We start from the raw sequence: 72,089 nt of genomic DNA, 5'->3' as shown, positions 1-72,089 counted from the left end.
TTAATATTTTATATAAGTAGGTAGTTATTTAAAAATTGTTATATCTAATAAAAATTATATGTTGTATTAATATTATTAAGTCGATAATAAATTATAATATACATGCAAATCAATATAAATATAATAAATTAATAAATCGGTTTCTATTTTATAAAAAAAAAAATGTCGATAGTAAATTATAATATAAAATTATATAATATTATAATGTATAAATTGGTTGGTTTTTTAATCCCACTCTTTTCACGTAATCTGTACGATTTATTTCACCATCCTGGTATTTCTTCCATTGAACAATTATTTCTTCGTGATATATCATTAATTTATTAATACGAGGAGAGTTCATAAATTAATATGTTTCGCTTTGTAATTTTAATAATACATCAATTACTATATGAACGGAACAATGAGCCACATAAAATTGATCTTTTAAATGTCGATGATATGATTCAGCTGCATTTATTCGTATAACCTCATTATCCGGAATTTCAGTCCAAATTAATATCTGTTATTTAACCGAGGTTCACGGGTACCTACGATTTTGGCGCTTTTGTATAATACGACTTTTTTTTTTCTTATCTCATTTTGGCGCTTATGTATTTTACTGAAAATTTCTTCCAAATTGCAGCCCAATTTTTTTTGAGTTATATACGAATTGTGGCCCGAAATTTAAAATTAAATTAATTTCAATATGTAAATTTAAATTTAAAAAGCTTGATTTTCCTCCACATTTATTAGATACTGTAGGTAGGTTAAAAATGATGATTTTTATTTAAACATTTTGGCACTGGTAAAAACATATATGATATTTTTTAAGGTTAAAAAATTTTTTGACATTAAAATCCGATGATTAAAATGTTTTGTTTTTATTAAAAAATTTCAGCACTGGTAAAGACGTATATAATGTTTATCGAAGTTAAAAATGTTAGTATAATTTAGTAAAATTTTTAGGTATTATGGCACTGGTAAAAAATGGTATGATGTATAAATTCAAATTTGTCAATTTGGTTTTCTTCTAACCCTTTCATAGCATTTCTAATAAATGTTTCTTTTTCAATTATATTTGATCCGCGAGTATTTAAGTGAGTGCTTTTTAATTTTATACAGGTAAAAATACAGGTATACAAAAATATTAGGATGAGCACTGTAGAACAAAGCGTTGAACTTCGAATGAAAAGCCTCACAAAATATTTTATCAGTCAAGATTAAATTACTTAGAGTTAGAAAACCCGGGCCGCAATTCGGATTAGGCCTTTTTTCGTTGATATCTTTGGGACGCAACTAGTATGCAGCCGTACACACAACGGCAGTGAAGTATTATCACCGTTTCCTTCGCAGCATGGTAATTAACGAACGCTTAATATAATAATAATAATAATGAATAATATTCTAGCAATTATTGATTTGGAATGATATAGAAAGTCATGTACGTTTTTCGCCATCCATTGGGCAAGGTCGTTTTTTTGCGCTAAATGTTCTGTTCCCGCAGTCGAGATATAATCTCTTAAAACCTGGTGAAAATCCTGCAATAAAAGGATATATGATTTTTGAACTTTTTTAAACAGATTGAACTTTTCAAACCGCTACTAGCTCCGAAACCACTAGTAAGGGTGTTGGTATTTTGAACAATATGCTTATATAGAAATATAAGCAGTTTAAATATTGTAAATAAAGGATTAATCCTAGTATTTACCATGTCAGTGGTAGAGTTTATTAACTGCGATTGAAAATGTTCGAGAATATTCGTAATTTACAAATAATTGTTTGAGGAATAAAGGAAGGAACGACACACGGAGGGAATAGCGACTGATGAGATTCTATTACATTCTGCGATGGTTCTATAATTAATTACGACATACGATTCAGGCCTAGGTACGTCGTATAGTGATTAGAACTTCCTCTCTGTGAATTTAATACGTTTTAATTATCATTGACGTCTTCGTTTCCCTCTCTTACCCCCTTCCCCCATTTATAAACTCTATGCGTCGTTAACATATCTCTTCTTGTTTTACGGGGAAAAACCTATCAAATACGGTTACACGGCTGCTGTACTTCCTCGCATAAATCATCACGTATTCTTACGAATATGAGAACTTCCTGCAAAAATTATATTTATTTTAATTTTTGTTTTTTTTGTTCATTTTTTTTTTTCGTGGAAGTTTTTTTTTAACCGAGCGAAAGGTTAGCTCTGCTTTACCATGATAATCGTCATAATAATGATAATTGTCAGACGACACTGCCTGTAAATTATCTAGGCCGGCATGTCTTTGCATCCGAAAACGTATTTATGAGTATAGGTTTCACGTTTCCCCGCGGAAATTGCAGCGCGCTTACGTTAGCCGGGTTCGCGCTGCTGAGAGGAGTCTGCTCTTGCGGAGTCTCGCTGCGTTTGCGAACGCCATGGTGTCCGGGTCGGCAACATTCACCGGGGTTTAAATAGCGGACCGAGAGAGAACGGACCGAAATACCGGAAAGTAAACTCCGTTTTATTGAAAATATTTGAGCGTTTAAAAAAAAAAAAAATGTTCAAGTATCCGAGTTACAGCCAAAGTTCGCGTTTCGAAAATATTCTCTCAAAACTGCGGGTCGTAAAAAGTCGACCCAAGACGAAATGCTTCGAAATATTAAAAATGGACTGAACTGAAATCCACTCTGAAAAATATGTTTTATATGCAATATACATTTTTTTCCGTAAACTCTGCAATAGATAAATCGCCTTCGTTTTTCATCCTCGTTGCGTTACATGAAGTCAATGAATCGATGTGAAAACCTATAATTCCGCTTTCCACTCGTATCGCGTTGGCTATAAGACAATCTAGAAACTTTAAGAATTCATTCCATAATTAATTTATTTTAAATCGTATTATTTATAATTGTGACGTTGTAACCATTTCAACATTAACAGATGCCCTAGGTCAATGGAGAGGGGAGAAACAAGGCCCCTCGGTCACCCCTGTAAATTCGCCACTACCGACGGTGTACCATCCGACACGATACGCGAACATCACGTCCCGGTAATGATAGGATGTACTCAACCGTTTGGTCGATTTGGCCTGTGCAGCTAATATAATCACTGTGCTATTATAATATCATTTGCCGTGTCACAGCAGTGCCCTGTTTCGGACGGCGTGGGAGATCCCGCGATAACGTCATTGGCCATATTGTTTGAAGTGCTCCAAAACGAAAGAACACCGTCCAAAGTACCACCAGGGCTCCTGGAAATATCACAGGGATTAGCGATCGGACCAATAGACGAGTGTGTAAAGTGTACTCGAGCGTGCGTACGTGTGAAAAAGGGACGTTATCACTACACGCAATCGTTATCGTAATGTTATTATTATATATTTGCGTCCATTGTGCAACGGTCTCCGCCGTCGACGACGACGACTGCAACTGTGATGAGAGGACGGGGTGAATTATCACACGTGGCGTTTTCCGAACGATCGGTCCGCCACCCTCTCGGTATCGTGGTCGTCCGACACAGGTAATCCGCTTATGCGCGCGACATCGCGACGTTGACACGACAATAAGCGCGGGGGTCTGCTCGTTTCGTCCGCGGCTCGCTACGGTGACAGGTTAGGCCGTTTTTTTTTTTTTTATATTATTCTTCTCTATCTGCTTCTCCGCGGAAACGCACAATGCCGTATACACCGCGACGACACCCTTCTCGTTTCGAATAAAATGTCTACCTACCTTCAACCCCCTCCACTCACCCTCTCGTCTATCTCACAACACCCCCGTCCTGCCGAACACGGTCGTTTTCTCGGAAGCTCTCTTTTTATGCGGCCCCCTTATCTATCCCGTTCTTCTTCTTCTTCTGTACATAAATATATATAATTCTAGCTCCCACGACAATGCTGCTAAGAAATCGAACTTCTCGCGTACCTCTCGATACCGAAAAGCAAAACTTAGAATAGTAATGATGAAAAGAAAAAAAACAAAAATGGAACGCGAAGAAAATCTTTAATTTTGCCCCGTCGCTTTTATATCACACCCGAATTCAACCGGCTCATCAAGATGTATGTGCGTTATAGAGGTCCGTTTTATAAGTCTCCTTTTTCTCTCACCTGGTCCACTCTTATTCGATCCGGCGGCGCAATGACCACTAGTTGTCGTTGTACATGTGCAATTTGTCAATAAATTCTTGCGGACACAACAGAAATTGTGTTCTAATGGCGCAGTTGAATATTGTACACCTGTAGTCACCGGTAATTCACAGCTCACGCAATTTATAGATATGATGCTTTTTAAACATACTCACCCCTTTATATGCTGATTTCAAATTTTAATTTATGTACAGTTAAAATGTTGAACCCGGTATTTCGGAACTGTTCAGGCTTAAAGTTGCGAGTAAATGGTGTAAAATAATCGATACTGTTCGTGAACAAGACATTCCAGTGGCGTTTAAGCGATTAAATGAAATGACAAATCACATCATATTTTTTTCATAAACTAATAGTTGTTTTATTTTGCGGATCAAAGATTTTATTCAAAGTTCTTCATACATAAATTTAAATAAATCCCAAAGTATTGGTCTGATTTTTAAACCACGCCACGTCGAACATTCCTGACACATTAATTTAATAATTGTTTTCGTGAATAGTAGAACATAAAAATCTAAGTATTTGAAAATATAATCTTAAAAATAAACGATTAAACTTTTAAACCAGAATTTATAAACATGCATAATTTAAGCATAAAAATGATCTAGCATGCTTACAAAACTATCCTGTATCACTTATGACTGTATTATTCATTACTTATTACTTTACTCGATACATGTATTTTTTTTTTCAATCCGTTCTGTTGTTTTAAACATATGATAAGTATATCGATATGTTTAATAAATCCGTCGAATAATGTGATATGGTATTAATTGTATCATATCATTCGTATGCACAACGCTATTCCATGAATGATTAAATATTTCTGTTCATTCGCTTACAACAACGTTTTACTTCTACTGAAAAATTTGAATCAAAACTACGAATAATTTATTCACTAAATTCGTGTTGAATAAGTTATCTTTTAACACACCGATTCATGTTATTGTAAGCATGTGTGTATGAGATCAATAAAACTCGATATTTTCGAGTAAGTATAACAGTATAAGAACTACAAACGAAAAAACTAATTGAAACTGTCAGGTTTGGAAATATCCCCCATTATATTAAGCAGTGGTGTATTGGGGGAGTATACTAAGGTGTATCTGTTAAAATGTTCAGAAGCATGAACAAAATATTGAAAATATTTTTCAATCACAGACTTTCATTTCACATATATAAAATTTATTTATTTATTTATTTATTTAATTATAAATTATTTTAAATCTGTGTTTCTCAGACGATTATCAGAAATCTTTTGAGAACTAATGACCAAAAAAGTGATAATCTATGAACATGAAATCAAATACGAGGTACACCGCCCTAAATATCTAATACGAATATTATTTTTACGTTTATTTTTAGTTCGATGAAAACGCATCGATTTGCTGTGAACATCTTACGAGTACAATTTATGTATTTTTAACTTTAGGTGTTCGTTATTTTCGCTTTAGAAAAGGACTATAAAAAAAAATAAAAAATAAATAAATGGATAAATATCAAATCGGCCCTGTAATGTGTAAACTTTTAACCGTCATCAAAACGTTTGTAACGATGGCGTAGGAAGAAGTATCTAACTTGTTATTTCGAGCGAAGCGATAAAATATTTTTCGCTACACGATTTGGTGTGTTCTCCAACCGACCAACGTGAAAAATGTCACAATCAATTATAATAATAATAACAACTATTATTATTACTATTTTTTAGCAGTACATCACTTAAGGGACGTTTCGAACGAGCAAAAAGTCTGCGAGGTTCTACGCGTACGGTACGCTACGCTCTTGAACGTTGTTGTCATATTATTATTATCGTCGTCGTCGCAGTTATGAATATTACAACGTAATTTATTGCCACAGTCATTACAAGAACACGTCCTCGTACACACCCGGACGGCGTCTGGTGGCCGAGTTCGTAACGGGTTGCTCCGTCGCATGTCGTCTTCGCGCGCGCACGCACACCTCGTCGTCCCTTAATAGGGTCGCGCCGGCACGTATCCGTCAAACGGATAAACAGTGTCGTTTAACAACGCGCGGCCGTGCGGCTCCAATTAAACCGACACTCGCGCGCGAAACAAACGAATAAATCACGACCGCGTGACGGCTTCGGTACCACACGTGCGCGCGGGGGGGGGGGCCGACTCGGAATCGCCACGTCGACTCTGGTCCCGCGGAGTGTTCGGAACGGCGAGATCTTATTCCGCAGCCTTATTCCGAACGAAAAAACGAAAGAAACAACAAAAAATCGAATCACGAAATCGAAACGCACGCCCCCCCCCCCCCACTACCTCCGTAAGATCCTATGTCCTCCACTCACTCCGCTCGCCATCCGCGCCCCCGCCCCCCCCCCTTTTTTCCACCGGTGTAACGCATCACGCCGCGGTATCTGCACGGACGGATCTTATTGTTCTTATTGTTTTTTTTTTTCGCCCCCACATCAAAACCTCATCGAAACCGGGTAAGCGCACCGACGTGGTCATCGCGGTGACTCGGATACAAGCGATGACCATCGGATTTTGTCGGATGTTCAACATTCACCATCACCACACGGTCACATTGTTGTTGATACTTCTTGTGTACATTCGGTACATTGTCATTTTGTGGAAAGTATCGCGGTGTATCCAGTCGATACGTGCCGAGAACGATTACCTGGTTGCGAATCGATCCGACTAGTTCAGATGGCAACGTTTTGTTTTCTGGTACCCATCTTTGTTGTAGGTATAACTAAAACTAAACGTTCTGAACGCGAACCGTACGCAGCAAATCGCTTTATACTGAACAGTATAAAGAGAATTAGGTTACGGTTACGATTAAGTGGTCCGCACCGACAGCGATTCGGTACTGTTTGAGTTGCACAAGTTGTTTGAGCGGTAGGGCGTAACACGTTTCCGCCAAAAGTTAACATTTCCCTTTTCCTCAGTACTCGTTTCCACCGAAACGATATTTTAACCGATACCCGTTATCACCAAATCGATTTCTATATCACTTCACTACTTTCTGTCAATCGTTACATCCAGTTTTTGTGCGTATTCCTTCAACGTTACTAATACCGACCATGTGGCAAATAAAAGACAGCAATACATTTGATGCTGTACCCTCCAACCTTTCATAATTGTTAAATCATTCACTCTGGAACGGTTGATTCCGCTTTCAAAATTATTGTTTAAGTATTAAAGTAAACAAAATTATCAATATATCAACTGGTAAAAGATATGTCAAAGTAGATGATATATTATATTATGCCATATAGAAATGATAATGCTTCACCTCTTCGGCACTGGTGCGGAAATATTAAATGATTAAAATCGTATTTTATTTTAACGTTAAGACAAATCAACAAAATTAAATTCATAACGTAGTTTAATATAAATAATATCAATATCCAACACACATGATATTATGTGAAATGTGTTGAACTAGTGAGTTGTGTAATTGAAAATGATTTGGTGGAAATGGGTATTGGAGAAAAAGGTAAAGATACACTTGAAATGTGGAAACATGTTCCGCCCGTGCGCCAATAGCAAATACAACACGTTAAAAGCGCGTGCTCGAACATACCAATTTTGGCCTTAAGCGAGTGGGAAAATTATATATTCACAGTAAATATGTATATATGAACAATATATATGCACGTTAACTGCGTAGGTACTGCCAGTTTTTACGTTTCCATCGTAAGCCCGATTGATATGGAATAAATTTTGTAAGTTGATTCGTCGTAAAGTTTTTCAACGGTTTTATCGCACTCTTATTTTTTTAATTTTTTCATACCTACGGGATAATATTTCATTTCGAACACATTTTACTGTTTTTATATTTATTTGAGATTCAAAAAGAAAAAACTCGAACTCGTTGTCTATACAGTCCTCGCAATATTTCTGTTTCCTATGTTTCCTTCAACTCGTTCTATGAAAAATATAAACGTCCTTGTCTAATAAATATATATATATATTGTTGTTAATAGGTTAGGTTAGGGTTAAATATGGATGAAAAATATAAACGCCTTTGTCTAATATATATATATTTATAGATTGCGTATGCGTACGATGTATAAAGTTCGCATTTCTTATCGTTTTTATACAATGTTTTCGTACTAATCTTTCCCATTGTTCGTTTTCAATCGAAATACGAATCAATATTATTATTTGGAACGTTCTTAGTATATTATTTACGTACATAATGGAGGACATAGGATGTGATGACATATGTATTATAACTTCTTAAACGTAAATATTAAGTCGATCCTCTTAAAATGTAATGAATATTTCTAGTATTTAATCAAACGAACCAACTCACTACTATAAGTTCAATTTCGTTTTGGCCATAATGCCTGAAAAGGCTTCGGTAGCCATAAGTTATAATTAATAAAAACTGTGCACAAACAAAACGAATGAATAAACAGTTTAAAATAAATAGAAAAATGGTTCGGAACTAATGAAAATCAATTATGAAAAAAAAAACAGTATTGTATATAAACGTCAACGGTTTCATGCGTACAACGATTGTATTGTTCACACGACGTTTGTGTATTTAAGGGATCTGTATCAGATAACACAGACATTTATGCCTTTTTTTAGTTATTAACTTTTCAAATGTTTAAAATCCAATAAGGTATAACGTTATCATAAAAGGTATTATTAACGGTCAGTGTTGCGTTAAAAAACAATAAGAAACGACACAATATCAAAAGTTAGTCGTCCAACTAATGAGCACATTAAATATTTTCGAATGGTACACTGGCGTCCCATAGAATAATATGTAATTTGGCAGACAAACATAACGCTCGTTTCATATTTTTTCGACCGAATATTACCAATCATTTAGCATGTAAACCGTACAGATTACATAACATAACTGTATATTATAATTTGTTAGTGCGCTCAATTCGTAAAAAAATTTCATGAAACGTAAAAATGCAATGGTAATTGATAAATTATAAAAATAACGTATTTTTATGGTACGATGCAGACAAATGTAAAACATCAATCATCCATTACATTATCAGGAAGATGAATTTAAAATCACGGTATTCACTTATATTAATGTTTATATATTGAGCATTTTCAGACGTAAGTATTTCGTTCGGCGGTGCTCGTCGACAAAACCGACGGCACTTTTTTAAGACATCACGTGCGTACAGAATATTATAACCGAGTTCGAGTGGAATACACATATGATTATTATTATTGTTACGTGCACAGACACACACGCGTACACACATGCACACACAAACGCGAAACGTACGTGGACACCCGACACGGAGCAGCTCGTTAAGCGCGTGGCAAGGATAACAGCCCTTTTGATGGCGGTGGCAGCGACGGTCACGGATAGGGATGAAGAGAGGAATTTGGTCGGAAGGAGAAATGTTCTGATGATCTTACCACGCACGCCCGCCGCCGCCGACAACTCTTTCGTCGGGTTGACGAATTGCCGGGCGTACGAGTACCCTTGTACAACGATTCTGACGGGTATTCGTCATCGACGTGTCGCCTTGGAACCGTTCCATCGCTGAAAATCGGAGGAGAAAAAACACAAACAAACGACAATAAAACGTAAAAAGATGCGACGGCAGACGAGATGGACGGGAACAAAAAGAACAAACGTTACACGTACCGTACATGCGTATGCACGCGTCGGGGGGGGGGGGGGGTGACAGCGGGGAAATGAGAAAAAACTGTAGCAAAAAGGCTTTGAAAACGCGTTTATTAATAACATTAAGCCGTCATTATCGTCGTGACGCGCTCGCAGATGATCGGAAACGGTATGTTTTCTATGCAAACGATTCGAAAAGCGTTGGCGGACGGACGACAGCGTAGGACGTGAACAGGATCCGGGAGACCATCAATCGTAACGATTATTGTTTAATTATTACGCTTGAATATAAGCTTATATACTTATGACACGCGTACTCGAGCTCACGCGCGTTTGGTCCTAATGTTGAAAAATAAGTTTAATTTTCCGCGAATATTTATGCACGAACCGCAAATACAACATAAGTGCTGAAGCGAATGGATACATATTTTGATCGCAGTTAAATTTGTCAATTCGTAAACAAAGTATTTATATTTCGGTAGGTACGAATTTGTAATAATTCGCTAGCATGAATCGATATTGAATACAGGTGCGTACAGGGGGAGAGATAGGGGTCGTAAAACCCCTCTGAATTTTTTTCCTATGCGTATAATAATATTTACAATTTTAACAGGTTTAAAATCAAATTAGTCTTTAATTTACGTTATAAGTTATATATTTATAATCTATAATACAAAATGACATGATAAAAATTGTTGAAGTCAAAATATATAAAGGGATCTTATAATTATGTTAACTGTAAAATGTGTAATATTTAGAACTTGACCAATTCTCCAAAAAAATCTTCTGTGCACCGCTGTTGAATACAAGTATTTTAATATATATTTTTTATACCGACTTACATGGATTTGTATGAAAAAATGAATAAATTTATAATTAATGAACTAATAACTGCAAAAATTGTAACCATGCATATCGATATGGACGGACGGACGCTGACACAAATGGAATATAAAATGTTCTACACTTATGAATTGGTATTTTTTTATTTTTTTTTTTTTTTCATAAAAACAGGTCGGATTATAATTTATTGTAACTCAATTAAGTATAATTCAGTAACGCTGCGAAATATTATCGTAATCACCACAGATATGCGTAGTAAACAGTGCATTTTAAACTTTCGTTTATATGCCACAATACGAAAATTATTATTGCCAAAACATTTTTAACACGTTTCTTGGTCAACAAAAACTATTTTATTCCATACACATCTTTCATTGTTTTTAACGCATTTTATTCGCAATTCTTGTTTTTTCTCATAACATTAAAACTACACTGTAACTCGTTTATCATAATATTGATACTTATCAAAACCATGATGAACAACACAATAAATTGCAGGCATTGTCCATGTTAACTGCAAGGAATAAATATTTACAATAAGTTTTATAAATATAAAAACTACCCGTTGCCGAAACCACGAGGCCGCACTGGCCCTGGTCTTTGGAAATAGCGTTTTGTTTGAAAAATGTAATGAATGATGACCGTAACTTAATGAGTTGTTAGTAAAAATTTAACATTTCATTATTTTAATCGTCTAATTAACACGGTCCAACGTACGCTGACAATTAGTCTCCGCTTTATACATATTTTTTAATTAATTTCAGAAACACCTACCTAAATAGGTATACAAATCAAACATATTTTTTATTTATACACAACTATAACGGTTGGTAGTGGTTCCTAATGACTTTCAAAAGTGTCAAACGTGCACAAAAATATACTCCATTGATTTAGTGTCCAAATACACGCATATTAAAATACTTGAAATAATTGTTTTATTCCTATAAAAATAACCAATTTTTTTTATAAAATTTATTACAACGTATTAGTATTCATAATGAAAATGTAAATTAATCAGTTGCATCGTTATTAAAATAATCAAAAAATTACTCATGATATCCTATGGTGCTTATCGAATATAGGTGGTGCAGTATACATTTAGTATTTAGTAAAATAAACGAAAAAAATATGAGCACTTTAAAACGTAAAACATGTCCGATAAAACTCAAAATTGGCAAAGTATACGGATACGATAAAAAGTAGTAATGTGAATTCTACACGCTTCGTATCATGTTTCCTTGTTTAACTTTAACAATCGAAAATAAAAGTACAAAAACCAATTCCTACGACTCAATTATTTTACCGTTGAACATTATATATATATATCAAGAATACGCAAAATACGTGTATTGAACTTTGTCACGTACGATTTTATTTTTCTACAGAAATAATAATAATAATCTTTATTGGCCAAGAAAAAAATTACATACAATAATAAATAAAATATAAATACATAATACAAATTATAATATATCTCATCTCACCACTGAGGTTACCCTCTTATCGTTGATGATGAAGTAAAAATATAATTAACTGAACACTTTTTTCTTATTCGGAAATATTTATCTGATTACATTATTTATAAGTAAAAACTAAAAGTTATTGGTGTTATTGATTAGCTAGTTTTTGATTAAATGCTTATATTTAATATATGATATGCATTTAATTATATGAATTGGCACTTTATTTAAACAGTCCATACGTATGTCGTTTACGTGTATAACGCAAAATCTTGTACCTACTTTGAGTATTATATGAAAGATGTGCAATTATCTTATGCCTAAATAATATACCTAATTTGTATATTTGATATATATATTGAAAGACAGTTAAAAATTCACCATTGAATAATTGATATAGTTTTGGACTATAAAATAGTACCAACTATATACTATGAGAATTTGAAACCAAAATCAAATTCAATAACAAATTCGCTTACGATAAACAATAAAGGCCTGTCATTGATCACGATGAGTAAAGATTTACACTTATGTTTCCACAGACATGATTGCGTAGCAATGAACTCTTGTGACTTTTACGATACGTTATAAGTAAGGCGACCTTATACTTTTTCAGTCAAAACGAGACAAAAGAAAAAAAATTTTATTATTTTATTTACAAAAAAAATTTTTTATTTAAAAATTATTAACAAAATTAAATCCTATTATGGTATAAAGGAGCAAAAAAAAATTAAATTAATCAATTACACTTATTAATAACTAACTCATTTTTATTTAAAAAAATTTTTTTTTTATGTAAAAATAAGCCTCTGGGTAACGAAAACGGTCGATGATTACTGGAATACTTAAATAACAAACTACGAAAAATAATTTTCTGTTAACGCTGATATTTCGGTGTTTATATACTAAAATACATAAGTTTATTACGTCCGTATTAAGGGGATTGCAAGCTATGATTTTTTCTCTCTTTCTATCACACGCTCAGTGTAGAGATTTAGACGTTTTTTAAGATGATTGGGATTTTGAAAACGGATTTGAATACTTCGTAAAGTCTTCATTAGATCAACTTTCTCATATTTTTTTTAAATTTTGTACTTAACATGCTCAAAAATTAATTTTATGTTTCCAATTTAATTAATCCTGTTTTGTGAAATTTCGGGAAACAAAATCAAAATAATAGGAAAGTTGATCCAAAGAACACTTTGTGGCGAATTTAAATCAGTTTTAAAAATCTTTATCGCATCAATAGATCGATCGATACGTTGGAAATGGAAACGTCTAAATCCCTATATTACAACTAACCCTATACTACAACTAACCCTAACTTAACATTTAATATATCGTTCATAGGTTTTTTTTATAATCTATTAGTGTAGACACAGACAAATGCACCGCACAGCTTCGACGTCAACCATTCGGAGACGCGTAGCATGTGTACGTCATGCAGTGGTCGGAAATTCAATTTTAGGCGGACAAAATGGAAAAATAGTAAGATAAAAATAAGAAAAATAAGATATATTTCACTTGATATTATATCTATTACACTACATAGATTAACATTTATTAGCCTTTGGGATGCTACACCAGTGATAACCACTTTAAAAATACGATAAATGTAGAAATATTAGAGACAAAATATATAATATACGGTTGATTGAAAGAATATAAATTTATTTCTTCGTCGGCTGTGTTCAAAGTATCTTTACAATTTATCAAGAGTCAAATCAGTCATTATTATTTAAGAATGGACTTAAATTCAAGTGGTAAGTAAAGTTTAAATTCATATGTCATATTCCGCTTTTAAATACATACTGTATATATATATATTGCATTATTATTTAAAACCATCATTAGTGATTTTTTTAAATTGGATGGAAATTATAATATATAAAAAGTGATCTAAATTGATTATATAAATAAATAAAAGTTTTATACCACAACTTCTTACCTTTTCAATGACATAATTTTAATTTGTGTCAAGTTGCGTCCGTAATTAACATAATGGATTTCCCTAAACATTTTGGTGGTTTAACGGTTATTATTGTTACTTTTCAGTTGGCAATAAAAATATCCAAATCGTGTACAATAATTTTTTCTTAGGCTTAAGAAAAAAAGAGCGACTAGATCCAAGAACTGTTTAAGGACAACCTTTAAAGTTCGCGGTATGTGCGCCAGAACATAACGCACACTTTGCAGGTAGTTCCGAAGATTTGACACAGTCCTTGCTGAAATGGTTGTTGCCGCATTTGACACAACGTGGTGTTTCGCTACAGTAGAAGCGAGTGTGACCGTATCGCTGACATTGTTTGCATTGAGGAGGGTAACGGGATTGATGCGGATTTTCGACAACTATTTTGGAGTTAAGTATGGAGGATATATGGAAGATACTACGGTTAAAATCCCTTGTTTCTAGGACAACGGTGAATAGAGATAGAGCTTGTTTACTAATTCTGTGGCGGACGTTTAGCACACTTATGATTGAGAAGCCCGAATCCCTGAGGGCCCTCTCTATATCTTCAACAGGAATAGTATAATGCAGATTATGGATAAACACTTTGAAAGGGTGGATATAACGGGGTGCTTACGTATGGCATTCTAAATCCGATTTGTTGCAGTAATCGACTAGTTTATTGTAACCATCAAAATTATGAAGTTTGATAATAAGAGAGGAACCCTTGGCGGTAGCCGTAAAACCATCGGTACCCACCAGAGATATTAGATCTGCTTTTAACGAGGAGTAGTTAGTAACATTACTTATAACAATTTGCGGTGCAGACATGCTCGTAACCTCGACTTTTCATCACCAATGTGTTTTGATGGTAGAGTACTAGGTTCATGTTGAGCCGAAGGTGAGACTGTGACGGGAGGGGTGCTAAAACCTCGGGGAGGTTATCAGCCATGGTGAGGGGAGCGAACCGATTTGACGACACATAAGACTTACTTTTCTTTAGACTTGAATCGAGATTTGATGAAGAGGAGAACGACAAATTCCGTTTTTTCGACTTCAGTGTAGTAACCTTGGACATGACAGACGGGTCTGCGTATTATCGTGCAAAACACGTGAACATAATTAAATAATAAACTGATAATAATTGAGCGCGTGACGTAGTGAACGTGCGTGCTCGATGGCAGACGACACAGAACTGAAAAAAAAAAAAAAAATTAGATGTGAATATTTTCAATACTTGGTTAAATAATAAGGAACTATATTTACCTAATTAACTAAATAATAACTAATTTATCATTAGTTATAAGTATTAAAATTGTATATATTACTACTTTTATTCTATTCTATTTTTTTATTTTATATATTACGTTTATTCTTTATATTATTCTCTATATTACTCAATTCTTGTCAGATTTTTCTACTTATAATTAAATATTCACAATATGTTATATAATTCTCTACCACCAACACAAGCATGTGCTTGAGGTGATTGATAAAAAAAAACATTAAAAATAAAAATAAATCTGTTGCAGACTCCACCACATAAAATTACAATGATGGCTAATTTAAAGAATGTTGAAGCTGTAACAAAAACAGTACAGCCAACAAAAAAACAACAACAAAATACAAGTGCCTAAAGCTTAGGTCGATGCGTCGATAAGCCGATCACTTACGATCGACTGTTGCAGACTATTGCAACGACTGTTGCAGACTATTGCAACGACTGTTGCAGAGGTAGAGTGAAGATGGTAATCAATTTACACGGACATCGTATTCTGAGCTAATGATGAGCAATCTTCGACACATGCACAGAAGGCGTCTCAAAAACGATTATACTGTTTATAGTTACTTTTATTAAGTGGTACCGTCCATTGTCAAACCGCAATGTTAGCACTAATAAGATGTTCGCTACTTTTATTATTAGTTAATTTACTCTTACGTTGAAGGAAAATAATGTGAAGTCAAATGGTATCCAATCTGTTGAAACTTATTATCTTGTTCATTTGGCATTATTAATCGTTCTTAAAAAAATCTTTTTAAAAGGTCGTCACTATTTAAATATTTAAAATAATATACGATATAATCCAAAATAAACAGTGCCTAAATTGCCATGCTATAAAACTCTTTATATATTCTTATTCTCTGGTTGTCTTTGGAATTTTTGTTCTTTTTTCCTCTTCGTTATGTTATTTTACTTTTCTAACTTCTTCTTCTTCTTATGTGCCTTCACAACTCTGTAAGAGTTTTGGCTGCCACCGTCACTGCTCTCCAATAATCACGATCCTGTATCCTTTTCTCCCAATTTGTTACTTCTAGCCTCTCTAGATCTTGCTGCACTCCATCCATCCATCATTACTTGGGTCTGCCTCTGGGTCTTCTGCCTGTTGGCTTGTATTCAATTGCTGCTCTAACTTCATTTGTTTGTTTCCGTCTCATTATGTGTCCAAATCATTGGATTCTCTGTCCGTCTCCAACAACCATGTTCCATCAGTTGACTCTTTATCTTGTTGATTTGGCATTATTTATAATTTATAAACATCGAATTACTCGACGAATTACTAACTAAACGAAACCAACCATTTTCCAACCTCAATATAACATTACAGTAATTCATATATTATATTCATCAAAAGAAAACATTTTGGTTGACTTTTATTTTATTTGGTGGGGAAAATTTAATTAAGAAATTATTACGAACCAAAAATCGTAGTATTTGTTAAAATAATACATTTTATCTACTTAAATGTTTTATTTTTCCATGATTATAAATACATTATGCCATTATTGATGTACGTATGTGTACCTGTAAGAATAAGTTCTGTTTTGAAATTCAAAAAAATAATTTTCGGCCAACTGTTTTTATTTTCGAACCACTGTGCATCACGTGCACACATACTAGTTGAATACAATAGAAACAATAATTCGTAGTGGTAAGTTAATACTGACTGTTGTTATATTTTACTGCTCTCTGAAAACGGGAAATTTTGAATTCCTCAAGGGACTATGAGACGAAGATACGAAAAACAGAATTGCTCCGTTCGTAATGGGTTCAATGGTCAGGCGTAACAATAATACCCTGTTGTCCGGTACAATTTGACCGGTACGTGTGCGGGTGGACCAGATTAGACGTACGCGGTGGCCCACCATACGGTGCGTGCAACAGATTTATCGGTGACGAGCGACGGTGAATAATGTTATGCATGGCTGGCGTTAGGACAAAACGGGGCATTTGACCAGATACTTGTGCCTTCAAGGGCCAAGCGCTTAAAATTTGAATTGAAAAATGTTGTGTATGAAAATCTCATAAAATAAAACGTGAAACGCGTGGATCTTCTGGCTAGTGCGATTTCTTGAGAATTCGGTTGACATATAACAATATTATTTTATATTTAACAAATGACTGTGATTTACATTCACATCGTATTTCATGTATTTTGTTAAATTGTTCTTATGTTCATTCACCTAATCTAGTTTATACTTAAATCTATGATGTTATTCATTTAATTTATATATGTTTATACTGTTTTCATTCTATAAAAGCCGGTTGGCGTTAATCTTACGATAAAAAATAAAATAAATAAATAAAAATAAAGAACATGTGATAAATGGAGTGCGTTACGATTGCGTATAATACGATTCCGTATGGACCTTTTTTAATATTACAATTGCGTACATTCTACCTACCAATACTTAGTGCAATGTTGCCATTGTTCAAAATCGTGAAAATTTGTAATATACAAAAAATTAAACATGTAATTAAACTATACGACCAATTTAAAATAGATGGTAATGTATTAAATTTTTATCAGGGACTGGTTATCGATACCAAGGTTTTAATTTATACCTTATAATGTGTATTTTTATTGTACTTTTTATACCTAAATATCTTATATTGTTTTTAATTGACTATAATATTATATTCATGATTTTTTTTAAATTATATTATTATTATTTTTAATTTAATTTAATTTAATAGTACATGTTGGCAACGTTGCACTCATTTTCGTACGCAATCGTTTTACTAAAAGAGAAAATCGTACGCAATCGTATATCACCGCATGAATGCATCAACGACGACCCGTATGACACACCACACGGTATGAAAACCGGGAGATACCTAGAAAGTTTATCTTATTGCATTTCTTAAATTTATATTATCGTATTCAATTATGGCCTACAGGTCTACAGGTAACTATGGTTATTGGTAAAATAAGTTTTGCTCAGAGCCTCGCAAAAAGTAGCGCCAGCCCTGATGTTACACGTAACGCAAAAATTATAACGGTACATCAGAGGCGACTTGATCATGAATTTTATGATTCACTGAACGACCAAAAATTTTGGAATGGGCGTCATTTTAATAGGTGGGTTAGTCTTGGTCTTGGGCAACCGGCAGCGGTAGGTAATATAAAATTGGTAATTCAATAGAAATCGGGTACATTTTTGTACCTATTATGACTTTTTGGTAGGCGGGCGAGGGATATTAACTACGCTCGAACCACCAACTGAAAAATGCCAAACCGCCTATGAGGTACGTCATTGCAGAACTGATACAAACGCGAACCAAGAGTGGGTGCGTATTAAATTTAGTAATTGTTCGATATCGAGTGCGTTTATCACAACACCGACCGTGTTTCGTTAACAGTGTCAACGACTCGCGTTATTATTATTCGATTAAGTAATAGTAGCGCTCATTATAATTCGATATTATATAACCCTTTTCGCGTTAAATTAGACAGTTATCGGTGGTGGTCGAATTACACGCTACATTGTCTTGCAAGAATGTCAAACGCTGTTTAATCCGATACAGCGAAGGTCTGAACGTGTATGATACATTCGACCGTGATTAGGTAATGCGCGCGTATATTGTTATAGTGGTATTTGTCGATACATCGGCGGAGTAATTCAATGGCTCAGCACATGTGCTGGTACGGTTTACCGAATGAAACCGAAACCGAAACGTGTACTTTTATTTTCGCAATGGTTTTTAAACGCGTACACTCCGTGATGTAATCTTCTCGTCGTAATACAGAACAAGGGTGGTGAACCTATGGCACGCGTGCCGAAACAAGGACCGTTGAACGAATCTCAATGGCTCGCCGAAAATTAAAATTATTAAAAATTGACCACTGGAAAAAATGATGCTATTTATACAGTTTTTGTTATGATAAATTATGATAATACTCCATATGCTTTCAATTTTTTTTGCCGACTTATGCTTGTGAAAGTTTATTTTCCATAACGAATCAGAAATTAAATCGAAGGAAAGAAATGATTTCACCGAATAAACAACTACTCGCATTTTTCACAGAAAATATTTTATCAAGATAAACATAATACATAAATTACATTACAATATAGCACGAATTTAAAACTCATTTTACTATAGTCAACAAGTGTCCATTGCAACGAGATTTCCCGTGTTGTTTGTTTTTCATGTGATCAAACTATGTAGAATAGTAAATCCGTGCCATAAGTTGCTATACGTTTCGTGTAGAAAATTTGGGCACGTGAGGATAGACGATTTTTTTGTTTTCCTTTTTTCTTTGCAAACACAATTTATTTTATTTATTTATTAATTATTTCTACTCCCGCGGAAGAGGAAGAGTACAGCACGTTATAATATTAAACATATGGAATACGATATGATTAATTATATTAACGCAAAGTAGAAATATAAAATGTTAATTTCGCCTTACTATTTGTAAAAAAAAAAAGAAATCAAAAATATTCATATTATTAAAATTTCTTGGAATTGAGCTACTCAAAACTGAATTATTGATTTGAAGTTTGGCCATTCCGGATTTAACTCGATGTCTGATGTGGAACCTCTATAAGGACATTATTACGATAATAACATAATACTGCTACCGCTACCGATTTGTTAACACACTGTACGACGTTCTCTTCCATAACAATATTTATTATTGTGGTACGTAAAATATTATGGACTACTGTGTATACCACGTGTATTAGCGGACAAATAAACCTTTAAACCGATGTCAAGTTGATATAATAATAATAATAATAATAATAATAAATGTATAATAATTCAAGTGCGTTTTACACGCGTCCGTGCTGATACAATAGTCTATTCATCGCAGTCGCTGTTTAACCCCCCTTCCTGACCCTGCATCATTCTTGAGTAAAATGTTCGTGTACCGAGGGAAAAAAATCGTATTTTATCAAACGGACAATATAATATAAGTTTCCACCTGTACGCGCGCGGCAACACAACAATTCGACACATTTTTATATTTCTTTCGCGTTATATTGTGTGTGTGTTGTACCGCAGTGCAAAAACGTGTCTCTCCGTTCTTCACCGCCAGGACCATCTGTCTCGTACGAGGAGGTTTCTCACCGCCACCATCACCGCTGTTACGACCAAGACCCACTGCTGATTTTGTTATTTTTGCAATGAGCTTGTTTACAGACCGCTACAATGGAGATATTCGGACAAAACGGGGCTAACATTGTCACCCAAAACTGCCTCCCCATCCCTCCACGAAACACCCCCGAGAAACGCACACATTTGTCAATGAACTGCACCGCGTGTCATCACCGCAGGTCAACAGGTTTATTACATTTTGAGCAACGGATTTGTACGCACAAATAACCCATGGAATGAGCTCCTGAAAATACTTTAATGTGCTGCCGGCAAAATATGAATTGATTTTTAAGTACGATTAACATACTTCATGAACATTTTTTACTGTCGTCCAATATTATAAAAGGGATGCATGAAAACCTAATTATTTACAACAGTTAACATTATTTATAATCGTCTTCGCCGGTATCGTTCTTCATTCTTCCCAATAATAACACAGTCGAAAAATTGACCCACGTCTAAAAAAATTGGAACAAAAATATTTTATTCGTCATCGAATTCTTATTTGTCAGTTTACGTTTGCGGCACCGGTTGTTCAGAACAAAAATATGCACTATCAATGAAATTATTCACTAATTCAATTGCAAATAGAAATGCGTCAAATATGTGAAAAAAAATTATTAAAAGTTAAAAATATGCAAGACGTGTAAAATAAAATTGGTGCTGTTTTAAATCGTTCTCATTTTTTATCACATTTCAATTATATTATTCTAATAAACGTATGCATTTAAACATAAATCTATTCCTTATGTTTTATGACGGTTCGATATTGTTCCATGGTATGCAAGGACGATTGTAATACACCTGTACCGTATATTATTGAATTGTCGTATGGATTACGATACATTATCGGCTTCGCGCATCATCCGCAAAACCGTTTCGAACAACGTTTGCAATATATAATATTGTGGAGAAAAATATAAAAAACCAATTTGGGACTTGAACATATACAATATTATCATATACTCAACACTCCTCAAAACTGGAAAACCTATATATAGATTTTAGAAAGGTTTGTAATAATTACAAAATAATTCTTATGAATAATTATTATTAACTATTTACTCAAATAAAATGATTGCGCTATGGTATTGTTTTTTTTTCAGTTGATTTCGTGATTTTATGAAATCCCCGTGAAATCATATTCTATTATTATATCTATTCGTATACTAAAATAAGTATTTTCACGTGATTTAGATGCGACTTTTTCTGGTATAAATGATTCTCATACTTTAAATCGACACCTGTTCATTGTTCTCGATGCCCTCGGATTAGAACTGCCGTATAAACCTCCATAGTGTGTTTGATGATCGCGAGGGCGATTGAAACCTAATATTGTATTGTTGATGTCACACGATAATTCGGTAGACATGATAACTGCGAAATGTTGTATTGTGTTATTGCACACATCGGTACAGAAATACTTGTACCCACTGCAGGGAATGTGCACATCGCGGACAGAAATGCCTAAACGAAATAATTATATGCGAAGCTGTTACCCGCGATTCATCCGAAACGACCCACTTGTAATATTGCAATACGTACGCGCGTCCGTACATGCACTGAAAAAAAAAGTCGTTTATATTATGAATAAATGGCAATCATTGATGATTTTAACTGACCCAATGTATTTTTTTACCATTGCAATAAAATATTGTTTATTGATGGATAATAATGATGATTAACTTTATAAATTAGTATTCATGAATACAATTTGTTTTTTTAATCATTTGTACAAAAAATAGTTATTGAAGTAATAATTTTTGCCATTGAACCCATAAATATATAGTTAATACAGTTAATCACTTTAATAAATTAAATAGTGATACTAATGTATTAATCTATTATATTAATAAACAGTAATAGTATTTTGTAAAAATATTTTTATGAAATCAATATGTACGTTTATTGAATTGAATAATAAGTTATTTATTAACGTAATGTTGTATTTCGTTATAATAATCATCAAAATATTCAAAATGATTATTTTCGTAATGAATAATAAAAACAAGCATATTATTATATCTGTAAACTCTAATTATTGGGATAACATATATGCTATGATTAAGTCGAAAATTGAATTTATAAAAATGATAAACTCAGTAACAGTTATTAATAACCGTTTTGATTTTTCATTATATTAATAAAACATTTTTTAATAATAATGTACACGTTTTTGTTATCAACAACTGAATTGCCATTCCCTATCGCGATTATTTTATACACTGCACGTGTTAGTGGTTTCTATACATTTATCTCCAAAAAAATTTCGTATTTTCAAAAAAGTGCGTGTGTGGTCATTTTGTGTACCTGTGAAAAAACGTAAAATAAGAAATACAAATCTATTTATTTTACTATACATTTAAAAAACTAAATGTACTACTGTGTTAGTCCAATTATATTTTATATAATATAGTGGCATGCGTTGATATTTTTAAGTTAATAATTTTAAACCAAAGAAGTTAACTAACCATCTTGGTATTTATTCAAAATTTCCTTAACAATGTTTTTCTAGAAAAAAGTATTAGACTTAGTTCTTTGACTTTTATTTGAATGCAAAAGTAAAAATATTTATACGTTTTCATGATCAATAACAGGTATCATTTTTGTCAATACACTCTGGGCAGGAATACTTTCTAAAATTATTTTGTAAATATTAATGATAATTTCAATTTAATGGTCAATGGTTCAATATTCATTGAATTTAAAACTTATAATAAAAAGGTACTAAACACTAGTTGGCACATACCGTCAGTCATTGTATTGGATTCATACATAATTAAAGATATACATGTTATCCACTCGAATATAAATACTGTATGTCGATGTAAAAACGAAAAAAATTTAAAGTTGAAGAAATCTAAGCTCCAGACAATCGACGTGTCGAACGGAATATACACACGAAAGAACAACACCTTTGATATCCGAACGATTAATAGGACTTGGAAAACAATAATACAACACATTATTCTGGTTGTTTATTCGAATATTTCCCGACGGCAAAGAATTTATTCTCGGTAAGACATTACGAAATTAATATAGATATGAACAGTATGATTACGATAGCAATTTTTTTAATTAGTTTATAAACCGTTCAACTGTGTACAGTATACGTGCTCATATTATATAGACACGCAATTGCGACGTACTTTTCAAACGTTCCATCATATTTTTCAGACGTGACAATTTACTTTGGATCGATAATACGTGATGTTAATCGTAGATCTAGGAAGATGGATCGCGATTTTTCCCAAACGAACCGAAATTAATTGAAAACGCGATATCAAAAAATATTAATCTACTTCTCGACAAGAACCAACGGTCCCCCCCTCCCCCAAACTATTCACACGCCGTTCGTCGGTCGACGATCATCTAATATTATATTTTTTACCCCGTAGGTATTATATATCATATATATATATATACAGTAAGTTCCCGTTACAGCGAACTCCAAGGGACCTTATTTTTTTTTCGTTATAACGGAAATTTGAAATAAAAACAAATTTAAAAACATTATGTGATTCAAATACAAATTGTATGTAAATATGTAATAAATAAATAATTCAAATGTAAATAATTTGCGGAAAAAATAAATAACTTTAATATACATAAATAATTGACAGTTTTAACAAAAGTAAATAATTTGCGAAAAAATAAATAACTTTATTATAGATAATCATCAATTTTCTTTTGAACAAGGTTTGCTGTTTTAATAAAAAGTAAATAATTTTGTATTTGGTGAATGTTTGTAAATATGATGTCCGGTACATCACTCTGTGATGTAATGAATGTTCGAATTACTTCCAAACTTGAGATAAGGCTTATGATGAAGTGACATTGCGCACATCATTTCCCAACACAGCTTCTTCGTCTTCATCTTCACTACTTTCATCGGTGACCTCATCTTTGCTGTCTTTAATGGATTGAATGATGTCTACTTCGGTTAGTTCATAACATGTTGAAACGTTGTCATCTGCACCGAAATAATCTTCTAAATTCACGTCGTCAGGAAGCGACGTTTTCTTTTTCGCAGTGATCTAAATTTGCTCTAACTCAGATTGTTGGATGTCGTGCGTATTTGATTCATCATATTCGGCCACTTCTGAAACAGAATTAGTGTCTGTGGTTGTATGTTTCCAACAGTTAGTTATTATTGATTGACTGATATCATCCCAAACTCCGCATATCCATTCGATAGCTTCCTTCACATTGCATTTTCTTTGGATATTTTTCTCCAAATCGCATAAAATTTGACGTAACAAAAAAGTTCTATAGCGTGATTTTACAGTTCTGATGATACCTTGGTCAAGAGGTTGAAATACAGCTGTGCAGTTAGGTGGGAAATATTCCACACGAATGTTATCCAATTTTGGTGGTTCATTATGTGGAGTACAGTTGTCGATAAGAAGAAGAATTTTCCTCTTCTTCTTTTTCATTTCTGTATTAAAATCTATCAACCAATCATTAAAAATTATTTGAGTCATTCATGCTTTCTTATTAAATTTATAGATGCATAGCAATGATTTACAGTTTTTAAAACAACGAGGTTTTGCGGATTTGCCAATGATGAGGATTTTTCGTTTCTCCGTTCTCGATTTGTTACAACAGAAAAGAGCGATGATGCGTTGTTTAGAAGCTTTACCCCCTATACACTTGTCTCCTTTCTGGGCTAATGTCCTTTTTGGTTCAAGCTGAAAAAACACTCAAGCTTCATCCGCATTAAAGACATCGTTAGAGCTGTATTCCTTGATGAGTACAGCAACTTCTCCGTTTCGCCATTCGTTAACAGAATTCATTGGTACGTCACTCGCCTCTCCAGAAATGCCTTTGGACAACACACCATAACGCTCACGGAAACAATTTAACCATCCGACACTTGCTTGGAAATTCTCAACTTCGAGCATTTTAGCAAATTCTAATGCTTTTTCTCGAATTAAAGGACCGGTCAGAGGAACATTTCTGGAACGAACATCTTGAAACCATTTGTAAACCGCCGTATCAACGTCTTCAAATTGTGCCTTACGCATCCTTTTCCTGCTCGGGACAAAAACAGAAGTCTGAAATTGTTTCAAGATGCTTTCTCGGTCCTTCAAAATAGTTGACAATGTTGATGGGGGATATGCCATACTTTTTTGCCACCTCGCCTTTCTTCAATCCTTTGTCTACTTCAGAAATTATGTTTTTCTTCTCTTCCGACGAAAATTGCTTTCTTTTTACTGTAGAACTCATCACGTACGTACGTAAAGAAGGATCATAAAATACGAAAAAATAAAAATTACCAACGTGAGAGGTCTATGACCCGAATGATTGTGTAGCGTTATCGATTGACGTGGAATAACACGGTCACACGTTATAATGACAATTTAATGGCTTGATAATTTCGTAAAACCGTATGCTTCTTATCTTTAGATTAAATTAAGTAGGGAAATACATACATTTTAACCAGTACAAATAGTTTGTTGTATCGGGATTATTAAAAATCTATCATTATATTCATTTTATTCATTGTTTTAATAACTTTTCGGTAAGGGATTTCTATGACTTTCGTTATAACGGGATTTTTCGTTGTATCGGTATTCGTTGTAACGGGAACTTATTTTATATATATATATATATATATATATGAACTTATCCAAAAACGCGATCCTATATGCTTTGAATCGACTGTTCGGACTGTAAATGTTATGCGATATGCGGTATGTGTTCTCGTAAGACCTGTTTGCACAAAAACGGTTGTGATTTTCAAACTGTACGAATAAATGAACGGGGAAGAAAAACCCTTATTCGATCAACCGTTAGAAAAGTCGAATTTTTCAAACGTTCGTATTCCCGGGAAACGTGCAAGAACAAAACGGTACGTACGCTTGACCATGCAAAACGAATGATTGACTATTGTTCTGACGATATTATTGGACGCTTTCGAAACGTAAATCAATCGAATATCATTCGTTTCCCATAAAAAAAACACGACTCAAGCCTTTTTCCAAAATGCTTGTGCGCGATCGGAACGTGGACATCTGAGCGCGCGAACGATTTCCCAAAACCGCCCCCGGAAGTCCGAGCCGAAGAGTACAAATTGGTTCCCGAAAAAAATACTTTCCAGTATACAACTGTTCGAATTGGTGTCTGAATAAAATTACTTATCAGTTTATCAGTATACAACTCACTGTTACCAGATAATTTTATGTATTTTTAGCCACTACAGAACGAACAACAAGGTGTTGCGAATCGTTTCATGGAAAACTGAAATCTAGATTTTATTTCGCCCACCTAAATATTTTTTTATTGATTGAACAATTAAAATCGGTACAATGCGAAACATATATAAAACAAAGAAGCTCACTTAAATAAAAGTCAAAAAAAATTTGATGAAAAGGAAAAGTTTATTGATTAAAATAATAAAAAATTGAAAGAGAGTCGAATTTCGAACCTACAGTTCACTAAAAATATGTGTTGTAAATTCATACCACGCTAATTTTTTTCCAATATTATTTACCTATTATGACTTGTAATTACATAATAATTTAAAGATTTAATTTAACAAGGTTGCGGAAAAGCTCCCGGGAACCAATTCGACATTTCGGAAACCGATTAGTAGTCGTCCGCATCGATCACGTCAGAGTCGTCAACCGCGTCGGGTGGATAGCGCGTGCGTACAACGTGCCGCGACAACGGGAATAACGGATGGTGCACACAGGAGTGGAACTAGGGGGTGGAAGATGAGGATTCATCCCCGGGCGTACATTTTAGAGGGTGTAATTTTTGTAATTGTTAACAACTAATTTGATTATTTTAATTATGTTAAAAACTATTATTAGGTTAAAACTCAATAAGTATGATTGTATATTAATTATTAGAAAAAAAATTCTCGAGAAGAGTATTTGATTATTGGTCCACGATATAGCGTAATTTTAACATTTTCCGTGAGCGTAAAAATCCCTAGTTCTACCTATGGGTGCGCGGTGCATGGCATTTCGAGCACTCGTTCGGAAACGGTAAGGCAAACGTGCAGCGAACGGGTGTATAAAGCGATTCGAACAATACAAACCGTTCGGTTATTATTTATTTTTTTATCCCCCTCCCTCGCACCGCCAGGCACACCTCGTCCTTTGAGCGTCGGATTACTTCGAGATTCCGTGTCACGCCGTGTTATTTCGATTACGCGTCCCAATCGAACCGAAAGGGTCGATACACCGAACGCGCGGGTAGTAGTAGCAGTAGTAGTAATAGTAGTATTACTCGGTGTGCTATCATATAAGTGGCTGTTGTACGTTCGTACCTTCGTCCCGTGTGTCCGGACCGCCGCGTCCGTCCCTGTCCGCACCGAAATCCTTTAATTCGAGCGTACTGCGCGCACAATGGGGTGACCGCGGCGGTAGCGTGTAAGACCTATTGTTATCACAGCGACAGCGACAATAGATAATGATAATAATAACGATGATAATAATCACTGTCGTCGGCGAGTACCGATTTAATTAGCCGGCCCGGAGACATAAACCGAACGCGCGCCTAATTGGCTCCCAACAGATACGATAATGTGCAGTCATCATCAATCACTACGTTTCGCATCGAAGGGACAGAGTTGTTTTTTTTTTTCGTACAACTATTATTATCATTATTATTATTATTCGCAAACTTGTCAATTACGCGGCGTTCGCGCATAAAAATGAAATATCGCACTACGGTTTTATGTTTATAACCCTAACAACATCGCCACGAATACATACGGCGTTATTGTACAAGGTGCACGTGTCTATTGATTTTTCTCCGACCGTCCACCACCGGCGGTTAGGTTAGGGTTTTCTCGTTCGCGGTCGACGATCAACGTTTGAACATTCGTCGTTCATAAATGCCTGTGCACTATTTTATGGTACACACGGGCAGAGCCATGCCATGGGGGGGCCTAGGGGGGCATACGCCCCGGGCGCATGGTTTAAAGGAACGCCAAGTATTTATAAAATTATGATTTACGATTAATGATAAATAAAATAGGAGGCGAATATTTTTAATTTTGCTCTGGGCACCAAATCTTAACGGCACGCCTCTGCTCATGGGAATGGCTGGCACCCGTCGGAGGAACACGCGACGATTATTGTGCGTTTTTTTTTTTCTCCAAACATTTTTTGATGATGATAATTATTGAAAAATGACATTCCGTCCCGGCAACCGCTTTACAACGCTAAACGAAACAAATACTACGAAAACGTGAATACAATTAGGTCGATCTGTAAAAAAAAAAAACGCAGCTAAGCGAAAACGCATGTGATGTAAACGTGTATGTTGTGATTAAAAAATGATTCGCGTCACGAACATGATTGTGCGAAAAACTAAGACGGACGAAATTAATTTAAATTTTTTCTGTTCTTTTATCCCCTCCCCCTCCGCGCGTACATCGCGAACCACCGAAAGTACCAAAATGACATATTGATGCGTCGATGTTGCGAATCCCACGATGATAAGAAGAGCTGCAACAGCTGTTTTTTATTATTTTTTCTCTGAATATATATGATATACATGTATGTATACATATGTGAAAAATAAACGGTGGCTTCCCAGAAATTATGAATTATTTTCACCGTAGTATTTTGATTAATATCGGAAAAATATAGCTTTTATTATAAAAAATAATTCAACTTGTCACGGAAACCGTGATTTTTCTTCATGTTGAAACCATTACTATTTTGGTGTAGAAAAAATCCTTTTCGCATTGAAAAAAGCACACAATCACCGTGTATAATAATACTTATTTGTGTTTATTTATACTACTTATATTAATAGTACAACATTTTCTAGATAGATAACTATAAAATGAAAAAATGTACGCTTCTGTCCCTGGGGTCTAAGACTATTTTGACTTTTAACTATACGATTTTTTAAAAAATTCATTAACACATTATCTAAAAATTTCAAATAAATCGATATAGTAGTTTTATCTGTTGCCTTATCACTCTGTGAGTGAGTGGTATTTAAATAATATGTATATATACTATATAGATAACATTGAAATATATAAAATGAATTAAAAGTTATTTGTTCAACGCATAATAACAATACAGTTCATTATATTGATGCAATTCGCTACCTACTCACGTAGAAAAATGTTTCTGATGCATAAATGTTTATCATTAACATTATTACGTAGTCGACTAAAAGATTCAAAGTAACCTATTTTTCAAATTAAACGTTTGACTTTTTAACAATGGTTGCAGTATTGTCTTTCAAACAGTAACATTTGCACAACTTTTACCAATTAATGTAAAGATTATCCTAAAGAGTAAATGTAGGTAGTTAGTAATTTGAGATACAATTTTGTTTTTTGTAATCTGATAAAATTTAAAATAGTCACTAATTTGATTAAATTAAATAAATATTAGTAAATAGTTAATAGATACTTGTAAATTAATGCATAAAAGATTATTTTATATATATATAGATATAAATAAAAATTAATTATATACAATTAATAATATTATGAATAAATAAATATATGCTTAGCCTGGAGTACCTATTATTGTATTTGTAATGTACGACCGGTTTCGAACTAAAAATTCATCATTAGGTATATAAAAAGTTAATAAGATCGTGACTCCATGCAATTTGTATTTACGTTTATGCTTTCATGTAACGATCTACTATTCAAATTGCCTCGATTTCTATTATTATCACATTTAAATTGAATAATGACTAAACATTAAAGTAAAAGCATTATTATTATTATTTGTTAGAGTTAATACTCGTAAATTACTTAGACAGCCAATTCCTTTAGAATAGGCCAGACATAAATATCAGTAAGTCCCTCCGTTATCATCACCATCTAATCTGAACAGAACTTATAGATGTAATTAGAGGGAAAGGGATACAACATTTACTTAAAATTAAATTAAATTAACGTAGTAAAATATCAAATACGGTTAACAAAAAAATAGAACAATTTTTTTATAACTTAAAACAATGTATTTATTGACGTATATTTTTATCTATTATATGCTAAATGCAGATAATTGACCTCATTATTTATACTTAAGGTATCATTTCCAAGTAAATTTAAAAATTTGATAAAATAATACACTATCAAAAAAAAAAAAAACTGTGATTTTTGACAAAACGTGTTTAATTTTATAAACTTAAACCGTATTTCGTGTAGAATTGTTCACATTATCTATAGACGGTTTTTCAATTAATGCGCTTAAAAATGAACATTCAGCTACATGGGTGGCGCCTGCAACTGCGTGCATTTATTACAGAATATATTTTAAACCTAATATATTGCAGTGCAGCATAAATTTAAAATGCACTTTATTAATTATGAAATATACAAGTACCCGAGGACATTCAATCGTGTCTTTTAAAAAAATTCACGAAATAATAGTTAACTATTTTTCAATTGCGGTTGATTTTTTTTCTTTTTATTACCACAATAGAAATCAGAATAACAATTATATTATGTTAATATTTCATACACTATTCTTTATGTATGTATATATATATATGAATATTATATATTATTTATATAATTAGAATAGTTAGCAATATCATCTTACAAATTGAGTATTGCATCATTTTATGTTTTAATTATATTAGAAACATTTTAATAGAAATAGCATCATCATTTCTTACATTTGAATCCGATAAATTCATTGAATACCTATACTCGTTAATAAACTATAATCTGTTTATCGCATTAACAAATAATATTGTCGGTAAGACATGTGATAATATGTCTTACCGATTATCTTTGTCAAACATACAATTATATATATATATATATAGTAGATACACCGAAAAAAAAAACATGTATTACCTATGTAAGAAAATTTGATAAGTTTAATATATTTATATTGTACTCATAATATTTTAATTTTTATTATTTTACTTCATAAGTTATATTTACAATAATGAGCATTTAATCTTATAAATGAGTTTTATATTTCACTAATCCACATTTAACGTGTGTTTCTCGTAGTTATCAATAGTGTGTACCCAGGGTTTAAAATGGCAAAAAAGAGCAGGGGGGTACTATTATCCGTATATCATTCTCAACGTTACATATAGTGATATACAACTACTATATAATTAATTATAAGAGATATATTTATATATATTACCTATGAGGTGTTGTAAGTGAATAATTTCCTTCACAAACTATTCATGTGCTGTAAAAATGTATAAGCTTGTAAATTACTTATTGTTTTAAATAACAGATTGTGAATATATTTTAATGAAATAAAAATTATTTAATAAACGTAAATAAAATTATATAATACTATATAATTTATATTTAATGGTAGTTTTATCTGTAGAACACCTTTTAGCACCTAGTGACATCAACTAAATTGTAAAGTCAATTTATCAACTGTTTTATTAGTTTTAACAAACAATCAAGCGTTTTAGTAAACTTTTCGCAGAAATGTTAAATGGGACGCTTTATAAGTGCTATGAGAGAATGGAGGACTAATTCCCCTTGTACTCCCCACCCTTTTTAAGTCCTGGTGTACTAGAAAAAAGTCTAATATCAAAATATCAGTTTATCAAATTTTAAATACTACGAATGGTATTAATGAATTTAGGTGAAAATATATTAACAACTGTTGTACTCGTACATATTATACTTACCCAGATGTACATATACAGTGTAGAAGTATTGCATGTGCATTGACAGGTTTTTACATACACTGAACGTAGAAAAACAGTTTGAAAAAAAACAAGTTAGACGAATAAAATCTCTGTATAAATATTTCATACATAGAAATACAACGACGTCGTCATCTAAAGCCATGGGTGTTTCGGGGATTCGAAGAAACCCTGGTTTTCGATTGGCACAGTTTTTACCATCCCCTTTTGCGATTTTGTCGTATAAAATATATTATATATATACTTATATTGGTATTATTGTTCCCGAAGGATGCGACAGTATGAAGAAGAAGAAGCAAAATAAAAAAATAAAAGAACATTGTAAAAACGAAACACGAATTATAATTGGAAGGTAGTACTGCAGCAGTAGCAACCTATATACACTAATACTAATGCATGCACACAAAGATATACGCGAGCGTTTTTACACACGAAGAATGTGGCGTTGATCCGATAATAGGGTGCGTAAAGAATGATAGTGAGCACTAGAAAGGAAGGTAGAAAAGGACACGAAGGAGAAAGACGGAATGAGAAGAGAAAGGAGGAAGAGAAAGAAAGAGAGACTTTGACGGTGGTGGTGGAGTTGGGAAACGTGAAATGACGGCAGCGGCTCTTGTACGTATACTGCTCTGCAGGAAGGGCTGGTGGCGGTCGGTTGGGCGGGCTGCGGGCATCGGAAAGCACAGGAACTTATATAAGGGAGCTCGTTAGACAATAAAGACGAACAGGTAGAATGACACCCTTGGGCAGGTCGGATTACAGGGACGAGTGATGTGTATACACACGCGTACGTGTACGTGTAGATGGGGGTGAGAACTCTGCACGTTCCCCGCGCCCATAGATGTGCGTAATATTCGCTCGCGGGGGGGTATCCCGGCTGGAGGTGAAGTGGTGGCGCGCGTTTTGTAGAAGGGCCATTGAATAACACGCCTCCCCCCCCCTATATTTGAACGCAGCTTCCTCACCATCCCAATCACTACCGCTCCTCCTATACGTATACACATATATATTATGCTCCAACAACCGCCCCTCCACGTGGTCCAACTCGACCTGTAAAGATTTAAGTAAACACACACACGTACACACACAAACACTGTTCAATAATATATATATATATATATGCATCACAGTGTATATACATAGGTTTCCACTCGTGAATTCGGGATGTTATTTATTGCGCTAACATCCGAACATCCGATGTGAGGCGGATGACGTACACGCGCGTACATAATATTATAATAACGTGTCATGTGCTGATCTTATCGCGGCGTACACGTCCCGGTCGGTTCGTGCGAATTCGTAAAATATATATTTTTACATCTACACCCACGTACGTACCTATATTATTGCACGGGCATAGGTGTGCGGCCGTATCATAGCGCACTACTGCTGTACTCGAAAACTATTGAACGTTCCTTTTATCGTTCTGATAGGTGCTGACGCGTACGTTTATACACGATTTGCGAACCAAGGGAAACGGCTAAGGAGAAATAGTACGAGAGAATTAATCACGCAGTAGTATTTCCAAGACCCGTTCGAACATAAGAACGTACAGAATATGATCTGAATCCATAAGTTTTTTGAAAAAAAATTTTTAAAAAAAAAAATCCATCGCCGAAACAGCCGATGTCAGGTTGTTGTTGTAGTGAATGTCTTTTAATACGAAAACAATTGATAAATTAACGCATTTGTCGGACTCCGTCCGGAACTCGACATTATTATAAGTTTATGTTAATTTATTGGTATACTTTTATGTTTCGAAAAAATGTAAAAAAAAAAATCAGTCAACACATTTTGCTTCGAAATGCCAAACTCTTAGACTCCGCAAACCGTTTTATTTTGTCTTTTCGCATCTTAGATCGGTCAAACGAAATTGTTTTTTTCTAACTCTCTGTAATAGACTGCATCTTCAAATTACAGATTTTATAAGATAACATTGTTGTAAAATTGTTATCAATAAAAAATAGTGTAAAATTGCGAAAAATTGGGATAAGCACAATAGTTAACCTAGCATAAAATGTCAAGGTAGAGGTGTATTTTAATAGGAAATAAATACTCTTACATATGAAAGCAATAAATTTGGTGCACCATAATTTCAGTTTAATATAAATATTTTTGAATTTTACTTTAAAATGTTTGATTATTTCAAATCAAATTGTTTTAAAATTAACATGCGTTCTATGAGAGATAGAAATTAAAAAAAAGAAAAAGTGTAATATAATCCTGACGCGATGACTGTAAATATGACATAGAAGTCGTAAACACAGCTGTAGCCAAGAGTGCGCGACGTAATTTTTTATGGTCTGAAGTTTAACAATATAATAAGTTACTAATCTATAAATAAAACTGCTATCTACGTTTCTTTAAATTAAAAATAGAAAAATCACTTGAATGATAGTTTCTTAAAATTGAAATATTATATTGTTTTATTTAAAAATTTATTTACATCTATGATTGCTAACGTAATACTTACAAGTACCTAAACACATTTATTACATCATATTTGTTTATTATCAAACATGATAAGACTACAATTTCCTGTTAAAAAAAAAAAATAAATAAAACACAAATGACAATTGTTAAAAAAAATCATTGATAAAAATATAACTGTATTAGTTAATTTGTATTATTAAGATCTTATAGTATTTGTGTTATCAAAAATTTACTTATTGTGCAGATTTACAATGATGATTACGGAATACATCGGTTGAAACAAATACTCGCAATATTATCGAGATCTAATTGTAGATATCATGTATTTTAATATTTTCGTGAGGCTACAATAGCTAAAAGCCGAATATTAGCTGCACATTATCTACGTGTATTCGTATCAGATCTATTTGCTATTATCAATAAAATCGATACGAGTTAATACACGTATAACGATTGGAATGTAATTCACATGGACCGGGAGAATAGATCATAAGACCGAATAGAACGTTTCGACAACCAACACTGCACCACCCAAACGTGGATGCCGCGATCCGCGGCGCATGTGCGTCATCGCTCGTGCACGCGAAATTTTAACAATACCGTCGGATCCATAATATTATTATAATACCGAAATCGTTTCCCAGGTTGACGTCGGACAAATATTTATAGATAGCTTTTCGCGATGAGAAATATTTTATCTTTTTTCTTGTTCTTCCGAATAAACGTACGAGTAGAAAAAAAAACAAAAACTTCCTTCAACTGTGACAAAATTTATTCGATTCCCATCAATTCCGCATGAATGCGCAGTATTTTACGGTTGATCAATACTAGTAGCGTTAATTTATGCATATACGTATAATTATATCGTGTGTCACATGCAGTGGTATCTAAACGCTTACCTCATCAACACAGTTCCGAATAGCAACGAACTGTCTCGGATTGTTTTCACATAATACATGTTCGTTAAAGTGTGCGTGCACACGTAATATACGCACACGAAGTATAGATAACAAGTTAATGACTTCTCCGCGACGTTAAACGTGGACGAAAACTGCAGCATCAACAATCCATTCCGTACGCAATAATAAACGTAAGCGTTATACGCGTGTTTGCGTAAAGTGCAAAAACCAAACCGTTCACACACCGACGACGGTAAGTCGAATAACAAGATACTCCATTATATCCGAGTCAAAAGAAGCCTAATGATTTCTTAATAAATACGTAATTTATAAATGAGAAGAAATTCAAAAATAAATAAATTATTAATTATACCAGTTTTTGGTAGAAAAAAAGTCGTAATATGTACGTCTTACGTAGAATTTTTTTGAAATTTTTATTTTCCAAGGAATTTATTTTGCGAAAAAAATACTTTCATCAAAATAAAATCTATCCACTCTATCACTCTATCCACGGAAAATTCAAAGTTTTAATCGAAACATCTTCTACGTCAAATATGCATCAATTGCAGTTGATATCTTAGTAATTGTACCGCTAATTGTATTCTGTATATAAATATCAAAGAGTAAATATATAACGAAAAAGTAAGAATATTTAATTTATTAGCCTATAATATACTACTGACGTATTTTAAAGTACATATATTTACTGTATGTATATGCAGGCTCGTATTTAGGGGGGGGGCACGAATAGGCACATGCCCGGGGGCGTCAAACTCAGAAGCAGCAAAATATTTTAGCAAAATTTTAAATTTTAAAAATTTAAAAATGATATACCAAATGAAAAAAAAATAAGACAATAAAAAAAAAGAAAGTAAAATGTTTTATTATATTATAATTTGTAAATTAAAAAAAAAATTGTATTTTTATTATACTATAATTTGTTAATTAAAAAAAGTATTAAACGATTTTCATTTATATGGTATATTTTAATATTAAAGAATCTCGATTATGGACGAAATAATAAGTGTTATATTATTATTATTTATTTGGGGGGGGGGGGGCATAAATTATATGCCCAGGGCGCCAAAATTTTAAATATGGGCCTGTGTATATGCCACAGCCTCTAAGGACAATAATATAATGTAGATCACATACCTGATTGCATCAAATGTGTACAATATATTATTTAGTAGGTAGGTAAATAAAAATAATATGAACACAAAAAAATTTAAAAAATAGGGGAATAAAACATAAAACGCGTTATTCGCATGTACTACACGCATTATTTTATATTTATTTACTAATCATAAACATGTATGTCCATTGTTCTATACGCACGTAATGTAATTACGTGAAAATTTAAGTAGAACATGTTAAAAAATTAAAAACAATACACATTATCATTTCTTTGAAAATTTAACGCAGATTATGGTATACTGTTAAATACAGATTATTCGGTGATTTAGAATATTACAAAATTTGGTAAACTCTCATCGAGAAATGTATAGTAAGAAACATATTTGTAAAATAACTTGTATATTTTTGAAAATATTGAAAGTAGTTTTACGCTATTATTACCTATGTAATGACAGTGCATTTAATGTTTATAATGTAATTTAAAAACAAAGTTCGGCATGAAAATAAGGTGTTCTGTAATTTTCTGTAATCAACCTGTAATTTGGCGTGCTTCCGTGGTGTAATGGAGTGTATTTACAGGTATGCACTACATACACTTTCCTATATATATTTTAAACACAGCGTATACCAAAATAAAGACACGATTCCATCACCCTCTTCTCTTCATAAATACAACATATTTTTTTAACATGCCCGCAAAATATTTTCCAACTGCATCTGTACATAGTGGATAGTAGTGTGTTCACGTGTTCATATTATTATATACTAAATATATTCATCTGAGATAGAAGCTAAAGTTACCCTTATAAAAATGCCACATATTACATGTTCGATATAATAGCACTTGATACAGGTATACGTATTTAAAGGTTTACATCATAATACATAATACGTAATACGTAAATTATAATATATAATTACAAAAACCAAAATACATTTCCATCGTTCTATGTATATTCTAACATAGAGTATTAATTATCCAATACAACCACGTATTTGATCATATACTAACATCTAAGTTACTACATAATATATATTACAGGATATAAATCCGTAATTTCTCATTGGGGATCATAAGTGAAAAAAAATATTACAAACATTTGAAAATTATATTAGTTATAGTCAATGACACCGAGCTCTAAAAAAAGTACTATTGTCAAATTTATTTTCAGAAGGTACCACCCACCAATAATGTCACTTGTCAATGTAATAATAAATAAATAATAGGTTACAATAGTTACATTGTAAAACTAATCTGTTGTTAAAAATGTGAAGGTTATTATTGTACAATTATAATATTACTGTATGATACTATCTACATTATATGAGCAGCCTCAAGGTCCTAATGACTATTTGGGGCTAAGCCCTTAGGACTACCCACCCCATTTAAGCTATTGTTTTAACAACACTTGTTAATGAGGTTCGGCGACACTGGTTATAGTGTCATGTCTTATTAAATAGGTATTTTAATATATATATATATATATATATTTATTTTAATAATAACAATACACATTACATTCAATGCAATAAGTTTTACAGAGATTATAATTTAGTTAAGAAAATTCGAGATGCTAACTTTTGACATATGTATCGATAGTATATCTGTGTACATAAATATCAATAGAATTGACCATTTAAAAATAGTTTATATACCACGTGTAAATCATAAATATACTAAAATTACAAACACTCGAAAAATCCCGTGCATCCAGTGACTAATACACGGAGTACACCAATCATGGTTCAACCCCGCGAGTGTTTTCAAAAAATCTCGGAAAGAAAGTCTGCCCTTCGTCATGAACAACAATTTATTTTTAGGATCCGAACATCTAGTTGTGTATTGTTGTCACGCCTGTTGAATAAGTATGATTTATTTGCAACCAGACAAATTATACTGACTACATACGTGTATGGATATATTATTATGCTGTACCCTACTGCACAGTAACACAAGCACCAGCAACTGCTGGAACAAAGTATCCATGTTGTGCACACATTAATCATAATTTAAGTATACATAGATATTAAACATAAATCGATTGTAGAGGAAGTTAAGTATTGAGATTAAGAAGCATGATCCGTTTTAGTGATGGCACGTTTTCTTAGCCAGTTAACAAAACTGGGTATGTGCGTTTTTACAAACAAATAATAACGAAAATTGAAAACATTGATGTTTATACGTGCGTTTTTAATATTTATAAATACACGGTGTAAATTTTTGTAGAAAAATGGGGTTAGGCCTATTCGGTACTCGTAACACTTTTTGGTAAAGACTCCAGTGTACCTATTATCCAAACATGGTACACGTACCATAGATGCTCAAGCTAGTAGTAATACACCGAAAAATGACGTTACGGTCAACACGATAATATCGGTAATTTTTTTCGACCCACGGCCTTCAAATTGTAGAGATAATTAGTTAGACGGGATAGATAGGCGACCCCAAAAATATTATAAGTACTCATATTTATTAGTTTTTATTATTTATTGCAATAAAAAAAACTCAAAGGTTCATAAATCATAAAAACTAAAAAAATATTTTGTTTACTTAGACAGCCCGATTTCGATAGTAAAAATAACATTGCAGGTAGGTAGAATTAGGTGCATGTTTCTAAATCACTGGACGAGGCTGCAAGAGTTTAAACCTCAAATCAAAATCGTGCGAATAAGGTTGTTATAGTGTTACAAAATAACAGATACGTTACGTTTTTATGAAGTGTACAAATAGTAGCGTAAATCCGCTTCAGATTGCAACGTTACATGATTTATTTTTACATTGTACAATGGTTGCACACGATCGCACAGTGGGCGACGAGAAAACCCGCTGCGATCCCGGGCCACCGGTCCCCGGAGGAAATCCTCTGAGGCCGTGACGGTCCGCGTGCCCGGAAAACTCCGGAGCAGCCGCGGCGGGGCCGAAAGTCGGAAGTCGCGACGGCTCGAGGACCAAGACGTCCTTCCCTCGCGCTTTGCCCGCCGACCCGACGACGATGGGCCGTGACGGGGAGAGCTCTGCGCGCACCAATGAGAACGAGCGGCGCGCACGAGGGGGCGCGACCAAACTCGTTCGGGTCGTCCCGCCTACCGGACGCGCCCGCCGCGGAGCGGACAGGCGCGCGCGCGCCCGCGCGCAACGTAGCAAACGGCCGCGACCGATTCAGTATTCGCGCGGCGACCGAGACGACCAGCGACCACGCGGACCGCAAGAAGTTTTACGCTCGCACGCACGCACACGGCCACGCACACCTCATCCGGGTCGCCGATTTTCCTCTGATCGTTTCCATCGTCCGCGTCGCGTTTCCGTCGTCGTCGTTGAACGGTAATCGCACCGTCGACACGTTAAACGGTTCCGGCCGGCCACCGCACCGAGCGACACGCGCGTATCGCTTCGACGCCCGATTGTCGCCGCGAGCCGACAGAGCGCCGCGCCGGACGCGTAGACGACGCGCGCGCGCGCGCCCGCGCGATGCCGCTGCGGCCGTGCGCCACGCGCGTTTGATCGTCCAGCGCCTGGACCGCGCGGTTTCGTCATGACGTCTTACCTGTCGCCGAGGGACATCGTGGGCGGTGGCGCGGGCAGCGTGAGCACGTCGCCCGGCAGTTGCACCGAAGCGCTCAGCGAGAACTCAACGTCGAGCGCGGCCATCGTGGCCGCCGCCGCCGCCGCCGCCGCAGCCGCCACCGCGGGTGGCTCCGTCACCGTGGCCGACTTCCTGCAGACCAAGCGCAACATGTCGTTCACCTCGGATCAGGTGACGTGCATGTGCGAGGCCCTCCAGCAGTCCGGCGACGTGGACAAGCTGGCCCGGTTCCTATGGTTTCTGCCGCCCAGCGAGCTGCTCCGAGGCCAGGAGACTGTGCTCCGGGCCAGGGCCCTGGTAGCCTTCCATCGGTAAGCACCGTAATAATAACTTTGTGCGTTGTTATCGTGTTGCACACACGCTGTCCACCACGCGTTCAGGTACCGCAGAACACCAGGATTCGTTACGGAAATTGTTTTGTGTACCGCGGTCGTAGTAAACGGGACAACGGGGGTGGGAGGGCACGATTAGCGGCTCGGGTATTGTGTACGGAATACGAAATCCCTACTTGCTTCGTTTCTGCATTCGAAGACCCTAGTGCGATTTATGGGCATAACAACACTATTTAATATCGACCGATAAAAAATACGAATATGCCATTTTCACAACATAATAATGTAGGTATTTCATGTATCTTTTTATCTCTACGCCGCCGTATCATCTCACCGTAACTGTCTTACAGTAAATATCTATTGCCTTTTCACATTTTTTATTTATTATTTCGACACATTCTTCCCGTCATTTAACGTGCAAAAAAAAAATAATAATATCACATCGAATAACAATAATCATGATTTATATAATACACTGTACAGCTCGAATGTTTATGCTTTATTACGTGTATCTTTTCGCGTAAATTCGATTCATGAGGTATAGATTTGTGAACAGTAAACCTAATTACATTTCACATTGTCTCTCAAGATATATTTCAAATACTCAGCTGTATGTATGTATATACATGGTTCTATCAAAATAAACAGGCATATTATTATTATTTTCAGTTTTGTCAACTTAAATGATTTAAAATACCGTTGATTCGTTCATTTTACTTGATCTTATGAAATACAATCTTCAAGTCTCGAACATTATAGAATCTTATACAAATTCTATATAAATGTATACACTGTAGATTTACATCAATATCGTTTTTGGTTATGTAGATATATTTTTTTGAACAGATTTGTTTTTTTACAAATCGCTTATTTTTTTTTTTTTTTTTTTTTTTTTTTTTTTTTTTAACTTTTTTTTTTTTTAACAAATTTTTTTTTTTTTTTTTTTTTTTTTTGAAGTAATTGTTTCACTGCAACATTTAAAATCAATGCATCATTATTTAATCGGTTTTAATGCTTGATAAATTAAATTTTCATTTGAATATATATATTTTTGTTTATTTTTACATAAATCTACCATATTGAATAATACTTAATGTAGTTTAATAATTAGTTTTATTCAAATGAATAAATAAGTGTTAATAGATTTATAAACGTGTTTTGATAAACTTTTTGTAATCACTAACATCCGAGATTTACTAATAGCTAATAAACGATTAATTTTAAAAAAAACAATTGTATCTACGTAACGATATTTTTTAATGTTATATATTATTTTACTATTCTCTTATTCCCTGACAAATCGTTAAATCGTTAATAGATCAATGAAAAAGCACGTTAAAATAGTTACTATATTTATTTCTATGAAATATACCATCAATTTTTTTTATTTTACTTTTTTTTTTTTTGAGATGTAGAAAAATGAACACAAAAAGTATGTAGAAAAAATTACGATTGTCTTATTACAATAATGTCTTAAGTTTAAGATTCAGATACCGACGAGTGATAATAAATTCCGTCACCGCCAACAACGATGGCACGAACAGACAATGCGGTGCTGTGATGGTACAAAAATACTTTATTTACTTATGTTTTACAACTATATTAATAATACATTTCGGTTATTACTAAAATATTAATAAAATCAGTGTCCATGCAGTTTAAAGTCGACACAATTTATTTTTATAATTGGTCGATACCGGATATAAACCGTACCAGTCAAGGAATTTTGGACGGTAAAATAGTGTGTGAATAAGATTGTACCTACGACGTTTATTTGTTTATGCGTCTATACTTGTACACACAGTCAGCACGTAATATTTTGTTGTCCTGTACATTTTATTTTATTTATTTTTACTTATCACGTACCACTATACTGTGTCACCATATATGATGTATTGAGGCTGGTTGCGAATTACCCGCGGATTAGTTTAAAACACTATTTATTGAATCATATGTTTTACTTTTACTTTGTGTTGTAAAAATGTACATTTACATAATATAGTATTTTAGGTCGAACGTCGATTGTAAATTATAAAAAAAATATTTTTTGGATTTTTAAATACCATATAATAAAACCATAAGGTTTCGATAGTTTTCAACCACAATAATGGTTCACAATTCTCATAACCGCGAATATAGAATACCTATTTTTTTCCAATTTAAACATTTACAAAATTAAAATTTTATTTCGTTCAATGGGAGATTGAATATTTTTATATTAAAAACATCACCGCGCGCGTTGTCGCGTTAACAGATAAAAAAAAATGATATGTACGTTTAGCAAACCGTTTTCTATACAACACACTGATACAACTAATATTTTAGCTAATATTTAAGTAGAAATCAACTTATTTTTCCTGGAATAAAACAGCGTATTATCTATACTACTTTAATGATTACGATATTCTTATAATTCTTGAGAATTGAGTACGTAATATTTTAGAGGTATTGCATAAGATTTATATAATAATTTTCATGACACAATTATAAACTGTATATAAAGTAGTCCTTATTTATTATTAAGACGCATTAGATAAATATGCAAATTGCATTGTTATTAAACCTATTTTATAAAAAAAAAAAAAAAAAAATCCGTCTTCACACATACAAGTAACTAATATTATATGTACATCACGTGTAACTATAAAACATATAACATTTTATATGTTTATATAAATAATATTTGCGTGATTTGTACAAGTCGCGAGTCTTTTAGATACACCGTTTATTTATTTATATACCTCCACTATAGTTTGGACGTGTACGACTCCACTTCCCAAAATCAATTATTGTTTACATTTTGTCCGTCTAATATACATATAATATACGCACAAATTTTCGTATATATTTTATTGTTTTCGTTTAAACACATTCAAAAATTTCCGTTACCATTCAAACCCGTCGTTTTTATTATTATTATTATTATTTTTTTTTTTTATAAACACGATACTTAATATTATGCACTCGAACTTATTGTTGGTCATAAAACGATATCCTTTTTTCTGCTTACTCGGAATAAACCTTATTCATTTTCTTTCAAAACGACCCTCTTAGTAGAAATAATGCATTTATAGCCTGTAAAGAAGTCACCAATCATGAACATTTAGAACCATAGAAAAACTCCACAAACTAAATATTCAATTTTTATTTTAATGTTTCATAAGCATAAACATTAAATTACCTACATATTTTACAAAATTAATTTTTGCTTATAATATTTATTCGATACATAACTATGACATTTTCATTTGTTTTTTTAAATTTACTTAAATATAACATAATTTTTTTTTCAACTTAATATAATAATTATATAAATAATATATATATTATACTATATTATAATTATTATAGTTTAGATTTTTTAGCTTATGAAAAGTTTACGAAAACCTTAAAAACTATTTTCACTTCTCTAATGAATATTAAAAAAATATTATTTTGATACAAATGCCTATAGCAGTGGTTCTCAAACTTTTTTGTCCGCAAAACCCTTATGCTTTCATAAAAATTTACTGAGCCCCGAAAATCAGAAATTTATATTCAAGACAACAATAATTATTAATATTTCATATTAAGAAAAACACAGTTCAAAATTTCATTTTTTTTTTTAAAGTTCAGATATTTCATTTACTGTGAAAACTTTGGTCATTTTACGTTGTATTAACGTTGTATTATTAAATTTACTTAATTTAATTTTGTGAAAATACCAGCCAAGTTATGAAGTCATAATAACCAAATTTTATCAGAAGTCTTACTTGTAAATAAAACGTATAACTCGTTGCGCAATTCAGGTAATCATACCAGTGTTTTTCCTCAATAACTAAGATATATAATAATATTTAAATTTAGATAATTAATATATGCCCACGGACGCTCTAGACTTCTTCCGCAGAGCCTTAGGGTTCCGCGGAGCACAGTTTGAGAACTGCTGGCCTATAGCTTTCTCGCTCTAAATATAATGAAAAATAGTGCTCGTACAATTTTTGAACGTTACAATAATTACTATTTTTACTCGAAATTGATCGTTGATTTATTCGAATACACTAAAGAAATATTAACTTAACTACTTTTTACCATAACTATTAAAGTGACTTATCCATTTGGAATGTAAACAAAATGTTAATAGGTGCATAATTTTGCACTGCACTGTTTGGTTATACAATACTAATTATTGTTTTGATTATTATTTGTCCAAAAATTTGAAAATTTATTTATTTATGAAAATTAATATGATTAAGTGTACTATCGGTATGAAATATCACAATCATAATATTATTATTATGTATTGTACAAGACAATTTTTGTCTAGACTATTCCATAAGATATCAGACGAATTGCATACTAATGAAGTATGCAGAATGTATGTTATATTTATAGGGACAAAATTGTATTACAGTTTACACTAGAACTTTGCTATTTGCTATTTATCTTTGTTTAATTCATTACAATACGTGTCAGGTTAATATTTTTTATTCAATGCCAAAGTTTTTATATTACGTGTGAATTTTTTTCAACAACGGAAACGTGAATGCGTTCACATAAGCGTGCGCCCGCGCGTGTACGCACACACACACACACACACACACACACACACACACACACACACACACATATACACGCATACACGTACACAAATACATGAAAACAACGCATGCACGCACTTACACATCGTACGCACAAATATATTTCCTTGTCGGACATCGCACTTTTTTTTTATTTATTTTTTTAATATTCAATTCTCACGTTTTTTCCTTTTCGCTGAAGTAAATGTTTTTGTCGATAAGCAGTATTAGGCCACCTTTTGTGCATGAACGGAATAAAATTTAAAAAAAAAAAAACCTGAAGACATATTACTAAATTATGCGTTATGTGCGAAATTGTACAAAAAAAAATGTTTGGCAAACAATTTAACGTAATTTAAATAATAAACATTATAATAACCGGAACTGCACTTACGTCGTGTGTATATATTTTACTTAAATTATAATAAGAATTATGTTAATTCTCAACAGCGTTTAGTGTACGAACAAAATACCGGATGAAGTGAGGGACGATATGTGTAAAGATCAAGACAACTGCGCAAAAGATCCGCAAGTAAAATCGAAAGGGCGTTGGAAAGAAAAGAAATGAAGAAATTATTAGGATACTACCTACCTATATTATAATAACATAGTAGAATACCTGGAGTAAGATAACGACTCGATATGTTTTGCTATTGAGCTGTTCGATAAAGGGGAACTCCCCGTATCTACAGGGCCAGTTCGAATGGAATGCATTGTACATAGGTATATACATTTATTCGTACATGGAAACAAATTGTAAGGATAATAAAAATACTGGTTTTTAAAATCTCGTGTGACATAATTTGGTGTAAAACGAGTTGTTATTCGAATGTGGTCAGTTCTTATTACCTATACCCATTTATAAATACAGACCTATATGAGTATTAAGTTTAAGTATTATATAAGTAATATTTTATTAAAATCAGTGTACCTATGTATAATATATATTGATATAAGTATTATAAAATGTATAACATTATACACTATATTAAAAACGCTGATTTGAAACTGAATTTGTTCTAATTAATATTCTGATTGCGTCGTACATGAAATTATTATATTTATTCGTAATTGAGAATCTTGCTTAGATTTTCGAGACAATTGATTGAATCAGCTACCAAATACTTTTAATGAATTACTGGCATTCAGACACAGATAAATAATATAATATTTTTTAGAGACGTGGTATTACGCATCATGCCATATTATCAACCCAGTACATGACACACAACGAAGTTCAAAATCTAATCGCATCCATGCAATATGACTCACGCAATTTCTGATGAATTATCTCACGTGTAATACGTACATGGTCGGCAGGTATATAAAAATATGAATTTGTCGAAAAATCATTGAACAAATTGACCATAAAATATGTGCATATTACATAGGTATATAAATGAAACAGAACCCAGTACAGATATTACAAATTAGCTATTCGACGTTACTATTAAAACAGCGGACGAACAGGACTCGAGTATAATATTACCAAGTCCTCGCAATCACTGTTAAACAATATAGGAGAATATTTAAAAAAAAAATTCGTCTTATTAATAAATCCGACCAACAACAGTACCAATTTTCACTCGTAAGTACCCCGTACCATTGATCACTCCAATAATCGAGTGTCTACGCGTCTGTTACGCGTTAATGCAATTCAACTGTAATCGGTTGTACACTGACCATGTCTTAATATGCATATATATATAATATCATCGCGATAAATAGCGAAACGAAACGTGCGGTTTGTCGCGAACGATAAAACACAATGAAATAATATCTTCGACGGCGACAACCCAAGCACGCGGTACACATAATACATGTAACAATACATCGCATACACATTGTTCGTCGGGAACGCGTGTACATTATCAGTGAATATAATGTTTCAAACCGCTGGGCAGCCGTATAGTGATGAATGCACGTGGTTATCTTAGGCGTAACTTAAATTTCTAAAAATCCGGTCCAAGATACGTTTAAAAAAAAAAAAAACAAAAACTACTTCTTGTTACGCGAAAAACGTGTGGAGACGTAGTGGGTAGGTTATTTTTTGCGTAACGTGACGAGTGTCGAAAGGATCCGTTTCGCAATTTAATAGAAAACGACCGCGGACGGGCTCTGGCTTATCCAAAGTCTCTCCGCGCTTACGTCTGTTTTACAACACAATTGTCATATAACTGTTGTTATTGTTATGCGTGTATTGACTTGTGTTGCGCTTGATTCGATTTGTGCAGGAACGCGTTCCACGAGCTGTACGCCATACTGGAGAGTCAGAGTTTCGACTCGAGACATCACGTGCAGCTACAGCAGCTATGGTTCAAAGCGCACTACCTGGAAGCCGAGAAGATCCGCGGCCGTTCGCTGGGCGCCGTGGACAAGTACCGGCTGCGCAAGAAGTACCCGTTACCCAAGACCATCTGGGACGGCGAGGAGACCGTGTACTGTTTCAAGGAGAAGTCTAGGAATGCCCTCAAGGACTGTTACCTGAAGAACAGATACCCAACGCCGGACGAGAAACGCGACTTGGCCCGGCGGACGGGCTTGACGCTCACGCAGGTCAGCAACTGGTTCAAGAACCGACGGCAACGCGACCGGACGCCCCAGCAACACAGGTTAGACGATCGGTTTTTTTAAAAAATTTTATTGCCACTCGAAACTCTTGCACCCGGTTAAGGTCATCGCGCGCCGGCTACGAGTCGGTAACGTTATTACCGGAATTTGTTTTCACGCGCGTTTCTACAAATCCGATTAGAAAATCGGAAAAGAATCGTCCGATCGATAAACCGTTTATCCTATCATGTTTGTCCGTAAACCGAACGTATCCAACACTGCAAACGTGTAATATCTAATCGACTGCAATCAGATAAATGTTTTTTTTTTTTTTATCGTAAATAGGATTCATATTGAACAACAAAAATTACGCACTGTTGTGTAGTATTTCTTACCTTTACCTTACATTTTTTTCTACTGTTAAATAAAACATCGATTTTTACGTTGTAAACAATATCAGCAATTATAGAAACTTTAGTATTATACCATATACTTATTTCACCTTACTACAACAATGTGCGGCAACTAAACATCCTAATATAAAAAAAAATACGAATTTGTCAACTTGTAAAAAACATTATACCTATATTTATCTACATGTAATTTTTGGTTTTTTTTTAAATTTTTATTATTATTTTTTTTTTCCATGAATCACGGAATAATGGTAAAACGAGTGTCTGCGACGAATTGTCTCGTCAGTAGTTTTTATTATTATCAAAACTATTATGAAAACATCCAAATAAAACGTTTTCTGATAACAAAAATAAGTTATCGTAGAGGAAATAAAAATATAAATAGATAGTTGCAGAAAATACGAATAATATTATTTCTTTATATCAAGGTTATACGAATGAATGTTTTTCAAAGTGTCTATACGGACATCCATCAATAGAACCAACTCGATATTTTGTTCCTTATTTTGTTTACACAAATTCTTCTCTTTTCCCAGTACACATACAACGATAAAGTAATATTTCTCATAGTAAAATTAACCTTCTATTCTAGCATTCGATTAACTATTAAATTGAATTCGTTTAAGTAGTATTACATGATTTTTAAGTGATCGTATAATATTTTATTTTTACTACTTATTTCAAAAGGAATTCTGATATTTATAGCTAACCGAAAATCCCTACGATATTTTATAACTTATTCGTTTTACCCTAAATCGCTGTATTTCAAAAACATTGACAAAACCGATTAGTTAACTTGTCAATTGTATAGCACATGTGTAGCATAAAAATTGACAAGGGCCAGTCCTAAATGGGATATCATAAAACCAGACTTTTTCCAAAATTCCTTCTGAAAGAGTCTCATTAATTGATGCCATGCACAAAACCAGGCCTAGTTTTAAAATGTCTGGCAAATGAAATATGTTTTCGTAGTATATTTTAAAACCGTGTGTTTTTTCGTTATTGTGTGTGTATGTACCGAAATCGAGAAAAATAAAAAATAAAAGAGAAACTCTAAAAACATAATTAAATTCAAACATTATAAATTACAATAAAAGGTTTAAATATAATAATACTCCGTTTGGTCGAATTGATTATATCGCATTTTACGTATTGTTACGTAATATTTATCTAACGCAAAAAGACTAGCAACGTGGTAATACGTGTACCGATCGGAGACGTGTATAATTTCGGTGGTCGAAGGGCTCAGATAGATTTTTAAGTGCCGATATTATATTGTGTACGCGCACTGCACAATAATGAACAGAAAACAAAAATAACAACAACAATCCGTGGAAACGTAAACACGACGGAAAAGAAATGAAATAAAAATCTTCGAAAATATTATCGTCGTCGTCGTCGGTGGTGGTAGCGGCGGTATAAACAGTTCCATAAAGAAAATCACGCCGTCATGTTTGCCATTAAACTCGTGCGAGTGAGGAAGAGAGAGGTGGGTGAACGACGGTGGCGAGTCTGACGGCGGTCAAGTTCGGTAGTGGTATACGGGCTACCGGTACCAAATTTACGATGTTGTGTGTACATTTGAGCATATGTGTGTGTGTGTAATGCACTCGGTGTCCAAAAATTAACGAGAGAGGTGACCGTGAGAGGGAGAGAGTGAGATAGAAAAGAGAATGAGAGAGAAAGAAAACTGTGAGAGATGAGAGAAAGAGAGACAAGGAGAGAAATATAAAAGTACCATACACACCGCGTCCCTTTCGGCGGAACACGTGTTTGCTAATCACACATTCTTGTATTTCGGCGTCCGTGACAAATTACCCTGCTCCAGCCTCATCCCCCGTCGTCACCACCGTCACCGCCACCGCCACCACCACCGCTACCTCCGCCACCACCGCCTGCGCATCGCGCAACGCCGCTGCATACGTGGTGACCCCGTACGGGTCTTCTAATCACGTTAGTTACCGGATTTGCCGCGTTCAAACATCTCGTCGATCCCCCGCGCGCCCCGAACCCCACTGCAGCAGTCCGACCGGGCGCGCGCGTACCTGCGTCCGTCACAAAGACCCGGCAGACGCACGTCGCGATAATAACACGTATTGCGTTCATCGCCACCGCCTCTCCGCCCCTCGACGTTTATTACGTGTTATTGTTGTTGCACCTACCGACGACATGTCGTGTATACTGTACGGGGCTCCGTGGCCGTCGAGCGACGCGTCGGGACGGGACTAAAACACGCGGCGACGGTACGCGGCCGCGGATCCCGACCCTTCGGCCGCCCCGGGGGACACGCCCATCCGGACGGAGGATTAACGGCGACGCGATTCGACGCGCGCGCCGCGTAATTGAAAAGCTCCTCTCGTCCTCGCCGCCCGCGGGGCCCGCTTGATTCGCTCCGGGTGCAGGTGCGCACGCGTTCGCCTGCTGCTGCCGCGGAACAGGACCTGCGCGTGTTGTGCTCGCGACGCACTCGTTCGGATCGTCCTTATCGCTATCGTTCGTTCGCGTCCATCGCTAGCGCGCGGCACCACCCGGAACCGTACATTTCACTCAATACATTATATCGTGTTTACGAAATGGGATCGCATTACGATAAAATAATTGTCTCATAAATAACCAACCATACCGCGTCCGTTTAGCGGAATACTGATCCGTAATACCACTTCGATTCGTGCTACTCGTATGAATATCGTAGGCACACTGGATGCCCGTACGGTTATCGTTCTACACCATTCGTTTAATGGTCGAAACCACGGGATTCAATATCGTTTTATTGTTTCGATTTAAACGTACAGTGTTTGCTGCACGTCTCCTAAAATCCCTGGACACGCATATCGTTCGGTTCGAAACGCGTATCTCGATGAGGGTCCACGAAAACGAGAGGGACGTGCTCGATCCCTGCGCGTATCGTACCAATTACAACCGACAAGCGTGTTTTCAGTCCGCACCGCGACGGCCAGTGACTGCGGAGTTTACCATCCGACTACACGAACCGAATGGTGTTGAAAACCCACGACTGTCCATTCATCACTCTCCCCCTCCCCCCCGAAACTCATAATCGGATTCCGACTGTGTTCCCCGCACGTTCCTTGTACATGTACAATTATACGGTATAGTTATTCACACCAGACACGGTCGCAATTCGAACGCGTAACACGTTTTATACGTAACAGATTTACTGACTTATCGGTGGTTAGACGAGATCTGTCGACCGCTTGGTGAACAAATGTTACACCGATTTACTAGTCGGATAGTCGATTACGGCCGTAAACGATTCTCGATTGCTATATGTTTCATTTGATTGCCTACCCCACACCGCGAAATCAAAAATTATTTTTTTAATATGAACTAATCAATATGGATCGAGGGTTGGGGGCGGCCCAGAACAATGTTGCTGAGTGCAATCCAAGGAAACAAATTTTAAGGGATTTCTAAGCCAGCCCCGGGACATTTTAAAATTGAAATATCCTAGTAAAAGAAAAAAAAAATTAGTTCTTTCAAAAACGGACCATCGATATGATACGGAAACCTGTTATGGAAATAAAAGTTTGTTTTTGCCGCCGTTACGAATCACATAGAGAATATTGTACCGAATAATGGAGTTTTTTCTGATCACCCGCACTTCCGTCTTGTACGGTTTTCGTATCATTGTTTAATATAACATTGACACGTTATACATACAAGCGTAGTATTAACACGTCATAATACACTATCGCAATCGACGTGACGCGCCGCAGTCACCGTTGTTTTTAAGTTCCATAAACGTTTCCGCGAAAATCGTTTTTACGCAGTTTTTCCGCCCGGGCAACGCACGTGCAACAATCGGGATACCACCGGTAGAGGTGCATAAAATGGTTTATATTATTATTATCATTATTATTGTATGCTCGAGAAACGTAAACAAATCGCTCTCGACTTCTCCCACTACGTGACAGGTAGACTAGTATAGTGCACGCGAACACATAACGTCATCGACGACTGCCGACGCGTACCTATATACGTATAATGTTATGTTAATTGCATTTTTAATCCGTTCGATTGTCCAGCACATGCTTTCTGCGTATGGGCATCATTGCCGTTCGTGTGTACACATCAGATCACCGAAGTGCCATAACTAGAGCCCGGATTTATACGCATTTGCATGTTTGTACTAAGTGTACAATGCACGTCCATGGAGGTCTAAAATGTCCACGATTCATATCACATCGAATTTAAACACCAAATTCTGTATTGCATATCTTGCATATTTGTTCATAAGTGCATATAACTGCATATCAATGCGTATTAACTGTTTTAATTTACAGTAAAATTTGTAATCGCCTCGAATAGACCACGAATAGACATGATAGGTGTCAAGTTTCAAAAATAATATTTTAAAATATTTGTATTTTTTTTAAAAGTTTTCTATTAGTTTTTTGAGAGTAGGTAACTTCAAATGATCAAAAATATTTTTTTTAGTTTTTTTTTTTTTTTATTTGTATTCTCGTTTCTAAGTTTCCTAAAAGTTTTAGATTGATTTAAATTATTTGAAATATAAAGCATTGGATAGTATTATTTTTTTTTTTTTTTTTGATAGAACATTTATAATTTTATTTGGTATAAGTGTGGTTTAAAAAACACATTTTATGAAGTGTAACATAATGCATATAATTGCATATTTAGCCACTTTTTCTTTGCATATTTGCATCATATTTGACACTTTTTAAATACATATAAATCCGGGCTCTAGCCATTACCATTTGCGTTCAACGCGTGCGTGGTACGAACGAATGCAATTTTAGTTGTTGATTCGGAGAAAATACGTACAAACATAAAAATGTTTGATGTTCGGAGCTAAATGTTTTTTTCCCTCTCCGGCAAACAAAATTACGATTCTTTACAACTTAAAATGCGAGTATACCAATCTAAGCGGAAATTAAACAAACCTCCAACCTAATCCAATGTGTAACGGAAGCACCGTTAACTTATCTGTAATATGGTGCTCGAGGTCAATACTTCTGTTCGCCCTCGCTCCAAGTCCCTAGACTCGACCTGAAGTTTACGCAATTTTCCAAGAGTTCCGTTGTACATTCAATTTTGGTACCGGGCAGTTGAACACCCTAAAACTCTTGCTCTTTCCTAAGCGTGGGCGTAACTATAAAATAATATTATATAAATAAGATGCAAGATTTAAGTGACCATATGTTTCCTGCTAAATCGAAATTTCGAAACAAGAATATCGAACTTAAGTCAATTTTCCGATCTTTTGTGTGTGTATATTTTTCGTGATGATGCTATTCCCTCTTTGGTAATCTCTCAGAAATAGGGAGACGCTACGCTTCGTATTTTATCACGGCTTTGAACATACACTTACCACAATTAAGTATATGGACCTATGTAGCGAAGGATTTCCTAGTACGCCAAAGCTTCATGGTTAAAATTTGCAACAAATTATTTTACTGGTACCAAAACGTATTGTCAGGGACGGATTGGCAATTATTTTCGGCCCAGGAAATATGAAACAAACCGGCCCATGAACCACAAATTAAACTATTTTACCCCTCCCCCTCCCAAAAAAATGCTTTATTTTGCATTAATTTCAAAATTTGTTTAGTTTCACCCCTAAATTAGTAAAATCTACAATAACTTTACTATAATTATAGCTATAATAGTTTTGGATAAGTCACATGATTAATCAGTTCCAACTTGAACTTGAAGTTTGATTTTAATGCATCTTTAAATATATATTTATTTTTTTAATGATTTTTATTTATTTTATAAAATAAAACTTCTTTTTGGTAATTATATAATAATATAGAGTGGCCCATCGGAAAGATTCCTGATTTCCCGATAGGCCAATCCGCCCCTGCGTATTGTTTACATTCATAGTTTGTAAATCTATTGAAATGTGCACTTATGTTGTCGAAATCGCATCATATACATATTAATAAGGAAAAAGTTAACGTAGATTAGGTTAAGTCAGTATAGATTATAGTGTTTTTTAATTTTTTTTTTTAAAGAGGTGGGGTGCGCAGCATTGTGCTTAGATATGCAAAACGTATAATCTTAATCAAGTATCCAAGTCATTTACGATACCATGGTAGCGTATATTTATTTATTTATATAATTTATATTCAACGGGAAAACGCCCTTTTAATGTAAAGGTAATAAACTATATATATAATATCATAGGCGTGCGCACGGGGTATGCAGTGTATGCCGCTGCATAGTCTGCGGCTTCATGTGAGGGGCCCATATTTATTATTACGTTAAGAAACTTTAAATTTAATTACCGCCACAGGAAATTTAAATCAATTAAAGCTTGATAGTAATGATATTTCAATGTTGAAGGAAAAATTTAATTTGAATACTACATTTGAGTCTGAAATTAAGCTCATTACAAATATGTCTGATAGAACTTCTATTAGAGGGTCATCAACTAAAACAATTGTAGTATGGCTGAATAGGTTATCAGAAAACAATATTTTCAAACTTCAATAAAGCTTTAACACAATTTGCAACAATATCTGTGACAAGCTGCTCGTGTGAGAGGGACATTTCCAAATTGTCTATTGTAAAGTCTAAATTTAGAAACACTGTTACAAGAACGTCTTGATTCACTGATGTTAATATTTATCGAGCAAAAGATAGCATCAGAAATCAATATTGAAGATGTAATAGATGAATTCAAAGCATGTGTGCCGATAAAAAGAAGACTTGAACTTTAGATTTTAAGTACTCTCCATAAAATAACAACATTATAAATATGTTAAAATTATTCAAAAGCATTCAATATAGTACATACTTGATCTTAAATAAATAATAAATTTTTTTTTAATAAATATAAATCAAATTTCAAACTACTTATTTCTACAGTGCATTGTTTAATATTCTACTGTAAAAATATGTGTGATTTTAGATTCTAAGGGAAGTAAAGAAGCTAAGTAGTATATATGCAAAAACTTAGATTGTGACTTGAATCTTATATGCGTTAAAAAAAAATGCAAATACATTAAGGGAAGATTAGAAAATTTATTTGTGAGGGGCCTTATATTTCTTATTGCATAACCTGAGAATAAAGTTTGCGCACGCCTGTGTATAATATATATATAGTATATAATATACTATAGTAACAGATAGGTTGTTACAATTTATTGTTGAACGTTCATCAATATCTAGTTGTGTGTACTTAATTAGTTTACAAACATGGTTATCGCAAAAACGTATGAAATAAAATTGAAATAATAACATTTATACTACAACCTACAATAATACAATGTGCGATACGCATCATAATACTGGTATGCGGTCGCCGGTTTGTTGAACCTGTACTGTACGTAGGATTGTGTGGCTGACACATTGCATTCTGATTGATAATAAATATTTATCGTTTACCCGAAAAATATCCGTAAACACCAGAAACCGATAAACCGATGGTGTAACGATATCGATTCTTTCGGCCGTACATTGTTGTTTGTTTTTACGTTTTCCCTTGTGCACATGTACAATATGTGTTTTCGAACGATCATCATAGGCCGTACGTGTTCATGATTTTCTTTACGTAATTTTCTTGGTGTAACGGTGCTGTACAACAATCCGGTGAATACAATCGTATCCGAGATGAGAACTGCACCTTTAATTATTATTAATTTATCTTATGGACATGATGTATTCGGTTTTGCACGGTTCGGCTCGTGTGCTGCAGTTAAACAAGATGCACACATTTTGCATTGCATACAAGGTCACTATACCGCTGTGTTTACCAAACGCGATCGCAGTCCACTATTGCTGTTCGCGTTAATTTTTTCCCTTCACCTTCGCGTTCAGACCGGTCCACTGATTATTTTCAATTTTTTATACATACATTTTTATATCAGCTCACTCGAATTCCTTCGCGTGAAGTAATCGGGTGCGTTGTATACTGCTATAGACATTATACGTGCGGAGAGTAAGTCGGAACGCAAACGAATAATAATAGTACGTGTCAATAATATTATATGTATTGTATTCAATACAAGCCGTAATGCGTCGAAACGTTCGACGTGAACTAGATCAGTGGTCTTCAACCTTTCGACCCACGACCCACTTTTCTTACCAAACATTTTTCGCGATCCATGTCGATTTCGTTAGCCATGAAACCAAATAAAAAAGTCGAAATTGCTTAATGTATGCCATTGTAAAAGTGAATAAAATTATATTATATATATATATTTTTCTAGGTATCTAGTCAATATTTAATTTTTAAATTTTTAACAGAAGACTTATCGCAACCCAATCTTAAAGCATACGCGAACCAAAATTGTGTCGTGACCCACCAGTTGATGACCACTGAACTAGATCATAGCGTGCGTCGAATCTGCAAAACCCCGAAAAAATTTAAAAAACTTAAAAATACATCGATACTTTTCGAAAACCGTTCATCTCATGGGCCTCGAGGCCCATGTGTGTGATTGCATATCGTTCAAACCAATGTCGTTAGCTCATCTCAATCAGGCCCATTGTAAGATATTTTCTTCCCAAAGCGAACATTTTAATACTACTCTTAAGATACTAAATTTAATAGTTACATACAAAATATTGCGATTAAAATTTTTTTATAAATGTATTGATTCGATTGATTTAAGTTGCTGTTTTTTTTAGAAATTTAATATTACAATTTGTTGCTTCAATTTTTTTAAAATGTTATGCTGCCCTAAAGCAACGCATGGCTTGCTTGTACTCTAGCGATGGGACTGATCTCAATGTGTGCGTGTGTGTATTTGTTTTTCTTTAGTTCATCGACTATTATTTTTCGGTATTCAACACATAATAATGCGTGTCTTAATATCAACAACTATTAATGTACATGTTTGAAAAACATCGTTGGATGATGTACTACTGCAATCGAGAATGCAGTTATTTAAGGAACATGTACTTACCTCAACATTTTGTCCATTCCAAAAAAAAATTAAATCATTTTCTTAATTTAAACAAATATATTTGAAATAATAATTCAATTAGGGATCGTATCCGAATAATATTGAAAAATAATAATTCATTGCTTGTTTGGGTGTAAACAAAAAAAAATTACATTGCTCTATTGAAAATTATCGGACATTTTTGCCACGTTAAGCACTAGCTGAATCTGGCGTGTTTGATATATATATATATATATTTTAGAATTATTCTTGTGTCGATTTTCAGTTGTGTACGCTTGTAGTGTCGAGTGAAATTAAAAATACAAGTATATACCTATAAATAATATAATCCGCGAAAAAACGACACATACTTTGACCTGCGGGTGACACAAAACATACAAAATAACAAACAAATTGTACTTTGCATAATATTATTATATTAGGCTTACGACAATAAATAAAAAAATATGTACTTGAACAATATGGAATTTCGGTCTGGAATAGTTGTTCGAAATTTATGACGAAATATTACTACACGTGTAATATACGAGTACGTATCTAATTACATTAATATAAACTGCCGCGCGTATATAAGATGGAAATATCTACAATATTGTTTATTCGACAATTTTGTACATACTATATAAAATATTACGTGGATTTATATCTTCGCACGTTTTCGTAGTGTAATATGAACACACTTTTATTAATAATGTATAAATGTATATCAATACAAAACGAACCCGTGCCGTGAAAATTGGGTTCGCAAATTGTATATTGCGCACAAGCCCCAGGCCTCGTACTTTGTTATGGGTTCCCAAAAGTTCCAGTGACTGACATAAAAATATCAATGTATAATTTATTTGAATGAAACCAATGTTATTTACTGACTTTACCAATATCCTTCGCCCCACGTCCTTATAAGTTATTGCATTATGTTCTCATATTTAAGTCATATTATAAAAACTATAAAAAAAAGAAAATGACATAAAAATAACGTGTACTAATTGTTTTAAAAATAAATATAATATCTATTTTCTTTTGGTATAATATGTTTTTAATGATTATGTATTCTAGTAAACCAGTAGTTTTTACCCAATAACAAATTCTAAGCATTATTTACAATAATATAGGTAAACTATAACAATGTTAAATTGTTTAACATTCCTTCCTCTTTTGGTTTAACAGTTTACAGTAAGCCATTTGTTTAAATAACAAGCCATCATTTTTATCCAGGCGTTAGATATTTTATTAAAACTTTTAAATTTAGTAGATCCCCCATCTAAAAACGTAATTCTTTCGGCCACTATCGAAAAACGTAAACAACGAAGGACCTCGATGTTTTGATTTGCGAGTAGTTATGGTAACGAGTGTAATGCGTAAAAGTGCCTACACGCGTGCGTGTTTATATTATTGACACGTAGATTTCGGATATGTCATTCATAATAATATTGTTTTTATTTTCGTGCCGAATGCGTACGCGTTCCGCATACGTTTACAGTAAAACACAACGCGATACCGCGATCAATGTTTACGAATCGTATTTCGGTCGTCCGCACGGATCCGCGGTACCTACCGGGGTAGGAATTGTGGTATCCTTAGCTATCGCGATGTCGGTTCCGCGGTTAGTATCGACGGACGCGCCTGTGGTTCGCGGTGCAACGCTGCAGCGAGACGCAACCACCGCCAATGCACACGGTTATGCAATCGAGTTGCACACGCGTATTGGTTTCAAAAACGCATGCGGCAGCGTTTGACGCGGGGCGGTCGTGACAAACACAAGGGACCAGCCTTATAATACGGCCCAATGAAAGTAATTGAAAAAATACATAGAAAGCGAGAAAATTGAACCATTTTTTAATAATAATTATTAATTGAACCGTTGATTGATTTTGTTTCGTACACATTATCGTACATCAAAGTTTCTTTTACGGCCTGTGAAATCGAAATTCAAAATAGTTTTGATTGCATTTGATTAAAGGTACGATTCTCCGCAGAATCCAGACGCGGATGGAGGGAGGGCATTCGTTTTATTTACACGCGGGCCCAAATTAGTGTAGTTGCGGCACTACAGTACTGGAAAGCATATTTCAAACCCTGAACAAAGTGTTCAAATCTTCCCTTTACTAAAACTTTACTAAACAATACATAAGTATATAATTGTTCAACTGCAGGTACTACCTGTAGGATTTTCCTCAAGTCCCCTTTCGAATACCTAACCTGTCCACCGTATGTGCGTATTAAATTATTTTTCAACGCATGCAATCGTTCAATCGATTTAATTATTCAAATAAAACGCGTTCGTAAAGCCATGGGGTGCCCCCGGACCCTTGATAGTTTTCAAGGGCTGACCGTTAGACAAACGTCGTTCACCACGCCACTGCACAACGGCTGTCGACGGTACGTTTTCCGATCGACATGCGCCGCCACCGGGTCTGCATGCGCGCGTTCCGCGATCGGAAAACCGTGTGACCTTGCGCCGTCAAAAATCTTCGTTTTTTTGTCATTCGTATATCGATCGTATTAATCCGTGTAACTCGCGCAAGTAACAGTACGGTTTTAATGCCCGTTCAACAGCAGGAACTTGGAAGGTCGTTTTAAGTACTGCTTTATTGTTAGTATTATTAATGATTTATTTTGTTCAACGTATGCGCTTTAACACGTTGACATTACACAACATTAATACCGACTAACAATGACCCTGCCACTCGGTAGACACCTGAATAACTATCGGCAAATGCGTTAAACGGAGTTACAAAAATGTGGACCTCTTAATTAACCCGGGACCGCGACGATTTTAAACAAATTGCTGGGGCCAACAATTTGTGTCTCTCTCGTGTACCGCACACCCGGCCAGTCTGAAGGCTGTCATGTTAAGGACTTATACCACTTTTAATACTTATAATTCTTATAATACATATATATATATATATATATATATGTGTTTGTGTGTGTATACTGTACGTGTACTACACGCTCATGCCTCTTCGTGTCGTGTACGCAATGCGATCTGAAAAAATATCAACGACCAAGACGTGTTTGTAATTCGAATGATATATTGTATCATTATTATTATTATTATTATTATCATTATTTATTAATATATATCGTGTTTTCGGCCAGTCCGGGTTATTCGTTTTAATGTACTTTGACACATTTACAGTACCATGCAATGTAAGCTGGCGTACGGTCGCGCTTCGTAATTGCCCAGACCGTTTGGATCGTTCTCGTGCAAGACACGCACAGAGTAGGAGGCAGCGTTTCTTAATTGGGGGGAGGGGGTCACGAACACCTAGACGAGAGGTCATATCGATCAGAAATAATTTAACGTTGATGTAAAACAACAACATTTTATTTACAATAAAAATAAAAACTAAATACATAACGGTAACGACAACGATTTAGTTCATTATATAATTACACTATTGACTACTTGTCCATAGTTGGTAAAATAAAAAGTATAAATCAATGTGATGTTTGTGATTTTTATATTTAAAAGTTTGTTTAGTCGTGAATCGACATTGGAATTAACATAGAACTAGAATATTTATAATGATACATACAGTACATTTAAGACTTAGAAAAATAAATAAGTAAAATTTAAGACCGTAATTTGAGCAATTTATGAAAAAATAAGTAAAACGCTTATAATTAACATTAAACATATATTTTTCATTTGAATATCTTTAAATTAATTCTTTTATATTTATAATAATGTCTTTATGTGTATCTTATAAAGCCCAAGGGGGAGGGAGATCGATAGCCATGCCGCCCTCTCCATAAATCCACCTCTGGATGCACCAAGTGGCGTGCTCAGCAATAAATCGCAGTAAACTATTGTATTATTGTGATTGCATCAGATCAAAATCGAGTTAGGCGTTTGAAACAGTTTATTGATATTCGGCCATCGCCACGCTCGATTTAACGCTCTTTTTTCCTTTCTTCCGTAAGAAGGTAATCGAACAGAATAGAGTTATGACCGTGTGACATACATTTATAGTTATTCGCAGAAATCGAATGCCTGCGTGTGATATAATATTGTGGTCTGATGCATCGTACACGAATAATATTATATTATATCGATAACGGATTGGTGTATTTGTTGTAGTGATGGATGATTCTTGGAAATTAATCTTGATCTTTTATAAGATCAAACCACGGAGATCAATAACAAAATTGATTCATCGCACGAAAAAGATCGATTCAGATCACCCATCACTAGTTTTTTTGTAGCAGCCGACGGATACCCGTCGACAAAAGGTCCGGATATCTGTCTTGTATGCCGTTCGTGATCGTCACACTTAAAAACACGTGATTAGCCCGAAAATAATGTTACGCCATAGAACTTGAATAATTTCTGTACGGAAAATAGTAATATTCCACGTACGGTGTGTAATGTTTAATTTTTATTTTCAATAGTGTATGTAACTAATCCAACGTGCATTTTAACTATCGAATCATCTGTTGTGTTAATGTGATTAACAATAATCAAGTATTTTTTTCCCTGCGCGTAGCACAATTTCAATGTCAAACAATAAACGAATGCATAACTCGTTTCGCGTTTATGCGATAATTACTTAAATTCCCAACACCTCGACCTAAACTCAATTATAAAATGCTTCCATACATATTCAAACAATAAAAACTATGTCATACAATTATTATATTTTTTTTTTTCAAATTATAATATACGAATAAATGTAAATGACCTAATATTTCAAAAACAATTTTGTAAAATTCGCTAGGTATATCGATAATTGTTTTCAACAAATACCTATAATTATGATTAAAAAAAATACACTTTTAGGATATAGTTTATAATATAAATATAAATACACTTTTAACATTATAGTTAGGAAGAAGTAGAATAATTTGCGGTGAAAAATTTCTCTCTCAAAAAAAAAAAAGTAATAAAATAGTTGTAAATGCTAGTTAAAATCACTGGTGTGTATGTGTGTGTGTAAGCCTACTCTATAAACATTTAGAGTCGATTTTTGTGCACATGGGTATGACATTTTAGGGTCCACAGTTTTATATACAGTCATAAAATTAAATACCTAAAACGGTTTGAATTATATTAATTTCCTTTTTTTATGATTTTCTGCCCTTCGAATATAACGTTCAAGTTATGATACAAGGTTGCTGTGTAGTCCGAAGGGGCGAGAGAAATATATTTCATGTTTTACTGACTTAAAAAACTCAATTCCTGTAAATGATTTTTTCGATCAACCATTATGGCTATTGAGTATAATAGGAGTATGCAAATATTTTTCATTTTTTAAAAAATTATTTATACAAATTGGCGTATGGAAAAAATAGATAACTGTAAACCATTATATTTGTATAGTACAAAATTTAGCATTTAATTAGTATATACCGAATATTTAATAACTCGGCTGGTATTACTAATTATACAACCTTATATAGGTACTGTATGCTCGTACGTTTAAAGTAATATTTTAAAACGAATTAGTTTCAGTATTTCATATTCGTAGGCACTTGAGTAATATTAAGTATAATAATCACTTAAGTAGGGAACAAATACTTGTAAGTGTGTTCAACGTAATGTATATAAAAAAAAAAAAATAATAATGTAAATGGTTTTCGATTAATAATATAAAAATGTTCCGACGCACATATTGTACGTATATACTAATATTTTATACGACGGTTATAGAATTGTCGTTTGCTGCGATTCACCACAACACGAATACAAGTATAACGATGTCTTTTATAAAACGCTCCACGCAGCGGTCCCGTTATCGTTTTAATCCCGAAAATGTAAAAATACCGGTTTTTCAATTTGTCTCTATCCAAACGCATGTACACGTAAAGTTAAAAAGATGTGTCAGGAAGAAACTGCAGGGTGCTGAACATTCGTCACGTGCTCCTTGTTTCGCTGCAACCCAGAAATAAACAATTATTCATTATTGAGTACATTTTACTCGTAATATTTCACAGTATTTTTAAGTAACCGCAGTGACCATTATTGTACTCAAAAAAAAAAAAAAAAAAGATTTTTAAAAAAATTTTGCTTGCCCGAAAGAAGTGTTGATAACACTTTTTTTGTATACATTTCCAAAATATTTTGCTGTGTGTTCGTCAAGATATTTTCATTTGGCGCATGAGTAAATAGTTTGAAAACCATAGTGAGTGTATGTTGTCGGAACGTGTTGGTTATGATATGAGAATATACACATTTAAAAATGCATTTTATAATTCTTAACAGGATTCAATTAAGTAAAATAAGTATCTTCGACTGCAAATATTTGAACGGAATATTCGAAACATTGCAAACACAATGCACACGTAAATCATAAACGTTATAACCGTCGTTGGTCGAGAAGATCATTGTTTAAAAAATTAATATTTTCTATTACTTTTAGTAAGAGACAAGAATTTAAATAAATAAAAATAAAAAAAATATATAATAAAAATATTATATGGGCTATACTCGCAGTATGTATTTTCTTTGGGATACCAACAGAGTACACATATCCATTAATGATTAATCATTATTTACTATTAATGATTGAGTGTTTTTTTTTCAAATTTTTTATTACGCTAATAACCGAGCTAACTCTTAGTAAAACTAGATTTTAAGTACTAGAGTTGGGTTCAAAAAACGATTACAGTTAAACTGCATATTCGTACTTGGCCACATAGGAATGGATCATCGTTATTTATGTTATATTTTTAGTAGTCTTAAATGGTTAATCACAAAAAATTGCACACAAGTACAATACTTTAATTTAAAATAGGTCATTGATAGGATTGGCCCCGGAAAAATGTTGGCCCTTTCAATCTTCTTTTTTTTCCAACTCATTTTATAAGTTATCATCTTTGAAAAATTAATATATAATAATTACTACTCGTGCGCAAATTATGTTTTTAATTACTTATGTAAATTGTGCTATAGCTTTCGAAGTTCATCATTTTGAAAAATTCCCCTCTCTATCAACTTTCTACTGTCCACCCCTGTTCAATATAATAATAAATAAGCATCGTCGGTTTGATAAGCAAAAGCTCGTTTAATAATAATTTAATCAAAAAAGTCCTAATTAACTAAAAATTATTATTCGGAAACGTAGATAAATAATGTATTTATTATATTATTTATTAAATCAAGTTCAATTGAATTGAATTGAATAGCACTAGCGATTAATCACATAAAGTTGGATAAAATTGTCCATCTTATGAAATACAACATAACGTTATTTATATTATTTTATTTTAAATTGTAAATTAAACTTTCACGTACATAAAGGAATTGTGTTTTTAAAATAATTTCAATGTAATATTGAATATTCTAGAAAAGCGTTTCTCAACCTGTGGTGCGCGCCCTCCCTCAAGGGAGCTGTGCATTTTTTTAAAAATCAACGAAACATGAAAACGTTATTTTTGATACTTTATATTTAATCAAGACATTATTAAGTCACAATTAATTGGAAATAAGCAGCAAACCCTCTCAGTAGTTTGTATCTGCTTAATAATAATTAATTTAAAATTTAATATTTAAGAAAGTAAATTTAATATAATTTATTTTAATAATTTTAAACTATAGTAATATTTTTTGCCAAACAAATAAATTCATTAAGTATTCAAAACAACTTCATTGATTTTCATTTTATCATATTTATCTAATAACCAAGAATGAAGACATGAATAATATGATTAAATAAATGAACGCAGATAATTAACGCTAAACCATCAAAAGCGATGGAACATGATTGTTAACATGTTAAGGCACAAAAGCGAACTAGTTCGTAGAATAATAAAAAGGAAATTGAAAGTAAGAGAGACCATGGACGTCCGAGAACTTAGTTCATCGATAAAATGATCCCCAATGCAGGACTGTCAATCTACCTGGAACTAAAGAGGTTAGCTAGAAATAGGAAAGAGTGGAGAGCTCGTGACCGACTGCGAAATCAATCATAGGGTTGAATATAAAAAGAAAAGAAAGATACATATATGAAACATAATTAAATATTATTATGGTGCCCCCCCTTGGTTGTAACAGTATAAAATAGTATGAAATGGAACATTTACCTCAAAAGGTTGAGAACCCTTATTCTAGACCGTAAAATTACGGATAATAATTTATTCGATGGGTTATATTTCATACAGAAAACCAAGCCTGTGCGAGTGAATAAGTTAAAAGTTAAGTTAATTTAACTTATTTCATTGCTGGTAAATTAACTTAACTAATTTCCTTACAGTTTAACTTGAAATTAACGTATTATTTTTTCATTTATCCCAATTAAGAAAATTTCGATTTTCAAGACCAGAAAAATATTTTTGTAAAATAATGCATTTGATAACAAGTTCATGAAATTTAGATTATTATTTAATATTAAGTTTTAAATTAAAAAATAAAAGTTTCGATGAATTTTTAGATAAGAATATAATTTATATCACGGTATTCACTAATAATAAACGATATTCACTAGAAATCCCACCGGCCGATCTCGAGAAAAGTAATTCACCGTTTTAAGACTATTGAGTAAAAATAGGCATGCCGACCATAAATTACATTACCATTATCAGGAAAAGTGGCGTAAATTTATATTACTTAAATCGGTATATATTATCATTGATTATTGAATATAATTATTATTAAAATTATTCCTTAATCAATGATATTATTAAATATTATTGAATAAGAGAAGAAATTCAATAGTTGATCAACATTTTGAGATGACTTTTATATAGATACATATTCTTTTATTGATATTCAATAGGTATTTTTATTAACCATGGGCAGCATGGTACTGTTTTATTTGTTTTGATTTTAATAAAGTTAAATAATATTATATATTTATTATAATATTTTGTATCTACTGTATACATTTATTGTCTGTATAATTTTATAGTTACATTTTCAGCTGCAGTAATTATTTTTAATTTTTATACTGTTATTGAAAATTAAAAATAATAGTTACTTTTTTTTAATTTATATTTATCATATGTGATTTGAATGAAAAAGTAATAAAAAAAAAACCATACATTAATTACCGTAAATCTGAAATATGAGCGCTTAAAAACAATCTCAATGAAGAAATGTATATTTTCTACTCTAATTAGGGTTGAAAAATATTATAAAAAATATTCTTAAATAAGATTTTTATGCATTTTAATTTTCATTATCATTAATGTTAATTAAGATCTGTTGTAATTTTTAATATATATCACTTATATCAGCACTTATTGTAAATATTTTTTTTTTTTTTTTGTAATTAACTTTACATATTAATTGAAGTTAAGTTAACGGTATTTTTTAACTTAATTTTTAATTTAATTGATTTAATTCTCATGTAAATTACCTTAATTGTTAATTTAATTAAACATAAACACAATTAACTTGACTTAACTGAGTTAAAAAAATCATTAACTTGCTCAGCCTTGCAGAAAATTTTTCACTTGAACCATTTATTTTGGTTGTCATTTAATTTTGATAATAACAAATAGTACATCATATTTCATATACAATAACCGAAAAAACATAACAAAAATAATAATAAACACTCACCAAGTTCTTAAAAAATAAGTGTGGAAGTGTATCACATACCAATAACACTATAAATGATAAATAATGTGTTAATACAGGGCCGCGCTAACCAGTTGTGCAAGGAATTAAAAAAACAAGGGCGACTTCATAAATCAAATCTCAGAAAAAATTATCATAATAATAATTTATTGTAAACATAATGTAAAACATGTATTAAACAATAACTAAAAATAATTATAATAATATTTTTGAAGTTTAACAAAACTCTGGATGGTGCTCGGATAAGAAATTTTTAAGTGGGTAGGGGAGCAGCAAATTTATTTGTACAACGTGGTCGGCCAAATAGGTCAAATAGGGACTGCGTTTATGTATTTTCTTCTGTCTGCAAAATTAATCATTTTGTTGATGTAAAAAAGGTTTATTTAAATGGTTTATAATATTGCATATCAAATAATCAAACTCTTCAACGTAATCCGATTGCTTCGCGTATTTTGCTCCGTCTCTCGATGGATGTTTTAACATTTAACGATGGATATTATGAGACATAAATTATTTGTTAATTAGTTTTTTTTTTTAACAGTGACCTGCTGAGTATTGGGAGTTCAGACAGCAGGAACTATGAAATGGCTGACATGCACAACGTTAAGTCAATGTGTTATCAAAGTGTGACCACGTCTGCCAGCGGTGGCAAAATGAGTTCTGCGGCTGCGGCGGCTGCGGTGCTGAAATCCGCCACGGCCACCGTTGTGGCCGGATACTCGGCGTCCGACGCGGAAATGTACCCGTCCGATTATCCTCCTCACCACCTCCATCACCACAACCACCATCATCCCCATCAACACCATTACAGCAACAACAACAACAACAGTAATATCAACAACCATAATCTCAGTCATCTCTATCACAATCACCATCACCAACTGCTTCATCCTACACCACAGACTTCGGCCGCGTCACATTCATAATAGTTGTATATTAGTAATAATTATATAAGTATTTGAAAATATTTGAAAAAGGCTTTTGTAATTTTTATAGAACGAAAACCACCCCTGTTCCCTATATGTTATAATATTGTTTTAATATTGTTTTACTTATGTTCAGTATATATATATATGTATAGTATGCGTGTGTGATTCGCAGTGGCGGATCTAATAGGAAAAAATATTTTTTAACATTTCCATATCAAACGAATATAATTTTTGCGTGGTAACGTTTAAGAAAAAAAAAATAAAAATAAAAAAAGAGAAAAAAAAACAATCACTTATAATCAAATAGGCCCTAGTGTAAAGCATTGGTGCGGGGCTTCGTCGGTGTTTGCAAACTTAACAACAGTAGAACGTAAAACATTTGCAGAACAAATGTTAAAAAAATTCTTAGATGTTTACACGAGTTAATCGGTTTAAGAGAACGTCAAGCGTTTATTATTATTTTTTTTTTTAATCGAACTTATACAACGCAGTACGTTAACCCGTACATATTATCATGATCTGCAATCCAAAGGTGCACTCCGATTTCCGGCAGAACCGGAAACGATTCGGGAGCCCAGTTCCGAGTTTATTTTAATTTTTCGCGCACGCGTGCTTCGAGTACTATGACGCATGGGCGCAACTAGAGTCCAAATATTGGGGGTGCTGGAATTGCTGAAAATAAAATTAAACAGTATTTAACAGTAATTACTATAGATTATATAAATCTGAATAAAAAAACTGGATTTGAAAAAAAAAACTAAATTTGAACTGAGGGTTGCTAAAAACTCTCTTGCCCCCATCCCTAATTGCGCCCATAACCATGACGTACATCGTGAACACGGTTCGAAGCCCGTTCGACCGCAACAGCGTTTGGACAACGGTTGTACATGTCGATGCCAATCTATCGAATTTCCGAACGAATTTCGTTTACGGTACGCGATAGAGAAACCGGGTCGGGATGAAAACCGTGCGATAGGCAACTAAACGTCCATTACGACATCGGATGTGTACACGGCGGTTGCCTATCACACGATATTTTCAGGCTCGATGTTTCCACCCAATGCGCGGTCATGACGCAATAAGTTCATCGGTATCCGCTATTAACGTTCGGCTAACATAGTTTCGAAGTTGTTTCGCGTACGATTAAAATTTTTCTCTCCACTCGCAAATCCTAACTGATCGTAGACGGTCCGCGAGGCAGTGATGTACGCGTGTCTACCGTGCCCTAAAAACCCGCCACGAGCATCCGTCATCGATCGGTGCACACGCGGATTTAAACTTCGATTTCCTAAACGACCCTTCACGCTTGTGCGACGATATTAACGTAACGTTTATACGTTTTCCCAAACGAACACCACACATCATACGCGTACCGATAAGAACGAACGTCGACCATGTGTTCGTTAAAAATACGTCACAAACGATTTGTCCAACGAATAAATACAAAACGATTCCCGTTCACAACTCGATTGCGTACACAAGTCACGAATAATAAACACGTGAAATACATCATCTTGTTTAATTTCATCGCAGTATTAGTCCCAGGTTGAAACGATCATATGTGTGACACTCGACCTCATGGTTATCGCGAAGAGTTATCGCAAATTCGTCATAATCTTTTTAACGTAACGCTGCGAAACATTCACCGTTAATCGAACGATGAGTTTAACCGAGCAATGTTTGAATAAAATAAAATTTTACTCGGAAAAAAAAATGTTTACATCATCATTTTATTACGCATATTTAGGCTAAACCCATTTCCACGGTCGTTTTTTGCGCATTCTTTCGCTTGGAAAATAAAAGTCACAAGATTATCATGGTGCATTACAATTCCACCAAAGCGTGACAACCTCGATAGATGTCAACTAATGTGATTATGGATCTTCCGCGACGATTACTGCAGCGCAACAGTAATATTATAATAACCGCGGCGAGTGCAATCGATTCCGATGGATAAATATTTTATTTTAATGTGCGTATGTATGTATGACGTTGAACATGTGCAATTTTGGATCCAAGTGGTGGAGCGACTCCATCATCCCCTAACCCTTTTCGTAAAAAAAAAAATCCCATCACATTTCGAGGCTTTAAGATGAAACGGTATAAAACGCACTGTAAACTCCTTAAACATACATAATACGGTTAATAATATCAATTTAAATATGCTTTAAACCTTGATACGGAACGGGTAATGCATAATATGCCGTTTTAATTATTATTGTTAAAGTATTAATGTGTTATGTCCTACGAATTTCAAAAGCTGTTCCCTACCCTTCGGTCGTCTACATCTGGTTCCGCCCCCGGACGTACGCGGATCATATAAGACTAAACATTTTCACGCTCGTTCCGGGCGGCTCGACATAGGTAGACGCTAACAATGATCAGGGATGAAACGTCTCTCGCAAAACCGTATTGGCCTGATACAAGAATTCAAAAAATATTTTTAAACGAGTTTCGAAAAAAAAAAAAATTAATAAAAACAAAACCCGTGTTTATGTTGCTATATTGTCATTCGGGCAGGATGTAACGTCTGCCACACAATACGCATCTACTATAAATCTCATGACGGGGTGAGCACGTGAATACGCAGTACCTACATGTATATATAATGGAGTTTTTTTTTTTTATTATTATTCTTTTGTGTACCCGAGTGGTACGAAAACTTACGGATGTATTTTGTATTCGCTGTATATTGTGTATGTACCTATATTGTATTGTATAACTTGTTTTTGAATATATTTGAATAATTTAATGTGTACACTTAACTTTATATCACGAGTAAATGATTGTTCTACTTTTGATCTATGACGCTCAGCTCCCGTCGAATCGTACGAATCGCGGTAACAGCCTTGTGCGGTCAACGTACATGGGATTTTCGCAGCCGCACTACTTTTCGGACGTACAACTGAAGTGTTGCAATTACGTTCAATAATTGAATTAAAATTTGAATAGAATGTATCATGTATATCCAGTGACGAATTAAACATTTGTGGGCCCCCAGACGATTAAAATGTTGGGCCCCACAAAATTATTTTTTACTTACATCTTTAACATTACTATCCAATAGTTTAAATAAACAGCTTTAATAATAACCAACTATTATTAATAAATAAAATCATGTTTATTAATTTTTTTTTATTTGCAAGAAAAATTAACTAATTATTATATTATTTCTATTCTTTTCAAATCAATTTTATTATTATTACTGTATATAACATCTACAACTTGATATATAATATATTTCATGATGAATTTTGTTCCGTAAATTTATAAATAAAATACAGGTATTATTACATAAAAAAAAATATAGTTTTCCGTTTTCATAGGGCCCCTTAAATGAGTGAGGCCCTACGACGGGCGCCTACTCCGCCTAGTGGGTAATCTGGCACTGTGTGTACCTACTGCGAATTAAAATTGAATAATAATTGAATTTGTACGAAAGAATTATGATTATGAAAAAAAAAAAAAAATGACAAACCGTCAATTTCAGCTTAGAATGGACGTACGACGACCTTTTGCAATCGGATCGTTGTGTACAATGGTTCGATATCTTTCGCGGTTGTTCGTTTTGATGCAAACGCGCTCGTTTTGTGGTACTGCGCAGTCAATGCCACATTAAAGGGGGTGAGCACGTCCCCGGAGCCCACATATGTAAAAGGCCCCTAGTATTCTCGGCTTGAAATTACGTTGAGTGATAATTTTTACTTTTCATAGCGGTACCTACGAGAATATTTTAATTTTTTTCTTGTTTGAACTGACGGGCATTTACGAATTCCATGGTTTCGGACAAAAATAAAATTGCTGTGATGCAATCGAAAAAAAACACGACCATAGTGACTTAGTTAAAAGTTTCGTATATTTTACAAACGGGACACGGCTGAAGTTATACCTTTTTAACGTGAATGAAAAATTGGGCGCAGTTTACATTACACCTTTTCAACATCGAGAAAAAAATTCGGGCGCTGTTTACGTATCCCCCAAATGCACCGCCAATATCTCACACTGATTATAGCTCACTCGCGCCAATATCGATTTACATACTCGCGCACGTGCACGGGAGGCCGATATGACGTGTGAATTGAATTGCCTAAACTGTACTCCTTGATAAATGATCCGGTACCGGCGCCCAAATCAAATATTTATACAAGGACAAGTAAGATTAAGTTCATTTATCACATACATTTCAACTGAAAAATAACACCTAAACGAAGAAAAAAAAAACATAATCCAGGAGCTTATTGATAAGGTTGAAAATTAATTTTTGAAACGAGTAAGACGAATGAAGTTTATCAATAAGTAAATTTTAGATTGTAATTGAATCGGTTATTTGGAAAAGGGAATATGTCCAGAAATTCTAATTTTACAGGAAAGACAAAAAATTAATTTTCTCAACAATGATCGATTTTTCGAGGCTTCAAAATTTATATTAATATTCCAAATGTAGCATCTCATTTACCTACATTAGAACCAAATTTTTTTCAAAATCCATAAAATGATAAAAAAAAAAAAAGTTGACATGTTACCTTTTCCAAATAAATAATTTGATTTTTGATATTTTGTTTGTTATTAAATTTTTTTTTTATTTATTTAATATTAAGATAATTCTTGAAAACAAAAAACAAAATATAATCATAAGTGATAGTTATAGTTATAATATATTGACAAATTATAATACAGTACTTTATTAATCAAATAAGGTATCAAAAAAAAATAATAATAATAATAATATATTGTTTTATTATAATATGAACAAACTTAAAATTTTAATAATCTTCTTCGTGATGCTCTTATGCTTCAGTAATGGGCCAATGCATTACTTCATCATAGAATGACATTTTATCAGCAGGTATATGACATAGGAGACTTTTTATATTATCCAT

General features: G+C 33.7%; 2 protein-coding genes across 2 annotated transcripts; one reads left to right on the top strand and one right to left on the bottom strand.

Annotated features, from left to right (window-relative positions):
• Positions 1-24,143: 24,143 nt before the first annotated feature.
• LOC112691617 (tigger transposable element-derived protein 6-like) lies at positions 24,144-24,806 on the bottom strand. Its single transcript, XM_025565929.1, has 2 exons — positions 24,423-24,806; positions 24,144-24,344 (listed from the first exon to the last, which is right to left on the bottom strand). Exons 1-2 carry the CDS (start codon positions 24,804-24,806, stop codon positions 24,144-24,146), a joined length of 585 nt encoding a protein of 194 aa, XP_025421714.1.
• Positions 24,807-39,884: 15,078 nt separating this feature from the next.
• Positions 39,885-67,247, top strand: LOC112691685 (homeobox protein six1-like). The gene is made up of 3 exons (XM_025566036.1): positions 39,885-40,317; positions 47,132-47,509; positions 66,822-67,247. Exons 1-3 carry the CDS (start codon positions 39,956-39,958, stop codon positions 67,204-67,206), a joined length of 1,125 nt encoding a protein of 374 aa, XP_025421821.1. The 5' UTR covers positions 39,885-39,955; the 3' UTR covers positions 67,207-67,247.
• The last annotated feature ends 4,842 nt before the right edge of the window (positions 67,248-72,089 follow it).

The sequence above is a fragment of the Sipha flava genome, unplaced genomic scaffold (assembly GCF_003268045.1).
Source record: "Sipha flava isolate LNK unplaced genomic scaffold, YSA_version1 65_pilon_pilon, whole genome shotgun sequence".
Lineage (NCBI taxonomy): Eukaryota > Metazoa > Arthropoda > Insecta > Hemiptera > Aphididae > Sipha > Sipha flava.
This window is presented reverse-complemented; position numbering and strand designations above follow the sequence as displayed.

Excerpts from the sequence above, each read along its gene's own strand:
- LOC112691617 (XM_025565929.1), bottom strand. The coding sequence starts at position 24,806 with ATGACTCAAATAATTTTTAATGATTGGTTGATAGATTTTAATACAGAA. Across the intron at positions 24,345-24,422 it reads ACACTAATTCTGTTTCAGAA|AAAACGTCGCTTCCTGACGA; the intron begins GTGGCCGAATAT and ends ACTGCGAAAAAG.
- LOC112691685 (XM_025566036.1), top strand. The coding sequence starts at position 39,956 with ATGACGTCTTACCTGTCGCCGAGGGACATCGTGGGCGGTGGCGCGGGC. Across the intron at positions 40,318-47,131 it reads GCCCTGGTAGCCTTCCATCG|GAACGCGTTCCACGAGCTGT; the intron begins GTAAGCACCGTA and ends CGATTTGTGCAG. Across the intron at positions 47,510-66,821 it reads CGGACGCCCCAGCAACACAG|TGACCTGCTGAGTATTGGGA; the intron begins GTTAGACGATCG and ends TTTTTTTAACAG.